At 32.3% G+C, this 51,324-nt stretch overlaps 3 protein-coding genes and 1 long non-coding RNA gene across 5 annotated transcripts; 2 read left to right on the top strand and 2 right to left on the bottom strand.

Annotated features, from left to right (window-relative positions):
- The first annotated feature begins 20,880 nt into the window (after positions 1–20,880).
- On the top strand, positions 20,881–26,111 carry LOC25489405 (low affinity sulfate transporter 3). Of its 2 annotated transcripts, none has more exons than XM_013605382.3 (12): positions 20,881–21,523; positions 21,631–21,679; positions 21,801–22,008; positions 22,200–22,389; positions 22,748–22,813; positions 22,901–23,131; positions 23,248–23,374; positions 23,906–24,192; positions 24,768–24,961; positions 25,246–25,334; positions 25,444–25,520; positions 25,787–26,111. In XM_013605382.3, exons 1-12 carry the CDS (start codon positions 21,203–21,205, stop codon positions 25,928–25,930), a joined length of 1,983 nt encoding a protein of 660 aa, XP_013460836.1. In that variant the 5' UTR covers positions 20,881–21,202; the 3' UTR covers positions 25,931–26,111. The 2 variants fall into 2 exon arrangements, with proteins under 2 accessions (XP_013460836.1, XP_024633666.1); XM_024777898.2 differs by having other exon boundaries at positions 21,426–21,523; positions 21,631–21,683.
- Positions 26,112–26,896: 785 nt separating this feature from the next.
- Positions 26,897–28,179, bottom strand: LOC120579603 (uncharacterized). Its single transcript, XM_039832071.1, has 4 exons — positions 28,053–28,179; positions 27,755–27,894; positions 27,585–27,667; positions 26,897–27,051 (listed from the first exon to the last, which is right to left on the bottom strand). Exons 1-4 carry the CDS (start codon positions 28,167–28,169, stop codon positions 26,897–26,899), a joined length of 495 nt encoding a protein of 164 aa, XP_039688005.1. The 5' UTR covers positions 28,170–28,179.
- A 2,830-nt stretch (positions 28,180–31,009) lies between these two features.
- On the bottom strand, positions 31,010–31,454 carry LOC120579650 (uncharacterized). The gene is made up of 3 exons (XR_005645388.1): positions 31,375–31,454; positions 31,189–31,278; positions 31,010–31,084 (listed from the first exon to the last, which is right to left on the bottom strand). It is a non-coding gene; the product is annotated as an uncharacterized lncRNA (long non-coding RNA).
- Positions 31,455–45,979: 14,525 nt separating this feature from the next.
- On the top strand, positions 45,980–49,718 carry LOC25489402 (LOB domain-containing protein 11). The gene is made up of 3 exons (XM_024778951.2): positions 45,980–46,627; positions 47,488–47,582; positions 49,541–49,718. The coding sequence occupies exons 1-3, from the start codon at positions 46,022–46,024 to the stop codon at positions 49,716–49,718; spliced, it is 879 nt and encodes a 292-aa protein (XP_024634719.1). The 5' UTR covers positions 45,980–46,021.
- The last annotated feature ends 1,606 nt before the right edge of the window (positions 49,719–51,324 follow it).

Genomic DNA, 51,324 nt, shown 5'->3' with positions numbered 1-51,324 from the left:
AGACATGTTAGGAGACTCTATTAACAAAGTTCTTTATCATTTTTAAAAGCGAACAACTTGATACTTAAAGTTAAATTAAATATTTAATTATTTAGTCAGATCCGTTGACACCAGATATAAATCAAAAGACTTACACTAAATCTCAACCATCTAATCTAAACAATCTAACGATTTAAAATATGGAAACATAGAATCTAAAATAAGTAATGTGTTGCGGATTTGGTTACTTAATTTATTCCTTGATTTCGGTATTTTTTCTTTTTGAAAGATCCTTGATTTCGGTAATTATTCCTTGGAATTTAGTCCCAATTTATTTATTTTTATTTCGTTAACCTTCTTTCCGAGCAATACTTTGTAGCTGAGCAATCAACACAGCCATCCAGAAAAGAAGAGAAAAAAAATCAAGCTTGCTTGAAGCCACCCTATTGGAATTTCAATTGAAAAATAGTCACAGTGCTTGGATATATTGTTTGGGAATTTCCATCCCTGAGTATAAGTATTTGATTCAAATGGGATTTAAAAAAAAGTAAAATCAAGGTTTTGGATTTCAATTTTAATTGACTTATGGAGTTTTATGTTTTTTTCACTACCATGATTTCTCCTTAATCGATAGACTTTTTTCAGCGCATAGTTCACCATCGTTCTATCAATCAAGCAAGGAATAAATCAGCAACAAGTAACCCATTTTAAATTCTCTATTTCCGTTAGATTGTTTTGATGGATGGTTGAGATTTGGTGTAAGTTTTTTGACTTACACCTAGTGTCAATTAAATTATTCATTGATATATCATAATTTTACATTAAGTTAATTAAAATTAAATTAAATTTTGATTTTTTTTATTTAAGGTATATCGGTATCCAACAAAACTTCAAAGTGCTTATATAATTTAGGCTAAATTTCCCTTAAAAAAATAATTTAGGCTAAATTACAACATAAGTCCTTTAAGTTATTTAATTGTAACAAATTAGTACTTTAAACTTTTTTTATACCACTTATGTCATTTAAGTTAATTAATTGAATAAACAGATCTTTAAGTTTTTTTCCACATCAACTAGGTTTTAAGTTATTTAACCGTAACAATTTAAAGAATTTCAGATCTTTAAAATGTAAGTTATTAGGGGTCTAAACATTACAATTAAATAACTTCAATGATCCCTTAAAAAAAACTTAAATGATCTAAGTGATACGAAAAATACTTAAAGGATAAACTTGTTTTACAATTAAATAACAAGTTTTTACAATAAAAACTTAAAGAATTAATTTTTTACAATTAAATAACTCAAATGACATCTGATGTAATTTAGCCTATAATTTATCTTATTAAAATAATTATTATAATGTTAGTAATAGTTTGTAAAAAAAAAATGTTAGACCATCTTAAGACGTTGTACCTATTAGGTACCTTATTGGGGAGAAATTTTTTGGGGTCTTATATGACTGAGGGTCGCACTTAAGATTCTAATCTTAAGCGGGACCCACACTATTTTAATATAAAAAAGTTAAAATGTAATGATATAAAGTGTTTTTTTTTTTTTTTGACTAAATGTAATGATATAAATATAAATGATAGTTAATTCGTGGATCTCATTTAAGAAATTTGTGTGATATATTGGTTTGAGGTATTAAGTGTATATTAGGTACTACTGTTAAAATTTATAAATAAATGATGTGTATACGTTACCTACAAGATTGGTCCTAAGATTTTTTTGTGCTCTGGACGAAACAATAAAGTTATGTCTTTTTAATTATTTCAATATTTTTCTCCTTGCGTTTTTTGTTGCACAAGATTCATTTATGATCAAAGTTCTCTAAAAATATAATTCAATAAAATTAATCAAAGCAAATTAATATATATATATATATATATATATATATATATATCTTTTTTTGAAGAATTTTTTTATTTTTTGAAGAATATATATATATATATATATATATATATATAGTACTAACGATTACCTCCGTCTCTAATTATATGAACCTTTAGTCAAAATCACGGAAATTAAGAAAGTTGATAATAGTATTAAATTTGTTTATAATTACTATTATTTTTACAATTGTATTCTTAAGAGAGAGTTAATTTATGTTCTCAACATAATATTTATTATTGATTGAAGAAAAAGATGAAAAATAAATAGGGGTATGGTGGTAAAGAAATAATTAATGTAATTGAAAATAGTAAATGAATCTTATGAAAAGGGATAAAAAAAAATTCTTCTCAAAATGATCTTATAATTAAGGATAGAGATAGTACTAAATAAAAATAATGATTTTAATCCCCTAAAAATATGGTGCTCTGGGCTCACCCTCAGGGCCACCCTTGGTTGGTGGTTACCCATTTAAGTACCTAAAAATGGTGTCTCCACTTGGTAATATAGTTTTAGAAAGAACGATATTTTTTTGTCAAAAAAAGAAAAGAAAAGAAAGAACGATATTTACGGGCAGACCATTGTTTGTAACGCAGGCAGTGACACCACCTATGAAAGTTGAAAAGTCAGAAAGGAGAGCTATGCTATTCTCTTGTTTAAGTCGTTAGGCTTAGGTCAATGCTATGTTTGCTTTGATCTTTTTGTGTTTGTTTTCAAGGGCATCCCCACACGTGTAAGACAAATACAATGCACTTTTTTAATGTTGAATCAAATCGTTATTGCGTCCATATTCATTTTCACCACGTATGTGTGGATGGATTCCATATTTTCCCCTCTCAAATTCAATTTCGTCTCATTGTTCAATAATGTTAGCAAAAAAATTCTTAGAAACCCAAATGTTATTCAACATCTTCAGAAAGATAAATATAGAAGAGAGAGAGGGTGATGAATGAATGCGACGGGTTGGTGATGGAGAAAGATGAAGAGAGTGAGCAATTTGAACCTCAATTGTGATTTTTTTTATTTTTTTTAGCAAACAATTGTGATTGTTTTGTTGAAAGGATTACACGGATGATTTTATTTGTTGAAGTAAAAGTAGCTCATTTCATCTAAACTAAATATAATGTGTAGGGGAATTAAAATTATTGGAGCTAGACTAAAATACAACGTTCTAATTAGATTATGAACAACTCTATTAACTTGCATATGAATGAAAGCTAGATACTAGTATTAAAGGAAATAAGAGACCTACACATACTAGCTAGTATCAGATCTGAAAGACTATGAGGAATCGAAGTAGTATGCATTGAAGTTTGTCTCGATTAGATCCAAGTGTCTGAATAAATTTTGATGTCATTTAATTACCAATTTTCCACATATATCCAAGGAATAACAATGAGATGCTACTCCAAATACTCCCCTCCCTGTGTGTAGGTAGGATTGTAACCAAGGCAGCCTCCAAAAAATCACGAAAAATATTTAGCTTTGAGAACTCTGATAAGGAGAGAGGGAGAGTTTGTGATGTATTTCCATCCTTTAGACTTAATCAGGGATGAATCTAATGTAAGTGCATATGCTCATTTAGATAGATATGTTAGATAGTTTTGATTAGATGTCAAAACTAGGTTTATTATCCCTCAATGGTCCTATCACCTAAGCTTAAGCAATTCTTCAAAATTTCATGTCTTTTAAGTAATTCTTCAAAATTTCATGTCTTTTAAGTTAATGCAATATGAATCGATTCACGTATTTTTCTATCAAATTGATGGATCTTGTTTTCAAAATTAGCTTGATAAACTTTGCTCGTATTGAATCAATTCATAATTATATGAATATGAATCAGTTCACTATGCACGTGTGAATCAATTCACTATATTGGGGTTTGCGAATAGATTCATATTTATGGTGAATTGATTCACTTAGTTAAAAACGTAATTTTTAAGTGCTCACTCACCTTGTTTCCAAAACTCTATATAATTCAAATTATTGCTCATTTTTATCGAAGTATGAAACTTTCTCATATTCTTCAACTCATATTCTTGCATTCTCAAATCCTTTGTGTAACTCTAGAGCTTTGATTGTGATAAAAATTTATGAGAGATACTTTGTTAGGAGAACCATTGTAAGTAAAATGAGATTTTTAGGGTTCAATTCAATTGGGGAATTGGAAACCTAAAGTATAGATTATGGTTAATCTTTCACCTCCAAAAGTTTTTTTTTTTTTTTTGGGATTTTCAATCTTGAAGTTCATGCATGTTTGTTGGTGAGTGAAAGTCAACGGAAGTGATTTTTTCCCGTATAAGGGGATTGTGCAAGCTCAGCAAAGTGGTGAATTGAAGAGATTCTTGGGGTTCATATATCTTGCTTACGAAATTTGTTCTTGGTTGTAACATTTCAACGAACGCTTTATCAATTTCAAGGACACCCTTTTCTCTATACACACATTTGTACTATCCCCATTTCATGTGAGAATATGTGAGAGACAATAAATGTGAGTTTTTTTGTGTGTGTGAGGACCACATAGACACATATCACAATTGTGTGTGGGTGTACAAGTGGTACATACCACCTAAGGTGGTCTATGTATCACTTTCCTATGTATCAGTGAGGTTAAATATACCACCGACATTCCTTTAAATTACTCCCTCCATCCATAAATGCCTATTTGACTTTAAACTTCTTTTCAAATTACTAGATACATTTACTATTTTTTCCTAAACATACATCTAATTAATACTACTAACTTGTCTTGAAATATAAAAAGTCAAATTTAATACACAAACAAACAAAGGACAATTTAATAATATTAACACACAAAATAGACAAATTAATTACACTACAAACTTTTCTTAAGAAATGTGAAAAAAGAAAAAGAGGCTTGCATACAAATTAATTACACTACAAATTAATTATGTAAGAATATAATTCCTTGTCTTTCATTGATATCAATTGTGAATAATATACAACTATTGTTGATTCTATTCTAGAAACTAATTGATTGCTAATCAATATAATTCATGACTAATCAATTGCTAATGAATTGCTAATGAATATTTACAAGTCAAACATACAATGAATATAGACATATTCTAATACTCCCCCACAGTCTAAGCGGGAGGTGGACGGACGTTGAGACTGTCTCTGAAGTCTTGAAAAAGTATAAGCAGAAGTCCTTTGGTAAAGATATCTGCAATTTGATGTTTCGAGAGTACGTGGAGCACTCGAACTTGACCCCGAGCTACTTTTTCACGAACGAAATGAATATCCATCTCAATGTGTTTCGTTCGTTGATGTTGAACCGGATTACCCGAGAGGTAGATAGCACTGACGTTATCACAATAGACCAAGGTAGCCTTATGAATAGGGTAGTGTAGCTCGAGCAAAAGATTTCTTAACCAGCAGGATTCTGAGACCACATTGGCAACGCCACAGTATTCTGCTTCAGCACTAGAGCGAGATAGCGTGGGTTGTCGTTTAGACGACCAAGAGAGGAGATTGTCTCCAAGAAACACACAATAACCGGAAGTGGAGCGTCTAGTATCTGGGCATCCGCCCCAATCTGCATTTGTATATGATATTAATGAGGTAGTAGATGAGGGATAAAGATGTAGACCGTAGTGTTTTGTGCCCTGAATATATCGTAATATCCGTCGAAAAGCATGCATGTGGTTGTCCATCGAATTATGCATAAAAAGACAGATTTGTTGAACAGCATATGAGATGTCAGGTCGTGTGAAGGTGAGATATTGAAGGGCACCTGCAAGACTACGATATAGAGATGGATCCTCATATGGGACACTGTGTGTGGCGCTCATCTTAGATTTTGTATCAACTGGAGTCGGACAAGTTTTGCAGGACGACATGTCGGCTCGTGAGAGAATAGCTTCGACATATTTCTTTTGTGAAAGAAGTAGGCCATGCTTGTGGCGAGTAACTGCAATACCCAAGAAGTAGCTGAGTTGTCCTAAATCTTTCATAGCAAACTCGGAGCTGAGGAGAGAGATGATGGATTGTCGTAGAGTGTCTGAAGATGTAGTGAGGATGATATCATCTACATAAAGTAAGAGGTGGGCAAGATTAGAGTCTTGCTTGTAGATGAATAGGGAGTGATCACACTTGCTTTGACAGAAACCAATTGATGATGCACAGTCTGCAAATCGTTTGTACCAAGCTCGAGGAGCTTGTTTGAGCCCATATAGTGATTTGCGAAGACGGCAGACATGATTAGGATGTGTAGCATCTCGGAAACCTAATGGTTGATACATGTAGACAGTTTCTTTGAGTTCATCATGGAGGAATGCGTTCTTGACATCCAACTGATGAATATGCCATGATTTGGAAAGAGCAATACTGAGAACAGTGCGAATTGTAGCCGGTTTGACAACTGGGCTAAAAGTTTCTCCACAATCAATGCCAACCTGTTGACCTGCACCATCACCTACAAGTCGGGCTTTATGCCTCTCAAATGAACCATCAGAGTTTTCTTTATGTCTAAAAAATCCACATAGATTGAATAATGTTAACATCAGGTGGTCGTGGTACTAAATCTCACGTCTCATTTTAATTAGAGCATTATATTCATCATGCATGGCCATTTTCCAATTTGGGTCTTTAAGCGCAGACACAGGATTCTTAGGTAGAGGAGACTTTGTAATATGAGTATGTAAACCGTAGTATTTTTTGGTTTGGTTTGAAAATACTGTGTTGGCTCCTAGTGACGGGTTTTGAGTTTGCTTGTGATGTAGGTTGGTAGATTGGTGGAAGATTATTAGGAAGAGTATTATCTGATTGTGGAGTTGAAGAAGTTACAGTTGGGGTTAGAGGTAATTGGGGATGATTTGAATGAGTAAATGGAGTAGTGGGCCACATGGTTTGATGAGGTGTGTTTGGCAAAATAGTGTGGTTAGCTGAATTAGATGATGATGTTGTATTTGAGGGAAGGATCGGTGGACCTTGTTGAGGATTGATTTGGCCGTGGGTCATGATATGATTGATGATGTAAGGTGATAGTTCATTGTCTAAAAAGGTGTAGACATTAGTTTCAGGGGTGTGCAGCTTTGCATAGGGAAAAGTAGACTCATCAAACAAGACATGACGACAAATGATAATTTTGTTGGTTGTCATATCAAGACACTTATATCCACGATGGTTTGACGGATACCCAAGAAATATACATGGTGTAGAGCGAGGTTAGAGTTTATAGATGGTACTTGAGGGAAAAAGAGGAAAGCATAAACAACCAAAAATGCGTAAATGAGTATATGATGGGTTTTTGTTGTATAACATGGAAACGGGTGACTGAAAATTGATTGTTTTTCTTGGTAAAATGTTAGAGATATATGTGGCCATTTCTAAAGCATATTGCCAAAATGATGGAGGTAGGGATGCATGAATTAATAAAGTTCGAATAATGTTATTAATGGATCGTATTTTTCGCTCAGCTTTACCATTTTGAGGAGAGGTATAAGGACATGAGAGACGAAAGGAAATTCCATTAAGTTCACACATATTTCGAAAATTATTAGAAACATATTCTCCACCATTATCACACTAAATTGTTTTGATATCCCGTTGAAATTGTGTTTTGATGTAAGCTCGCAATTTTTGAAAAATAGGATAAACTTGAGATTTATGTGAAATGGGGAATGTCCACAAAAAATTAGAATAGTTATCCAAAAATAAAACATAATATTTGTGACCTGTCGAGCTTAAAATTGGAGATGTCCATACATCACTATGTAGAATATCAAAAGGTAACAAACTATTATTGATGGAATTTGTAAAAGACAATTTAATGTGTTTACCAAGAGGACATGAATGACAAAACTGAGAATGTAATTTACTAGGTTTATTACATTCAATCAACTTATTTATGCTAAGAAAAGACAAAACATGATCGCCTGGATGTCCTAGACGATTATGCCAAATAGATGATGACAAAGCTGCAAATGTGGATGGATGCTTGGCCTTATTTGTGATATTATGGTTGGTGATAGGATATAGATCGCATTGGCTTTCACATCTCATGATAGGCATCCCCGTCTGAAAGTCCTTCACAGAAAAACCAAATGGGTCAAATTCAATTGAAACTTTATTATCTGTAGTAAATTGACGAACAGATATTAAATTTTTAATTAAATTTGGAGCATGAAGGACATTGTTTAGGATAAGAGGAGGGTGGGGGGTTTCTAAACGTGTACTACCAAGACCAAGAATTGGAACTGAATGACCATTACCAACAATGATTTTATTATTTTTGCTCAATTTAAAATAAGACGAAAGATTACCTTGCGAGGATGTCATGTGAGAGGTGGCTCCAGTGTCCATGTACCATGAGGGGTCAGGCTGAGCAAGGTTGAGAGTGCTGAAAGCATTTGCAATGTCAGTTAGGCTAGGAGTGTTGACATTGAAAGCAGCCTGTTGAGGCTTAGGTCCGAGAATTCCACCCTGTTGTGTCTTAGGCCCATTATTAGGCTTGTTCCAGTTTGAGGTTGGGTAAGGACACGATGGATAATTCCAAGGACCCCATTGTTGCCAAGGTGGGATGTTCCATGGCTGCCATTGTTGTTGTGGCTGTCCGCGGTTTCCTCTCCCAGAATTGCGGCCTCCACGGTTGTTTTTCTTGCCTCTGTAACCACGATTATTGGAATAAGATGGTGTTGAGTGGGGAGCAGATGATGGTGGTGTGGACACAGCTTCATTTGAAGGGGCTTTGACCATGAGTGCTGTTGGAGTGGATGAGGAGTTGGAGTCGCGGGCGGCACGCTGAAGCATGGTGGATTCTTCTAGCTCCAGCCATGACCGTGCAGTGGCAAAGGTAGGGAGAGGATCATGTTGTTGTATGTAGGTAACAAAACCAGCATAGGTTTCTGTGAGCCCGGATATCATTTTGAGAACCAGGCGCGTGTTGGAAACAGGAGAGTCCACGTTTGCAAGTTTTTCTGCGAGAGTTTTGAGGTGGGTGCAGTATGCTTTGGTAGAGGAAAACTCTTCCAGGTTTGTGTTACTGAACTGGTTCTCTAGTTGCATGGCACGAGAATGTTTGTTGTCATTAAACATTGCGGCGATGCGGTTCCACCATGCTTCAGCGGAGTCATCAACAACAAGGATGGATTGAAGAATATCTGTTGTGACTGTTGCGTACATCCATTGCAACACTACAACATCAAGGCGATTCCACATATCAGAATCGGTAGCCTTAAGGTCAGCCGATGCTTTGATGGCCTGTTCATCCGACGGCGGGACGATGTGGTCAAGCACGTTGTGAACGCGTGCTTGCACCTTGAAGAGAGCAAACCATGAGAGGTAGAGGTTTGTGTCATTTTCTAACGTTATAGGAATGATGGTTTTAACGTTATTGACGGCGAAAGCGGAGTGAAATTTTGGAGGAGGGACAAATTGAATTGCTGATGAATGTTCATCAGAATTTTGAGGAGTGGGGGTCGGTGCTGCCATGGTAAAGCAGAAGGGAAGCGGCGACGGTGAGAAGAGAATGGTTAGGTTTGGATCGGAAGAGGTGATACCATGTAAGAATATAATTCTCTGTCTTTCATTGATATCAATTGTGAATAATATACAACTATTGTTGATTCTATTCTAGAAACTAATTGATTGCTAATGAATATAATTCATGACTAATCAATTGCTAATGAATATTTACAAGTCAAACATACAATGAATATAAACATATTCTAATAGTTTATAACAAGTTAGTCCTTTAAGTTTTTTTGTTACAAATTGGTCCTTTAAGTCATAAAACATTCACATCATTATCATATTTTAATCAAACTCAGTTAAAAAGTGTTTATGTGGACGTTTAATGTTAAGTTGGTAGGTCTAAATTCACCATTCTTAAAATTAGGGTTCATAGGTGTATTATTAAATTTTGATTTGAAAAAAAATTGATCTATCACTTGATTTATGAAATTGTTGGTAAAATATTTATTTGTAAAATTATGTTTGAAATTACAAAACAAGAAGAAGAAAATGTATGTAAGTAATCATGTTTGATGTCATATACTTTCGGACCTACCACCTCAATGTCAAATGGTCCATAAATATTTTTTAATGAATTTGATTGAAAGAATGGTTAACCGTGTGAATATTCTATGACTTAAAAGAACAATTTATTACAATTTTTTTTAAAGGACCAAATTGTAACTAAAAAAGCTTAAACGATTAACTTGTTATAATCATGTAACTTAAAGGAATACATAAGGTATTTGACCTATTAAACAACCCTTGATATTCAAGCTAATCCAAGTAGCTTATATCTTATCATCATTTATCTTGATTTTAGCTTTGTAATCTTAATTAAAAAAAAAAAAAATTAATTAAATATATCACTTTTATGTCATTTCATATTTGTAACTTAATTCAACAGCTAATTTTACCAAATCATATAAATTCAATCAACTAACTTATCTGCTATTAGATATAAGTTAGTTTATCATTTATTTGTTATAGTTGATATGCTATAAACTAGTTTATGAACTGTTTATTTTTTTTTATTTTTATTTTATTTTATCAAATAGAGCGTTAACGTGTATGCTAATAATTTTTGTATGACCTTGTGTGCAGGAGACGGTGCTTCCACATCAATGCCAAGGAAATTGGCATCATGGTGAGCTATTTTCTTTGCCAGCCAATCTTAGGTTTCGGCATTAGAATGTTGTGACTTGTGAGATGGTTATGTTTGAAGAAACTTTTTCTTTGACAAAATGTTTGAAGAAACTTGACAATTGTTTTTGCATGTAGTTTGTTTATCAGACTTTATATTAATTGTTGAGTTAAGGTTGAGAACACACACAATTTTTCAGACTTTGAGGGAGGAAGATTTTGAGGGATTCATTTTGTTGAGTTAAGGTTGAGCAAGTGAAAGAAATGGATGACATTGAGAGAGGAAGATTTTGAGGGATTTATTTTTTTTCATAATATAAAATCCTCCTCATTTATAGGAACTCAAAAATTGTATTGGAAGAGGATTTTGAGGGGTTTAAATGAATTCTTCAAATTTAAATATATGTAGTTTGAATATTCTTATAATTAAAAATATATTAATCATAAACATTAACTTATCATTCTCTACTCTTTCAAAAAATGTGAAATTTTTTACCATTTTCCCCTATATTTTCAACCCTCCAAAGTCTTCCCTTTCCATCCCCTCCTAACTCCCAAACAAAGCCTATATATAAATACCACATGTAAATGAAAACACGATGATCACACATAATTAGGAAAAGACACGCATAATGCACCCGTCAGATGTAGAGAAATCAACGTGGATTTGTGGTTGTAATTAATTGTGTGCATTTAATATTGATATGTATGGTATAAGTTTGTTGCGGTGAATCTCCAAGATTTACGGTTGTTGTCGCGGTGGTTCACGGTGTTCTAGGGATGGAAAGAGCAAGCTTCGTCGGAGGATAATTTTCTGCGAATACGTTAGCACTTCAACACTCAAGTCAGTGTATGGAGGTGAAAAAAGTGTGCAGAATTGGGTGGGCGTGACACTGAGTCATGCTTATATAGTCATGGAGGGTGTTAACCATCTCCGGGGTTTGCGGTTGTTGTCACGGTGGTTTATAATGTTCCGGGAGGGAAAGAGCAAGCTTCGTCGCCAGAGAATAATTGTGTCTTCGTTGCTGGAGGATAATTGTGTCCGCGGACACGTTAACACTTCAACGCTCAAGTCAGTGCATGAAGGTGGAAAAAGTGTACAAAAATGGGTGGGCGTGACACTAAGTCACGCTTATATAGCCATGGAGAGCGTTAACCGTTCCTGAATTTTGTGTCATTGATCCTGGAGTCCGTTAGAGATTATCTGAACAGCCAGGATTGGAGGTAGCATGCTCATAGCGTGCACCTTTGCGATGCTTCTCTGCGAGATGTTAAGCTTGGCTTTATTGGACCGTTTTGTTGGACCTTTTCCATTGGGATTTATGCCGGTCCAGAACAAATACCATATGAAATGAAAATACAAACTTTATCATAGATTATAAAAGGGGTGAGAAAATTGGTGCTTCAAAGAACATAGTTATTTTGGTTGAAATTCAAGAGCACGTTCAACAGCTCAAGGCTAATACTATGAATTTGCAACACTGGCAGACATAAGTTTTAGATTGTGGGGGCAATATTCATATACTATGACACTAAAATTACTATTTTACGAAAAAATGAAAACTTATTTTTTTTTTGGTTTCTTTAAGATGAAAGTAAAATAAACATCTTTTTTATAAAAAAAATTAGTGTCAATATTTTTGGTTCCTTTTATAAAAAACATCGACAAAATTTCAAATGTGTTATAAACTAATTTCATTTGTGTTCTTATTTATTACGAGAGAGAATATTAAAAGTAAGTTGGTTATTGGAATTAAGAGTAGTTAATATAGGAGTATCAAGTCCACAAGTCCTAGGTCAATTGACAAACAAAAATGCCGAAATTGATAGTCTAGACGCCGTGACGGGGGTTTGAATCCTGACTCATTTACTTGTGTGTGCACTGACTCTTGTCATTTCGTCTATCAACCAAAACAAATAGGGGTACCTATGGAATCGGTTTAAATTTATAGGAGTATTAAATGAAAAATAATTTTTTCAATGTTTTTCATTGATCTTGATGGTTTATGTATTTTTTTTCTTATAAAAAGTACCGAAAAGAATATGAAAGAGAAGAAAATATACTTTTACAAAACTACTCTTATCAAATATGAATGTATTTACATTTTCGTAAATACAAAATAGAAATTATTGACTTGAGAATAATGCAACTATTAGTGTACAATCATAAAAACTAATTAAGATTGCATTGGAAGATTATGATCCATTGTTTCAATTTAGGCTAGACTGAACTTTTCGCCCCCTAAGTTTTAAAATGTTGCGATTTTGACCCCCTATTAAAAAAAATGGCAAAAGTGGCCCTCTTGTTTAGGAAAATATGCTCTTTTGACCCCCTAACATAAGGGAAATATGCTCTTTTGATCCCTTATATTTACAAAAGTTACGATTATGACCCTTTTTTTGAGACACGTGGCGTCTTCTCAGCAATTTTTGGACCAAAGGGGTCAAAATTGCCATTTTTTTAATAGGGGTCTAAAATCGCAACATTTCAAAACTTAAAGGGCGAAAAGTGCAGTTTAGCCTTCAATTTATCCATAAATAAGATATTAAATAATTGGCCAATTTTAGTTTGGTAAGATCAATATTTTCTTTTACTTACTAATGGGGGCATATAGTTGTTTTAACACCATTATATACTAAATTGAAATTAATAGTGTAGGTAGAAGTCCACACAAGGCTGTAAGAGGCTTCGTCACTGATTCGCAACCATCTTGGATTTTCCACGGGTCTTACTTTATGGCCTAACATATAGGGTAGTTAGTGTTTGCTTACAAGCACCTTAAACTGTCCAAAATACCCAGAACGACAATTAACTATCGTTTACAGAAACTAACATTAATATGAATAATACCATAGCAGTAGCAGAAACTCAATTGGTCAAATTGGGCACAACTTAAACTAAACACTTTCACGCACTCATTCATATGGACAATACAAAAAATCATTAGCAATTAGGCACGCACACATAAACACGTTCAAACACACCCAATATTAATTTAAAATGAAATCATCATTCAATCATTCTTTCCAAAATGCATAAATTTCTAAGTCGTTCTCCTCCTCCTTCTCGAAATCTCAGGTTTGATTCTCTCCGGTGTCAATTTAGATGGGATAATTTAGCTTCTTCAAAAAAAAGTGAAAAAATGATTGTTTATGTAGTACAATACCAACATTCATCTTGAAACAAAAGTAAAATTGAAATTCAAAAATAATCATCGAAAAGTCCTCCTCCTTCGTGCAATTTGATATTGAGCGGCCAACTATGTTTTATCTACAATCATCACCAAACAGAAACAAGCAAGTAATTGATCAACAATACACAAACAACCATCGATTTCACAATAAAAAATCCTAACATATAACGGGTAATTAAAAAAACATAACATATAAAAATCACTATGTATAGACTTAGAGATTTTGAACACTTGTTATTTGATTGATTAGTTGCTTGACTTTGAAGAAGTTTAACGACGTTTGATTTGTTGGAGTAGGAAAGAAGTATGATTTGTGTTTTAATGAGTTTGAATGTCACTATGCGTTTCTGTATTTGTTCACAGGAAACGCAATTAACTACAGTTCTCGAGAAACCAGTAATGAACAACCGTTTACAAGCGAACGATAATTAATTGTTGTCGGAGGTCATAATATAGCTGGGTTTCGGTGTAGGCTTTGGAGGTTTGTTTTTAATGGTGTTGATAATAGCCTTTGGCGGAGTTGTGTCTTTATTGGGGGTTATGATATATGGTGTTTGTGTTCCGCCTATATACGACGCCTTTTGATATGTAGTTTCTTTGTTGTCGGTCTCTGTTCTTTTTGTGTAGAGAATTATTAATAAATTTTGCTCTTAAAAATAAATTACTGTGGGAAGTATTTTGGACCGTTCGTGGTGTTTGTGAGCAAATACTAACGGGTCTTCATTTATGACCCAGCATCAAAGAGCAACTTTGATGATGTTTTTCTTTTTTTAGGAAATGAAGATATATATGACTTAATGGGTCTTAATTTATGACCCAACATCAATTCAAGTGATATGAAAATATACAGTAACTTAATTAATTTGACTATTTATTTCTTTCTCCTGTGTGGTTAAGTCAGACTCAAGAGAATTATTCATCAAACTATTCGCCATATAATATAGGGTGCTGCTAACCTGTGTCGGGGCACCGGTTAAGGAGCAATAAATAAATGGATTCACTCAATTAAAGTTAAAAATAAGTCAATTAATAAGAATAATTAGAAACAGTTGTATTTAATATTTGTAAATTTATTTTCCTTTACAGTTATACAACACACTCGCCTCCTTTCCTTTGTTTTGTTTGTGATTTCAATTTCACTAATTGTCCCATTATATCACTGACATCCTTCCTTCATTTCTTAACAAAAATTTGTTTTCATGTGAATTTTAAACAATTTGACGTCCTTCCTTCATTTCTTAACAAAAAGTCTGTGCATACATGGAAAGCCTATACACACACGTATGGATACCAATATACAAATATAAAAGAAAGAGAAAATTCAAACCCTATTCAAACACAAAATATATATATAGAGTCAGAATCCGTTGACACCAGGTGTCAACGAATTCGTTAACACCAAATCACATCTGTTGATTTAATTTAATCCAATGGCTCTTGTTAATTCACTTAACAATGCATGTGAACCATCACCCACATGATATTTTATTCCATAGTTTTCTATCTCTTCCCGTGTCTGCCCCCTTTTTTTCCATCTTTTATACAACAATTTACGATCTCCATTACACAAATCTGGGGATAATTCTTGATTTCTTTTTTCTTTCTATTTCTCCATTACCCATTTTGATAATGCTTTCTAACATGGATATTTTTCAATTACTGCAAGATAGAAAGAAAATAGTTGCCGCATATTGAATATTAAATTGAATATTCACACATCTTCAATAATAATTTTATAAGCAGAAAAAATGCAGTGCCTTGATTTTGAATGATGATCATCGTCATCATAATTGATCAAAAAATGCAAAACCTTCTTATCGTTATAGATTAAAGGTGCATCAAGAGTGCCGAAACCGTACAGAAGAGAGCGAGAACCATAGATTGGGGAAAATGCAGTGATGGTGTGATCAAACTCATGTGGTGTATTTAGTAAATTAATTTGGACCATTAGATTAAAAGAAATAAATGGCTAGGATTTGGTGTCAACGAATCCATTGACACCAGATGTTAACAGATCCTGACTCATATATATAAAGGAAAGAGCGTACAATAATAAAAAAATGAGTTGTAATATAGTACCCGTGGAAAATTGATGGTAGAGATATTTTACTTTAAGAAATTGAGAAGCAAGATTAAATGGTTGAATTAAATGGCTCTGCCTTTTTAAAGAGCATTGAATACAACTTTTTTTTAATTTAATTAGTTGATTTATTTTTCATTTTAATTGAGGTAAAATAAATGAGACATATTAATTTAATGCTTCTTAACCAATGCCCGCATTACCCTATAATATATATGTTGTATCACATATCATGTTTTGTGGACTAATAACGACTCGGAGCATATATGTACAAACAAGACTTCAAGAGTAAGAGAAAACCAAAAACAAGAATCTAAACAAGTCCCCAGAAACGTGAATACTTGAATTGAAACTGACTTCCACTAAAATTGCAATGATTTATAAAGCAAGGCATCTTTGAATTTTATTGCATAACTAGCATACTTACATTACATCCTCATAAATTTCAAATATGATTGCATTTATTGCAAACCACATGAGCATCCTACTATCATAATCTACATATAGAAGTCAAACAAATAAAATCAAACACACATATATAGTGATGTTTTGAAGTTGATTTATACATCCTGTTGAAAATGGGAGAATAATCAACTTAATTTTAGCAGCAGTGAAATGATAAGAAAGAAATGAGTTCAATTTCTAAAAATAAATTGACAGCTCTGTTTACGAAAGAGATAGACATAAATGAAATATTTGAATTTCGCTTTTTATAATATTTTTAAAATTCGTCTCTTCAATATTTTATTTGTGTCTATCTCCTATATAAACAAAACCCTTAATTTCTATTAAGAAAATAGAAAGTTCCTGAACTCGTAAGAATTGATTAGTAGCTACAATATATGCATTTTAATTTCCCTACAAGTCCAAACCATAAATGAGTTTGGATGGAGCTTTCAATTAATTCTATCGCATGCAAATGAAGCAGAGAATTTATATAATAAATTTGGAAAGTATTGCTTTAGTGATATATATGCTCGGAATAATAATTATTATTATAGTGGGCCGGCTTAAAAGGTCAGTTATACAACGCTGTGGCGCTCATATGCATCTTTTCACCAAGACCATAAGAGCCAAAAACCCTAGTGTGGAGGGGACCATGGCATATATAATATGCCACAATGATTTCGTAGAACACTTCCAATTTTTATGATTTCTACCAAAATTGAAGACTCTTGTAGTGGTAAATCATAAAACAAGTTAGGAAGAATGCATTTTCAAAAATAATGAAAACAATATTTCATATTTAGGAAATATTTGACTTTGCGAAAAACAAGTTTACGATGGTGGCTGAGATATGTGTTTTAGCTTGGGGCACATGGGAAGATGGGTGAAAGTGGCGGGGGAGGTTGTTAGTTTGGGAGGAGGAACATGTGTGGGAGTCTAGTCTCTCGTTGTCTAGCATTTTCTTGCTGAATGGTGTGGCTGACATCTGGAAATGGAAGCTAGATATGGACAATGAGTACTCATGTTCTTGGCATTGATCACATGTTGGGCATGGAAGTGTTAAGGGATAAATCATTCCTATATGATATAGTTTGGATAAAAGTGATATTGTTGAAGGTCTCCTTGTGTGCGTGGAGGTTGCTTCAAAACCGATTATAAACAAAAGATAATTTAATTCATCGTGGATATATTTAGGTTAATTCAAGTTTTTGCACAAGTGTGTGTGAGCAGGAGGAAAATGCGGACCATCTTTTTGTGGGTTGTGACTTGTTTGGACCCATACGGCCTCTTATTTCGTCAATGGTTGTGCATTTGCTCAACATACATGTTGCTTATAGTTGATCAATTTAAACATTTTAAACACAAGCGATCCTAGGAAGAGTCGTTATTTGCTTCATCTGATTTGGTTGGCTATTGTGTGTGTGTGTGTTATGGAAGAAGCAGAACAATCATATTTTTCAGCAGTATGAAATGTCTATTCGATAAAGTCAAACTCTTTTTCTTTTAACGGTTGAAAGCAAAGAACAACCATTTAGCTTTTAATTTTCATCAATGGTGGATAAATCCACTTCATTGTGTTATCCATTCGTAGGTTTTGATTCCCTTCTTGTAACCTTGATTGTATCATACTTTGAGTCAACCAAGCACTCTTTGTGTGGGTTTGGAGCTCCTTTCGATTAATGTATTTTATTTTGGTTTCTTCAAAACAAGTTATATATTTTTTAAATTTAATTCTATTTTCTAAAATTCTAAAAACAATGGTAAGAGAAATATTGAATATATATTCTGCTATGTTTTGAATTGTTAAATTGAGAAACATAAACGCTCAATGAAGACTTTGGAATGATTTGTTAATTATACTTTTTTTTTTTGTTGGTAAAAAGCAATGATACAAGTCCTTATTTTTCCTCCCTCCCCAAAATAGAATATTGCATAATTTCTTTGAAATGGTCAATGGCTTGCATACTGAACATGTAATATATATGAATCTATGTACTGTAGACATCAATCATTAATTATTTTTTTTCAAGTAAGTCTAAGATTTTATATTTGTTCTTAACAATAATGATAAGTTTGCTCTCAAAAAAATAAATAATGATAAGCTTAACAAACCTATTTTTTAAGCAAGCTAGCTGCCCAAATATTATCAACCACACACATAGAGACGACTGGCTTCTCAAACCAACCACATATAATTGATAAATTCCAGTCCTTCCACAAGATGCAAATTATTTAAGAAATATAAAGTTTAATCATATTTTTTTTGGTGATATAAAGTTTAATTATATATTTCATCATCCATATTCAAATATTAAATTATTAATCCTTTAAAGTTTATCCTAAGGATTATAATATTTGCTGGTTTGGTGGTGTTAGTTTGAAACCTTAAAGTGTGCTCCTCTCAAGGTTTTATGTTCGATTCTACTTAACGCAAATTTTAATATACTAGTTTGACTTCTTTAAAAAAACATATTTATCGATCATATCTTGTGTTGGAGCCTTGTTGCATGGAAGAGTAAGAACCAAGATGTAGTTGCCCAATCAAGCATTGAGGCAAAATTTAGAGCTATGAGGAATCTAAGACTTATTATGGATGAAAATTTACATATTTAGAGATAAAGTGTGAAGGTCCTATAAAGTGTTTTGTGACGATAAATTGCGACCATCAATGTTGCTCATAGTCCCGTTTAACTTGACAAGACAAACCATATTGAGATAGACCAACATTTTACAAACGAGAAATTTGATAATAGATTGATAACTACAACCAACATTTCTTCTTAGTATCAATTGACAGCTGTGTTAACAAAGAGTTTATGAATAAAACAATTCAATCAACTTAATTGCAAGTTTTGCAGCTAATACACCACTTATTTACAACACTCTATCAAGATATTGTATGGATATGTTTCATTAGCTGCAAAACTTTTGGTAATTAGCTACTTTAGTAGTATTCAATCCATCAGTTAAGTTCATTAGACTTAAAAACCACAGACCTTGCATATATTATACATTGTTTTTAAATTAAGCTTACGGAGACGGACTTGGAACAATCTATTTAAGCCAATTAATGCCTACTGTTTTTTCAATTTTGAAATATATCAGGAATATTTTTTGCTACAGGATCCACTTCAATAATTAGCTTACAAGCATATGAATAGTGTCATTAGCATTCCACTATTATCAATAATTAAAACATTTTACCAATGATTAACTCTTACGAATACGAACATCCGCCTAATTTTAATTTAGTACGTAAAGAATTAGTCTATTCAAACAACATTAATATATAATTTGGTCTAACTATGTTTTTTTGGTAGTGACGGGGATTCAAGCCCCATATCTTGCATATATTATGTATTGTTCTTACCAACTGCTCACAGGGACAAATTCGGTCTAACTATGTACTATAATATTAATAGTTAAGAGTTTTCTCTAAAAAAAATAATAATAATATAGACATTTAAGCGAGTTGCTCCGTCCGTTGAAAATTATAAGCCGTTATGCAAAAAAAATATTGTCTCAAATTATAAGTCACTTTATATTACCAATAAAACATTAATGTTATTTTTCTTAATACTTAATTATTTATTACTTTTTTATTTCAATTCTTTAATTTATCTTTATAATTTTGTACAATTACTCATAATTTTTCTTTCTAATAGACAATTGTTTACAATTCTTAATCTGCGTAAAATGATCAAAACGACTTATAATTTTGAGATAAAGAAAGTATATGTCTATTAAAAATATCATGACTAATGATATTCATACACCATTTATTTTTTCTTATACCGGGACTTCAAACACATTTAAAAATAGAGTTAAGTTAACAAATGATTAATTCAATAACGGTTCAAATTGTGGTAAATTTGAACCGACTGGCAGTTAACAAATGATTAATTCAATTCTATCGAACAACACTTCGACCGGCGTTGTTGTATGGTACGGAGTGTTGGGCAGTTAAGAGTCAACATGAGAATCAAGTAAGTGTAGCAGAGATGAGGATGTTGCATTGGATGAGTGGTAAGACTAGACATGATAGGATTAAGAATGACACCATTAGAGAGAGAGAGTGGGGGTAGCACCTATATATAGTAGAAAAGTTGGTAGAAAATAGGCTTAGATGGTTTGGGCATGTAGAGAGAAGACTGTAGATGCCGTGGTAAGAAGTGTATATCAAATGGAGGAGAGTCAAGTTAAAAGAGGTAGAGGAAGACCTACGAAAACTATTAGAGAAACCATTAGAAATGATTTAGAGGTCATAGGACGACCATCATGTACTTGTACTCAAGTGACGATGAACACTGAACCTAACAGCCGAGGAAGTCCTCCGTCCCAGATTCCATCGCCGCGGCCATCTGGTTCACCGGTACTACAAAAAAGTATCCAAATTTGGTGTATGATAGAACACTATGACGTCATTTGATCTATGTAGCCAACCCCACTTAATAAGATAAAGCTTAGTTGTTGTTGTTGGTTCAAATTGTGGTAAATTCAACTACATGATTAACCACAATTTCACCATTTTAAATATGAAATAAATTAATCATCATCTACTCAACCGAACTAATCACAAATTTGCATTTGATTACTCTAAGTGTCACCATAAAACTAGGTGGCCAAGAAACATTTTGAAAATATTGTAACTTTTGTGATATAACTAATATTTGAAAATGGAAAAAGCAATATTTAGCAAGCATAAATAGAGAGGTGGATTTATACTCATATTCACAGGCTACATACATTCCATTCCCAACTTTATAGATTAACCAATCTAAGAGATGCCACAAGACACAAGTATCCTCTCAGTCATACATAGCCTTCAAAGAATAATCTTTGTTCAGCCCCTTTCAAGCAATTATCCAAATCAAATTGACCCTTGACAAATCTAGTTCTGTAAATGTCCACTGATTTGACAATTGACATGAATGTACATTATTAAGTAAGTACTGATTCAGCTTCAAGAGTTCACCCAAACACTTCAACAAAAATGAGTTCATTACCTTCTGATGCTTTCAATATGAGAGTCACAGAAGATGGAAATCTTCATCTTGAAGATACTCATCAAATAGATAGGACACAGTGGATGCTAAATTCTCCAAATCCACCTCCTCTATGGAAAAAACTCATTACTCCACTTAAGAATAACAAGCTCTTTTCTTCATCCAAGAAAAGAACTTGCCATGAACATGTTGTTTCTTTCTTTAGTGGATTATTTCCAATACTTAGCTTGTTCAAAAACTATGATGCTTTCAAGTTTAAAGATGATTTCCTAGCAGGTTTAACTCTTGCTAGCCTAAGCATACCTCAGGTATATATATTCACAAATATTACTTTTTATTTTTAGACCAATGTTTCAGATGCATAAATAATATATTTTATTACATTCTTACTGATTTTTTTTATCTAATGTTGCAGAGTATTGGTTATGCTAATTTAGCAAAACTTGATCCTCAATATGGCTTATGTAGGTATCTAACTTTAGTTGTCTATATTAATATACTACCTTCAACTATACTATAAAATGCAATGAGTTTTTATAGTATGAATATTTTCTAATATGAATTATTTATTTCATTGGTCTTCAGACACAAGTGTGGTTCCTCCTCTTATCTATGCTGTGATGGGGAGTTCAAGAGAAATTGCAATTGGACCTGTAGCCGTAGTGTCACTGCTGCTATCTTCCTTATGTCACAAAGTGGTTGATCCAGATTTAAATCATGATGGTTACAGAAATTTTGTCTTTACTGTAACATTATTTGCTGGAATTTTTCAAGTTGCATTTGGAGTTTTCAGGTACTTAATTAATTTCATCATTTAACTGTTAATTTTCTTGTGGATTTTGGGTTGGTCTGGTGGTATTGACTTGGGACCTCTAAGTGTGTTCCACCTAAAGGTCTCAGGTTTCATTCTCTCCGGTGGCAATTTGAAAACTGTTAATTTTCTTTTAAATGTATAGATTGAATGATTAATTTAATCTGCTGCAGGTTGGGATTTCTTGTGGATTTTTTGTCACATGCTGCACTTGTAGGATTCATGGCAGGTGCAGCCATCATGATTGGTCTGCAGCAGCTTAAGGGGTTGCTTGGGATTAGTAACTTCACCAACAAATCTGATGTTGTTTCTGTTTTGGAATCTGTTTATAAGTCACTCCATCATCAAATTCCATCCGGAGAAGTAAGTACTTTTTTCATTTTCTGGGAGAGAAATTCAAATATTATAACCATAGTTCCCAAGTATATTGTAATTGCAAAAATATCCTTGAGTGTGTTCTTTGTTAGTAAACTCGTGGACTAAACAAACTAATGAGAAAGTAGAAACATATTCGAGGATTAAACTAACTCATGAAAGATATTTGAAGACGAAACTGAGAAAAAAAATATTTTTATATTTTTTATAATTTCAAGGTCTAATGTATGTTTACTAAGTAAAGACAATTAACAAAAAAGGGTAAAAAATTATAAATTTTGAACAGAACTATTTATGTGAGTTTTGCTGATATTTGACATTATTTTTTTGTTTATTATATTGACAGTGGTACCCTCTGAATTTTGTCATTGGAAGTTCATTTCTGATTTTCCTTTTGTTTGCAAGATTTATGGTAAGAAATGAAATATATTTTTGGCATATATCCAAATTTTTACTAGTACAATATCTATGATTTTATTTGAGTTTGTGATTATTTCAGGGAAAAAGAAACAAAAAGCTTTTCTGGTTGCCAGCTATTGCTCCTCTAGTGTCAGTTATATTATCAACTTTTATTGTGTATATATCCAAAGCAGATAAAAATGGGGTTAATATAGTAAAACATGTCAAAAGAGGCATTAATCCAAGCTCAATTCACCAATTACAACTCAATGGTGAACATGTTGGAGAAGCAGCTAAAATTGGATTGATTTCTGCTGTTATTGCTCTCACTGTATGTTAATTAGTAATTAATTTCCTTAGTTTTATTTTATTTGAATATATTTTTCTTCTAATGATGATTGTTTTTTAGTTTATAAAAAAATTTGAGGTTTAATTTGTGTTTTATAGGAAGCAATGGCTGTTGGTAGATCTTTTGCTTCAATTAAAGGATACCATCTTGATGGGAACAAAGAAATGTTAGCAATGGGTTGTGGTAACATTGCAGGATCTTTTACTTCATGCTATGTTGCAACTGGTGAGTGGTGACTTTTTCTATTTTCAATTACATAAATAGTGAAAATCTGTAAAGTTTCAACATATGTTAATAAGAGAAGACTTTTTCTAAAATAAATAAAAGTAGATCTCAAATATCCCAAAGAAGAAAGCCAGAATTCACTTCTAGAATAATTGAAGTGAAGTACTAAAGAAAATTCTGAAAAGAAAAAATTAAAGTACTAACAAATTTTAGAGACCGATTTCGTGTGTTTGGAACGTGGAAACTCACCGCAAATCAAAAGCTACCTCATGTAACTTCAACTAGACGCACGTTTGATGACGGACCATCGGACATCCAAATACACAATTCATATTCTTTGTTTACAATGGCTAACATATAAGTGGAGATCTCCTTAAAAATGACTGATTGAATTTCTCGACAAAAATTAATCACCGAAAAAACATGATGAATACTTCGTACCAATTATAAAAAAAAGAAAAAAAAAATCTATCTCTAGTTTAAGTATGTTGTGTAAAGTATTATAATTGGTTAATTCTTATACACTTGCAGGTTCATTTTCAAGAACAGCAGTAAATTTCAGTGCAAGATGTCAATCATCAGTATCAAATATTGTGATGGCTATAACAGTGATTCTGTGTTTGGAATTGTTTACAAGGCTGTTATATTACACACCTGTGGCTATACTTGCTTCTATAATCCTCTCTGCACTTCCAGGATTAATCGACATAAGAGAAGCTTGCTATATATGGAAAGTTGACAAATTTGACTTCCTTGCTTGCATTGGTGCTTTCTTTGGTGTCTTGTTTGTATCAGTAGAAACTGGTCTTCTTGTTGCTGTAAGTTGTTCATCCTTTTCTTAAGAAACCCAAACACAACCCAACCTATTTATGTCAGCATTTTTAATCCTTCAAAATTTTTCCATCAACATTTTTAATTCCCGTAAAAATTGCCTGTATTTTTGGTTCCTAACAAGACTAAACGAAAATGGTATAGGGATTAAATAATGCAATTTTTGTTCTGTACTACCTTGTGGGGCTTCTAGAGTAGAACAGATTATGGTCCACATATATGGTCTCATATACATAGTTGTTAGTTCAATTATTGAAGTTAATTTTTGGCATTACTACAACTCTAAAAAAAATAAGAATGAAAATTTTAGTTTTTATTTTACCTTAAAAACAATTTCATTAATGAAAATCAGGTAATAAATCAAACGCTAAAACTGTAAAAATACATGACGGAGTCTCTTAGAACAGAAGGTTATGTGAGACGAACGAATTACATTAGATTGATTCTTTTGTCTACTATTACTCATTTTATTTCAATTTCATTACATGCTCTGAAGAGTATGTATATATACTACCACAATAAAAGGAAAAATAAATATCTAAATGAAATTTTGGTTTTGTAGGTATCAATCTCGTTTGCAAAGATAGTAATACAATCAATTAGACCTGGGATAGAAGTTCTAGGTAGAATTCCAACAACACAAGCCTTCTGTGATGTTAGTCAATATCCCATGGCTACAAGCACTCCTGGAATCTTGGTCATTCGTATAAGCTCTGGCTCACTCTGCTTTGCAAATGCCAATGTTGTAAGAGAAAGGTAATTAATGAATTATAAGTATTTTTTTTTTAGAGATTTTATAGGGTCGGTTTTATGTTGCACAAATGAGACAAGTTTTGCATCATATACAAAATAGTTTCGACCATTTGATCAATAAATATCACGGTAAATTAAATGAGAAATGATGTAAGTTATTGATCCAATTGTAAAAAAGACATTTGTACATGGTGCAAGACTATCTATACATATTAGATAAAACGATATTATAGTAGAATGCCTCCTTCATTAATAACGAATTTTTGAAATTAAAATTATTGTTCCAGAATACTCAAGTGGGTTACTGAAGAAGATGACCTTAAAGAAAGTCAAACTACTAAGGGGAGAGTCCAAGCTGTAATATTTGACATGACTAGTGAGTCTTATAAACTCATGATTCTAATACTAAATGTTCATATATAAAAGTTTATTCTATTAACATTTTGAATTTATGAGTGAATGACCCTATACACTTTCTTTGATAGATTTGATGAATGTTGATACTTCTGGAATTATAGTACTGGAGGAACTGCACAAGAGGTTACTCTCCCGTGGCATAAAAGTGAGACTAACATGAGTCTCAATATTGGGACTTTATATAATATATTGTTTTAATGACGTTTGCTCAAACACATTACTACATGTATGGATTGACGGTTAGATTTGATAAAATCACGCTGGCACCATAATTTTGTTGAATATATAAATATAGATTTTGTCAAGATTGTGGTAAAGCAACGTGATTCTGTCAAATTTGTTGATAATCTAAACATGCATTTAATTTTCATTATAATTAATTGTGTTTGTCATTGCCATTTATTTTTGCAGTTTGCTATGGTGAATCCAAGGTGGCTAGTAATTCACAAGCTTAAAGTGGCACACTTTGTGGATAAAATTGGGAAAGAATGGGTTTTCCTTACTGTTGCTGAAGCTGTGGAAGCATGCCTATCTTATAAATTTGCTGATCCATGATTTCATGGGTCTTTTTTTTTTTTTTTTTTTTTATATCTATAGTGTAATTTTTACGGTACAATTTTAGGCGCTAAGAGTTGTGTATTATATGTTTTGAGAGTTTCTTTTGTCATCTTGTAAACTTCACGTGTGACCTATTCTAGATTCTAAAATCTGAAAAAATGGAGGTTTTTTGAACGTATTTATACCTTCTGGATTATATAATCCAAAATATCAGTGTTAGAGAAATCAGTAAAGTGGAATAAAAAACTCTTGTATTTTCTTTCATGAAATGTCACAGTATGTCTACGATTGAATTGTACGTATCATCTCATTATCTCGAGAGTTCCATCTCCTGATAATAATATCAAAAGAAAAAAGTGGGATTTGCATGTCTCAATAGAATATAAAACTATGAAAAACTTACATACATAACTATCATCATTCACAACAACTTAATGACCCTGTTTAACACATTTAGAACAAGAAATTACACCAACCAAAAAGATGACATTTCATTTTAATGTTCCCTCCCACAAAGTGTGTCATTTGTGATCACCAACAACACCTGAGTGGGTTCCAATTCCAAGCAAAAGTACTGATAAATTACTTATATAACTTTTTGTTTAAACATCAAAATATTAGTATATATAAAATATAGAGAGTACCAATGATATTCCAACCCATACACTTAAGACTAGTTATAGTTAACCCCCAACCATCCAATGCACAAAAAAAAAAACTAATTTCTAGCCAAACACTCTAGATGAGTCACACCACTCTCAAAGTACAAACAATACCTAACCGTAGACTTAACCAATTACCATTCTCACAAAGACACTTTAATATAATCTAATAACAATACAACTACTGTTATTAAAAATATCCCAATTTGGGTCCTTCCTAAATCTCCTAGGAGCACAAGAGACAAACAAAAGAAATAAAACTACCAAGTTTCCAGGCATAACAAGAGAAACCTCCCAACATTCAAACACCCATGCAAACCAAAAAGATGAGACTCAGATTCTTGAAGACAAGAACATAACACACAAAGAGTCCTGTTAGCCTCTGAACACTTATGACAACTTCACCATTGGCTCTCTTCCTCACAAGAATTTCCTTTGAATTTGTACCACTAAGATCTAGATTTTAAATGTAAAAGGTAGAAGATTGAAATACTACCCAACAGTGCCTACCATGAGGAAAGCAAGCATTGCAAAGAAATTTTCATCAATCATCAGTTGCCCCAATATTCTACAAATCCAACTGATAACTAACAAAGTCGCGATTTAAAATTGAAAGACAAGGCCTTTTGGCCTTAAGCATTTGTCCACAACACAAAACTATAGATAACAACATTATGAAAATAATATCATGTTTGATATGACCAAATATTCATGAGTGAATAAAAGCAAGAGTACAACTTCCATTGGTCAAGTGAGAATTTCAACCACTTGCCATTTCCTCTTCGAGCTTGGCTGGCACATCAGTTTCCTGCATCTGCATGGAGAAAATACCACTCTTATCAACATACAAGATTTTATTAGCGCAAATTTAAAGGCTTGTAATCTAATCATCTTCAAAGATCTATCAAATATTTGTATACTATAAACCAAAAATAAAATTCATAAATTTTTTCCTAAAAAAGTACTAGTGTTTGGAGAATTGTAATTACCAGATGGATCTTTGAATTTTTTGAGATGTGGGTCCAAGGGCCAATCAGAACTCCTATGATAAACCGCATTTTCATATTCTTCCCTAAAATTCAAAATTGTGATATGTTATCATTTTGTCTATATTAAATTGCGAGAGTTTAACACAAAAAGATATGGTAATAAAAATCACCTGCTCTCAACATTAGAGTCAACTTGGATGCCATTTAGATCTTCTTCATTCATATTTTCACAATTCATTTCTTCTTCTTGAGGTTTAGAAGATGCTCCAGCATTCCCTGCTCCAAAACAACTCTCTCCGGTCTTTTGCATCTACACAAACAAATCAAGCATAAGAATCTTTATAATCTCATTTTTGGCTCACATCTAATTATCTTTTTAGTACAAATGACATTTGTATATGATGAGATCCCCAATTCTATACAAAATAAAATAAAATTATATACTTCAATAGAAAATATAGATGCTACCTTTGCGAGAGTAGGTGGTTCATGTGCATGTTCAACTCGTTTTGGTGGACGACCACGCCCACAATATTTTGGGGCCTCCTCCTCTTTCTCTCCCTGGAGCAACACAAATTTAGCCATATGGTCTTAATTATTCAATCCTCTTGGGAGATTAATGTACACATTTGAAAATGAGATAACCAATTTATACAAAATAAAAGTATACACGCTACCTGTTGAGGTAGTCTTCTGGGACGACCTCGAGGACGTTTTGGAGCCTCCTCTTTCGCTCCCTGGTGCAACAAACATTTAGCCACTTTAGTTATTTGATTATTTCAGTAGTACCTCATTTAAAAAATGGTACCGTCTAGAGTCTTAAATATAAGCAAAAATTCCGGTTGATCTTAATTATTTTAGTTTGTTAAAGAGACTAATTAACAGATTTGTATATACATACTAAATGGGAAATATACATACTACCTTTTTGAGGTTGGACACATTTGAACTCTGGCCTGGTTGTTTTCGTGGACGACCACGCCCACGGCGTATAGGCGGCTCCTCGCTATCTCCCTAATGCAACACACGTTTAGCCATCTTTAGTTTTATAATTACTTGTAGTTTCTCGTTTTAAGTATTAGAAAAAGTCGTTTTTTGCAAGTCAGATTTATTTAGTCCAAATTAAGACCGAATACATCTGACTTTTTATTTATATATATTTAAGATATGAGGGTGTAATCTTTAAAAAAAGTAATGTCTACACTTGCAAACATAAATGGAGAACATCTATCTTTAGTAATCATAATTAAAAGAAAACGAGGATGAGTTTTACGAACCAGATTTGTAAGATCAACAACGTTTTGGTTTATCTCCACTCCTTGTTGATTTTGCTGAGTAGTAGGTGAAGAAGGAGCAGGTACAGTCGTTTGATTAATGGCCAGGTATGTTGATCTCGAAATTATTTGAAATGTCTGAGGCCTATAAATATGAATGTATCATTTATGCACATAATTAAACCACTTAAATGAATACAAGAAGTATAAATTAACATATAACTCCCTCCATATTTGTAGTGTATTTTATAATTTTATTAAAGTTACAACATGGCAAATTTGGAAAGTTCTTTTTTGAATACATTAATTTCAAAAGAGATTATTTTATTGGTTAAAATTCATATGAATCTCACAAATGTACGTGGGATATACATTTGAATTTCATCAAAAAAGAAAAGTATGGTGAAAAAAGCGTGTTTAAAAATGTGTTACTACTTATCAATTCACAACGTGTTTAAACATTCAATTTTCACTAATTACCTCGTTGATGGAGATTGGGGGAGTTTTCCTTTATCAGGTTGATTAGCATGAACTCCGTCCCTTGGAGCAGCAGGAGCCTGTACTTGTTGCTTCTGGGGTGGCCTGAATATAACGAAAAAAAGTTAAATGCATGCATTTGTATGTTAAATCATTAATTAGACAGCAAAAGAAATGGAGGTATTGTTTGGATTTAAAAGATATGAATGTGTGTCATCTTTTTTTCTCTTGAAAAGGATTTGAGCCTCTATTTAGTCTAAAATGCAAGATAAATGATGGATATATAGCTTCAAGTTAATTACCCAGTTGACGGAGATGCTGGAAGTTTTCCTTTATCACATTGACTTGCAGTAAATCCATCCCTTATAACAGGAGCTCCTTGTTGCTGCTTGCTTTTCTCAGCTGTTTCCACTTTCCTGACCAATTGGTTATGAGAAGAAGGAAAAAAAATGAAGTCTACATTGTCTATGGTGTTATATATTGGCACGTCAATCATTTTACAACTCCACATCATTATAAAGTCTTTTATTGAGTAAATAGCGGAGGAAAATTACTAAAATATGCATTTTTTGTTATCAATGTGAAGTTTTTTACACGATCAATTAATTAAAATATTTGACTTTTATCATAACTATCTCTAAAGTCACACATATGATTGATTGTGTTTGTTGACAGAAAAAACTATATATCTCATAATATATCAAAATTAAACTCAATCAATAAAAATGATACCTAAGATACCTTTGAAAAATTGTGGGTATAATTTACGTAACAACTAATCAAAATTTGCCACATAAGTAAATTTGCATGGGTACCAAAAAACTAACTTTCACTTCACTTAAAAATATACTTATATGACTAATTTTAATTGGTTTATAGGTAAATTACTCGTAATTCTTCAAAGATAACCTAGAAAAAAAACCTCTATAAAATGAAAAAATTGATACCTTAAAATCTGTACAATCTCATTCTCAGTGGCGCTAGGGGGTCTTGAACTAGCTCCATCAATGGGTCCATTTACTGAATGACCCAAAATCATTGAGCTCAGCTCTTCTGAAATTGGGATGTTGAAAGGCAGACTTGTTGGCCCTTGCAGTGTGGCATTCTGCGGTTGCAAACTAGTCATTGTTGACCCCTCCAATATGGCAGTTCGTGGTTGCAGATTACTAATTGATGGCCCTTCCAACATGGCAGTCTGTGGTAGCAAATTACTTATTGTTGGCCCATGGAATGAAGCACTCTGTGGTTCCAACTCAGTCATCGCTGGCCCTTGCAATATCGCTCTCTGTGGTCGCAAGCTACTTGTGGTTGGCCCATGCAATGAAGTACTCTGTGATTGCAAAGTATTCATTGTTGAACCATGCAATATAGCACTTTGTGGTTGCATATAAGTCATTGAAGCACTCTGTGAGTGCAAAGTAGTCGCTGCTGGACCAAGCAATGCACCACTCTGTGAATGCAAAGTACTCCTACGTGCATTTATCATCTCTACGTTGTAAATCGCCTGAGTTGGCCTAATTAGGGACCTTTATTTCAAAATTAATTAACGAATGTAGCAATAATTGTTAGTGATTAACAAATGATGACAATCTCAAATTAATGCATGTATTGTGTATATATCCATCCTTTAATGGGAAAGTAACATAATCGGTAAATGTTGCTTACAATGGGAGCTGTTGTTGCACAGGGGCAGCAACATGTTGAATGTTACCACTAGCACTAATAGGGAACGATGTTTGGGAGTGATACCTGCAACAAGAGGACCTCTTTAGCACAATGCATAAAAAATGACACTTATAATGAGAGAAAATCAAGAAATAGAAATTTGAAGGAGTTAAGTCATTCATTCATACATTAAAGTTGCATGAGATCCTGAGCTAACTGAATTGCCTACTCCACCAACCAAGTATGGGTGTTGCCCATAGCTAGAGCGCATTGCAGCCCTAGACCCATAAAATTAAATTATAACTTAGTTAGATAATCAACTAACATATAAGCAAGTAAGATTTCTAGTTTAATCATGAAAATTCAGCACGTACACAGAAGCAGCAACATCTGCAGGCATTACGGGTCTGTAAGCATTTTGTTGAACAGACAAATTTAGATGAACATTTATAGATGATTCCAAAGTTGGAAATGGTTCTTGCCTAAAAAATATCAACAAACATTTATGCTTAATTAGTACTTAAAAAAAACTTGATACCTGGTAACAACTCCTGCAGAAAAAGTTGGCTGCATTGCAATTTGAGACTGTGATGAATTAGAACTAGCCAGCCCTTGAGTAGTTTGATGCACTGATGTAGTTAACAATTGATTCTGGGGTGACCTGAATTCATATATTTCATAATTAACTTAAGTAATGCTTTCTTCCTTAAATGTCTATCCATTGGCTAAATCACTATAATAAAAAAAGTTGTCAATAATATTAAATTTGTTGATAATTGATACTCTCTCCGTCACGATCAACATATTTGACTATTTATCATAAACTAAAACATATATAAATGAAATTTGATTAAAAAAAGTATAAATGAAATAAAGAGAATAATACTTTTACTACATTACTCTTATTAAAAATTGATGTATTTATCATTCATAAATAGAAAGTGAAATATATTCAATGTGAGAAGTACTATTTCAATTAAAGGATACAATGAAAAAATAATAATTATCATCACCTTGAAAAATAAACGCGTCAATTATTTTGAAACAATTTTTTTTTAAAGTATCAATTATTATGGAAGCAATCTGTAGTATTATTTTGAAAATTTATCCTTAGATGAGAGAACTCGTTTATATTTTCATTGTAACATTTATTACAAATTACATATAAAAAGATGTAACATAATTATAGATGTATGATAGTAAAAAAATAATTAATCTAGTTAAAATATATAAAAGAAGTAGAGGAATCATACACCATATTGGGGACACTTTGTGAACCCCAAAAGCTTGGTGCAGCTGCAGACAATTGATTGTTGTTGTGGTTATGCTGCTCCAACCTATAGTCCAAAAATTATTCAATTGAGCATCATTTATAAATATAAAGAGCACTCAAAATCATACTTAATTTTTAAGTATTAGTTAGATATATTTGTTGAAAAAAAACTCATAGATAATCACCTTATATTCTGCCTAGCTTGTGATGTAAAGCGAGGACTTTCGAATGCTGGTGTATAATTGTAGCTAAGTTGTCCACTTGAATGGAAAGGAGCCATGTGTGAGTTGTTCTGAGGTGACCTGAATATAAAAATAAAATAAAAAAAAGACATTGTCATTCATTTGTACGCTAACTTGATTATTAGTTAATAAGATTGTTAGATATAGTTGAATATTGTTTATGATAGTTAAACAATATTTAACAAATCTTCAACTATATTTAACAAAGATTGCTATAAGAATTGGTGGATTAATGAATCATACAACATGTAGTTGGGAGCATATTGTGAGACGTTAGGAGCAAAGTATTGGTTGTTGTTCTGGTCGTAGTACTCCGAACTATAGAGTGAAAAAGCCTTATTCAGTTGAGAATCATCATGATAATCAAGAGCATATGACAATATATATATTTTTAAAAAAATAGAGAAGATATTTGAATTGCACTCCTTGAGAGTACCTATAGTTTTGTGTGGAAGGATTCTGATTAGGAGGGACTAATGGATATCCTTGATTTGTAAAATATTGGCCACCACTTTGCGTTGCTTCCAACTGTACACAAGTAAAGAAATATTATGTGGTTCATAAATGAAATTAATTCTCCTATTTAGTAACAATACGACATTAGTGTTAGTGCATGGTTTTCTAGTATTGTACTTACATGATTAGGGTTGAACGATGCTGCTTGATAGGGCATAGGCATTAGATTGTTCATGTTGTTCCCGTAGGGCATGCTCATACCTTGTAGCCTTTAAGATATATAAAATTTAATGCATATAGTCTATAAGATTAGCTAAAAGGAAATTAAGTACATGTAGTATTGATAACGCCATTAAAAGGATAGGAAAACCTACTGAAAATTCTCATTATGGGCTTGAGAAAATTGATCATAACCCATTTGGGCATTTTGGTCTTGAATTAACGAACCTGTTCCATAGGAGATCGGTAATCCTGCCTGAAATTATTAAAAAATAAGTATGATTATGACATCAAGCAAACAAATCCCCACATCTTGCACAAACAAAACAATTACAGTATTTATACAGAATAAAACTAGAATTAAGGATATGCTTAATTACTAATTAGTGCTTACCGCAGGTGTAGAACCAGAAGCCATCATAGGTACCGACACATTATTTTGATTTTCAAGATTATCAAAAAATGATGATTGGATGTCATGTTCCTGGTCCTGTAGTTCAAACCCAACAAAAAAAATTAAGGATTTAAATAACAAAATGTGACGGTTATAGTAAAGCACAAGAAAAAAAATGACAAGTCAACGAAAACTACAACATTGGGACTAGGATGTTGGGATCCTTCCATCAAATATAATTACACAAACTTCTCTAACTCAAACTTTAAGGTAGATTTGCGTAACAAAGAATTCTTGTTTAAGGATCTAAAAGAGTTAGGACATGTTGACACTTGAATCAAACTTAATATATTTAGACCTTCAATAATTCTTAGTCAATGAATATTGACTTTTAATAAAATAATATTTAAAGTTGAATTCAACTTTAGAATAGATAATTAAAAATGAATAACTTTTTCTTCTAAAAAATGGTAATTATGGAAAATAATTTGTACTCCCCCATAAGTTATAAATCAAAAGGGGTTATAAAAGTCAAATGCATTTAGTCTAAAATTTAAATAAAATACATTTAACTTTTAAATTTTATTTTTTTTATATTTATCATGTAGTGGATATAGTTATGCAGTGCAAATGGTGATTTGAACAAAAATAGTTTCGGGTTTTTTATCCCTTATATAAGACTTATATATGATTTTTGGTCCAACTTTTGAGAAAATGTGAGATCTCTTCGATCCTTCATAAAAGTTGGATAGAGTTGATCATTGTGAATTAGGATGAGAACAAATTAAAAAAGAAATCTACACGAGAATTAGGAGAATCTAAGGTAGATTTCCGAAAAGAATTCTTGGATTGACGTTTTCTGGTCACACTTATTTTTTTCGCATCCCCACCATTAAAATTCACTAGCATGTATTTGTAGCTTTTATGTAAACGTGGTTTTTGCCATGGTTTTTCATTTCTAAACGTTCAACCAAACATATACTAAATGATCAGGACCCACAATGAGCACGTGTAAAACCCATGTATAATAATGATATGCCATAACGGTTAAATTGACTTCTTTTTGTTGACCAATAATAGTCATATTGGATTTTTTTTATTGACCAATGATGATTAAATTGACTTAATTATCAAAAGGTATACTTATTTTTAAAATCATTTAATAAACTTGACTGTTTTTTATAGGAACTTGACTTCTAAAACGCATCACCTTATTGCGGCGGAAATCCATGTCAGACATCTCTTGCATGACTTGATTTTATAAGAATGTCTCATATACGTTAAACATATTTAAGGCTTTTAAGGTCAAACCTTGAGTCATGTCAAAAAGTTTCAAACCGTGTGCATTGCTTCACAAAAAAAAAAAAAACTGATCATCGTATTTTTTCTTTTAGAAAAAAACTAACAATAAAAATCACAACTAATATTAAGATCGGGAGAATTGCGTGATTGAACTTGCATCTCAACTTATCAAATATTTTGGGATCAAAAACTTGCACTCTTATTCTCGCTTACTTACTTAGATTGTCGAATCAAAATTACATGGCTCATATTTAGGTTATCTATTCTATATTTATTTTCTATAAAAATTGAAACTTGGATACTTCAATCTAAATCTTATGGTTTAGATCGCGTGAATGTATCAAATGAATATAATTTCGTTATTGGATATTATTTAGATCTGGTCGTTCTTTAAAAAAAAAAAATTTAGATCTGATCGGTATAGGAGTGTTACTTTGGTAAATTATGTTTGATCTCCGATTTTTATTTTATAAAGTTAGTTTCTTTCAAATAAAAAAATCAGCGAAACCAATTTAAGATCAATGTAATGAAAAGAAAATTGCAAAGTGGAACAATCGATAATCATTGACACAATATACAATTTTTAAAGTAAAAGAAATATCATCTCAATCGAGTTGAATTACCTCAAAATTAAACATGTCTTGGCTAAATATGAGACGTGACGAAGCTGACCCTGTAAATGACCCAAAGAGGACAAAGTATTAGTAGCTGAAGCAAAATAACATATATGTATATATCTATATCTATATCAATCAAAGTTAGCCCATCAAATAAAAAATAAATCAAATAGAGAAAAAATGATGAAATAGAGTTATACTATTGTTATCATCTTGATGATGGTTATCCATATTCCCTGAAAACAAAACAAAAAATGGTTATGAATATGACAATAAAATTGATGAAATATGGTGGAATGAACACTATAATATCTTGAAATGAACCAAAATGAGGAAAAGGAATTACGCTAAGTCAAAGGGAAAAAGGAATCACACAAGATCCGACGAGAAAAGGACACAAGTCAATATATAGTGAATAGACCAGGAAATGTACCTTAACCTAATAACCCAAGTCTATGAATATTTCCCAAGCTCCTCTTGCTTTTATATATAATAAAATGGGCAAGATTCCACATTGGCACGTGTTATATCATTGGTTTCTAATTAATACTAAAATATAATAATTAGCACTTTTTTTTGTCTCTTGCAAATTTATTATAAGAGATGTGTTATTTGAACAACCATTTGTGTGACAACTTTTAGGACAACCATAAATTTATAAAAAATATGTGTATTGACATGGAAACCAAAACAATAGAGAGATAAAGTGAAAACATCATGTGCGTATAAGAGAGAAAATTGTCATAAAAATTGTCTCAAAATGGTTGTATAAATATCATTTCTCTTATTACAATGTAGTCCAAAATCATCACACAATTGACAAATGTGAAATTGTTAGGATGTGCGTTGTGGTCTGACTTCGAACTCATGATCCCCCAATTATGTGTGTGTTAATTTTCAAATGTTTATTTTTATTTCGTTTATCAAAAAAATAGTTTCTCCCCTAAATAATCATAGAAATAGGACATATAAAGTATGAGATCTAGATGATTCCACCAAATAAAAGAACGAGTGTTTTTTTTTTTTTTTTGAGAGAAAAAGAACAGGTGTTAAAATGATGTTTTAGCACTCCTATGCTAAGATAAATATGGTCCAGTTAAGATACAAGTCAAAATATGGACAAGATTAGACAAATGTAATATACATTGACTCAACCCGAATGATGTCATGTCTACGTGAGAATAGCTCAATTGATAGAGATATTGCATATAATATGCAGAGATTGAGGTTCGAATCTCAGATTCTACACTTATTCATCTTAAAAGGTAAATTTTTAGTTACTAGATTACTTGACAAAAATAAAATCTATGCCCATAAAATTTCCCAAACACCCCTTGCTTTTAAAGAAAATGTTTACCAATTGCCAGAACGACGCGTGTAATTTCATTTATTTTTGCTTGTTACAAAATTTTGTTGTTAAAAATTAAATAGAATATTAGAAATTTCTTCCACAAAAAATAAGTTAGATTTTTTTTTTTGTCTTATAAGTTCTTTCTACCATAGATAAACTTATTCGGAGCACATACACTAAGTATATATGCACATGTCCTTTTATAAAGAGTTTAACATATGTCGGTTACAACTCACTTGAGTTGGTCTGATGATGTTGGTTTAAAATATGCTCATTTTTATGATCTTTAGTTTGATTATCTTCCGTGTCAATTTAGGTGGATTAGTATAACTGTTGAAAATAATTATGTCGGTTACTATCATTTTATGGATTTTCAAAAAATCAATCAATTTGTTTTTTTCCTAAAATTTTATGGATTTTCGAAAAATCAATCAATTCGTTTTTTCAAAAAAAGGGAACGCTTGAATTCAACCATAAAAGACAATATGAATTAATACAAGAATTAATTATTTTTTTGACAAAAAAAAACTGAAAAAATTAATTTGTCAAATGAAAACTGTCAAAACAAAAATTTGTCAAATGAAAATTGTAAAATATTTTCTTGATTACCTGATATTAATCATAAGGTATTTTCTAAGTTACATTTTAAGAGAATTATGTGTAATTTATCCAACAACCAATAAAAATTACAGTTGAATACATTATTGGTTCCTATAAATATATATCAACTTTTCATCTTAGCGTCCCTAAAATAATTCTTTGACTTTTAGTCCCCAAAAAGTTTTCTATCATAACTTTTAATCTATATTTTTAAGTCAACTCTTGTGTAGCCTTCATATTTTTTAATGAAAATTTCAAGTAACCTTTAGAAAATTATAAAAAATCTCTTCCTAAAAAGTTAGAATTTTTTTAAAAAAACTTTAATTAATTCAAAATTTCAAGGATTGTTTAGAAAATTATAAGAATCTCTTTAAAAAAAAAATAGATTTTTTTAAAAAACATAAAATAAATTTTAATTTTAAGAGTCAAAACAATAAAAAAATTCATATTTAATTCATGTTTTGTTAAAAAAATATTGTTTTTTGCTAGAGGTTTTATGATATTCTAAACGTTCATGAAAAAATTCTTTTAAAAATATGAAGGCTATATAAGATTGGACTTAAAAGTATGAACCAAAAATGACGATAGAAAATTTTTTTAGGACTAAAAATCGAAGAATTTTTTTAGAGGGACTAAATAAAAAATTGGTTTATTTGTAGGGACCAAATAATTAGCGATAGCAAAAAACATCCACACTTATAAGTATATGCATGGATAAAATTCTCTAGGGGCACTAAGCTTATGGATACACGAAGATAAAATAATGGATTTATATTTAACAAGGTTGGATATTGCGAAGGGGTTAAACTAATTTTCATAGTGACTAATGAAAGTTTGAATTCCAGCCAGGATAAATACCCATAAGTTAGATTTTTTTTTTTTTTTTTTTGTGTTCATTCAAAAATCTGAAGTTCACTAAAAAAATAAGTAAAATTTGATAAAAAATTGTTGCATCTAAAATTGAATAAAATTGAATTCTGGTTCTCTTAAATGATTTATCTTTTAAAAATGCTCATTAATAATACAAACCTTGCTTGGTTTGTGACACTCTTAGAATATGATTACTTTAAATGACTGGAATATATAAAAAATAAAATAAAAAAATAATAAAAAACGTTGTTTTTTTACTCGTTGTTAGTGGGGCGTGACTTAATATAACCAGACCCACAATACCATACAAATAAGGGCTATATCTATTTACTTGCAAAGTGGGTTCTTCGCCTTTTAGATTCATAATTCTATTATTTTATTAGTAATTATATTGTCAAAATTTGATATATTAGTATCATTTTTGTCTTATGTAGCAATAGTTCTGAATACATAATGTTTTAAATTTAATTAAGTAAAAACATCATTAGGATTATTGCGTGAAAAACAATTTATATTTCAAAAGATGTTTATTTTTATGATTAATTATACTCACTGGAGAAATTGTAACATTTTATGTGCTATCCTTTAGACCGCCCTAGTTTTTTGAGAGAGAATAGTTTCACCATCTCTCTAATTCTTCTCCTTCTTTTTTCCCATCCATCAAAAATTTGTAGTTTTCAGTAATATTTTTGGTCCAAAATCACTCCTATCCATCTTTTTTTTGTTGATTCTTCTAAATAACCGGTATTTATACAAATATGGCTTTCCTTGTATTTTCATGTGAGTTCATCATCTCAGTGTGTCGTTTTTTTTTTACATCATTTTGATGCAGTGTTGTTTGGTGTTCTGTTTTGTTGCATGATTCATTTGATTCAATTTGGTTGATCAACTTTGATCCATTACAGACTTAATCAATGATTTGGGCTCCCACAATTAGACCTCAAGAAACTCCTCCAAACTCTAACTCAAAATCGTGCCGCGATTCATAAAATCGTATCACAATTTATACCATAGAATGTTGATCATCATTTTTTTTTAGCCAAAATACAACAATATTCATGGATAACCACAGATACCCTCACACCCTAGAAAATTGGTTAAAAACACGACTAGCAAGTAACAAGAAAAAATAGGGCAGACGATGATATTTTTATCCAAAAGAGTGGATAGTGGGGACTGCTACACATGTTCATAGGAACCGGTAAACATCAATAACCGTACTCAGCATATCATCAAACTCTAAAATTATTCACACACATAATGCGGCTCTATTCATGTAGACCAGTCATAAGGCTTGATAGATGTACATAAAGGATGGATTATATATACTTGTTTCAACCACATAATGTAAATAATGAAGATATCATCTTTTTTGTAACATGATTTTCTTTTTCCTTCAAAAAAAACTTATGCCAAGATCTCCAAAATGTGTTACATACTTTAGTTCATTAACCTATATTTATTTAATAATTAGGTTTAATTGCACTTTTGGACCCCTATCTTTCCAAAAGTTGCGGTTATGGACCCCTAACTAATTTAAATACAAAACAGCCCCCTATGTTTTGATTCTTTTGCAATTTTGGACCCCCAGTCCATTGTTGACTCGGTCAACGCTGACGTGGCACCCTAAGTGAGGTGCCACGTGTCAATTTTTTTATTTATTTTTTGCCTTGGGGGTCCAAAACTGCCAAAGAATCAAAACATAAGGAGTTGTTTTGTATTTAAATTAGTTAGGGGTCCATAATCGCAACTTTTAGAAAGATAGGGGTCCAAAAGTACAATTAAGCCTAATAATTAAGATGGTTGCATCAATATGACACCACCGTCCAAGATTATGATTCCTAATACCTTTCATTCCATTCTACTTACATGAGTTTACTCTTATTCTAATTAAAAAGGTATTTCATACTCCCAAGGTTATTGGCCACAATGAACCAAGTTTATAAAGATTACTGATAAACCTCAATGCAAATATAATTGCAACATCCTATATTGAGTAGAATGACTCCTTTTCTTAACTCGTGAGTTTCATATGACGATATTCGAATAGATCGAAAGCCTTACCCTTTCCTTATCACTGCAAAATTTCAAGATATAACTTCTTTAATTCAATATATTGCTTCCTTAGATAAAACTATAATCCAAAATTAAAAATATTATATTGCTTCCTTAGATAAAACTATAATCCAAAATTAAAAATATTAATATTCTTTCCATCTTTCACTTGTTCAACTCCTTCTAGTCTCAAATTTACTTTAGATATTTTGATCATCTTTGCACTGAGTTTCCTATGTATAATACATTAAGGCTCCATTTGAGTGGACGGGAAGTGAGGGCTTGTAAATAAAGGAAGTAGTGGAAAGAAAGGATATCTTAGAGAAATGATTTTACTCGTTAGTTGATTATCTTTTCCATTCAATGATATCATAATATTTCCACATAAAAAGGAAGCAAATAAAAAAGAAGTAAATCATTGATTTCTTTTTTTTTTTTTTTTTTTGGCTTTCGCACTCGTTTTCGACCCATCAAATGTGGACGACTAATCCGGCTCATGCGTAGAGGCATGCACACTGGCCAAACGTTGTTCCCACCGGGAATCGAACCCGGTATTCCCCTAATACGTCCTTGGAAGGAGCTCATTGCCACCGGAGCCCAAACAACTTGGTTTTAAATCATTGATTTCCATTTGTTCAAAACAATAAATAAATAATTAAATTCATCCAAGAATCAAGCCTATAATCCGCATATCAAAGAATAACCTCTATCAACGACATTTATATGCTTATATAAGACACCAGGGGTTACGTACTACATTCAGTTTCTATTGAAAATTAGGTCCTTCATCTCCTTTGTGACGTTGATTGGTATGTATCCAGCGGGTATGGTAAGTTGTAACATTGAAACATATTTGTTTTATTTATTTATTTTACCCTTTGCTATTGATCTATCAATTCTTCTGGTTTAATTTTTATACCATTACCAATAATTAATTTTTTTATATACTTGATGGTGCAGCCTGGTCACAGGTACTATTACCCACATCATCCATATCATCAACAAAATACTATATTCAACAAGGACTATAATAACATTGCAGAAAGAAATCCATATTTTGATAGAAGAATGATGGAACCACGTCATCAAGTTGAAGCTAATCGAGTTGGATATGATCGTTATGGAAGATTCGATTCAAATATTTCTTTCTATGGAAGAGTTGATCCTTACCCTAGCTACCAAGCTTACTATGATGGTGCTGTCTTCTTCTTCTTCGGGGTTCTTCTTGGAGTGGGTTTGGTGGTTGCATTGATGGGGAGTTATGGTGGAGTGGTGGCTTTGATGTTTGTTTGTTTTGTTCTTGTTGTTGCTCGTTGAGCTCTATTTTCCTTCCCTTTCTTTTTGAGTATGTCTTGTATTCTTGCTTCATTATGCAAGAATATTAATAAATCAGATGCTGCCCGGAGTTTTTGTGGGTTTAGAAGCATTTTAGTTTCTTTTGGTCATATTAACCTTTAAATGCATGGAATGTTATTATTTACGGTTGATCTTCAATCTTGAATATTAATGATTGATATATTAATTATGATTATGCTTTTAATTAATTAATTTATTTAATTGGGTATCATGTGGAGACTAATCCTAAAGTTGGGCATGACTGCAATATAGACAACAAGAATAATTAGAAGAGTGATTTGGGTCTTGCATGTAATAAGAAATACATGAGTATACTTTATCAATTTTGATGTGATATGTGAAAAATAAGGACTATATGTAAAGGCATACCACAAGGATAAGAAGTAAAAAATTGCAAGGACTAAAACAAAACAACAAAATAAGGATAAGTAAAAAATTATATATATTGAGAGGACTAAAACAAAACAAAAAAATAGTTAGAATGATTAAAACCAAAATGTTTGATATTCGCATGGACCATTTGCATAATTAGTGACTAAATGGGTCTTCACTCTAATAATTTTATTTTGAGTATTGTTTTAGTAACGACTATATTGGTAGTGGGAAAATTGTTAAGACCAAATGAGTCTTCACTAATAAATTCTTGCTTTCATTAAAAAAATTGATGAGTTATCGAAGAACATTTTAAATAGTAAAAAATCTATTACGGCTTAATCAAAGGTTATGAGTTCAAAATCGACCCTAAAAATATGCAGGGTTAAATTCCTCAATATGTTATTCTCAATTTCTTCCCCCTCACGGTTTGTCTTTCATCACAATCATATCTTACTCAAGGCAATTTGAAAATAAAAAACAACACGGAGGACGTTTCAATGTGTTTCCTTTCCAGCCAACAAGCGCAGGAATGGAGATGTTTGCAACTAGGGTTGGGAATAGGCCAGGCCGGCCTACAGGGGCCTATGGCCTGGCCTGTTTAAGTCTGGCCTGGCCTGGCCTGTTTATTAAAAAGGCTAGGCTTAGGCTTTTTAAAAAGCCTATTTAAGTAAATAGGCCAGGCTTAGGCTATCAAAAAAGCCTATGAAGCCTAATAGGCCGGCCTGTTTATGCATGTTAGGCTTCATAGTGGACTTTTTTAATAGGCTTTAAAGCTTTATAGTGAAATAGGCTTTTAAGGCCTTATAGTAGTGATAGACAAGTCCTACACTGAAATAGGCTTGGAGGCCTATTAAGCCTATTTAAAAGTAGCTAAAATGGAATGTTTAGTGACTTTAATAGTAAGTAGGCCTGTAAATAGGCTTTCAGGCCAGGCCAGGCTTTTAAATAGGCCAGGCCAGGCCAAAAAAATAGGCCTATGAAAGGCCATAGGCCAGGCTCAGGCCTGCAAAATTTTTCGTAGGCCAGGCTCAGGCCTATCAAAGCCTGGCTTGGCCTGGCCTATTCCCAACCCTATTTGCAACAATCCTCCATCCCCAATCAAGCACCAAATCAAATATAGTTTATTTGGCATTTTCCATTTTTCAATCATTCCGCATTGAGTATATAGGATAATAGCGATTAAAAAATTAAATCAACATACCAAAAAAAGATGTAGTCTAAATATAGAATTGCATATTTGCACGTGTTTGGTTTTTAAAGGCAATTTGTACGTGTTACTTAGATAATCACTCATAATAAAAACCTCTCAACAGAAAAATACTACGTAATAACAAATCTCTGGAATAATGTGGTATCAAAAAAATCTTGATAGTCAAAACACACTTTCCTATATTCTCAAATGAAATGCATAATTTGATTGTGTTTCAAAAATTTGCCATTTTTATATATTTGCATTAATATTTTCATAAAACCTCTCATGATTATGATTAAATATGTAGTATAATGTTTCGTTTTCTTGTTAAGTAGAGCTCACACATTTTAAATGTGGAGAAGTGATCAATTGAGTGTCCGGAGTTCGAACTCCGACCCTTGCATATAATATGTAATATCTCTGCCAACTGAACTAAGTTCATGTGGATGTTTCTTTTTTCTTTTTAGTAAAAGCCCAACATGATGTTAGTAAATTTTTCGCAGCTGATGTAAGATTTTTACATGTCATAAAACTATTTACACATAATTATAATAGGATCGTTTCCGCAGGGAGTTGCGTATTTCATAAGCATTTTCACAATATTTATCACATTAAGTGTTTGGGTATAAATTGTTTGTTTGTGTAAAACTATTTTCCTATTCGACATAAAAGTAAAATGAGAAGAGATAGGGCTATTTCGCTTGGGGTCAGAGATATCAACCAAGCGTAACAGATGCAATCTCTCGATCAAATAACGAATTCTAGCTTTTTAAACGATATTATCACAATCACTCGACAATATCATTCGCGTCCAAATGATATCGTTATTTCTAAGAGATTGTTTAAATGTCGATTTCTCATACATTTAAACAATCACAAAGTTGATTGGATCGTTTAATCGACGATTTCCCAACCGATTAAATGACCCAAAAGCATTAAGTTCGAGATAAAAAGTGATTATCAAATATTAACATCTATGTCTAGAGTGATAACTTAAGATAGATTGTTATTCTAGTTCTTAGACCCAAAAATATTGGTCAATATCATTTTGAATCTCAATAAAGCATTAAACATAAGATAACAACAATATTGAATAAATTAGCTAGAATCATATATTAAAATATCGAAAGATTACATAATAGCTTGTTTGAATACCTCAAAACCCACAAGGGTAGATGCAGCTACATATGTCTATGATAGCTTTGCAAAGGATGAAAAAGAGATGAAGATTCAATGCCTAAATTCATGATGTCTCAACAAATCTTGGGTTGAATCTACTCCTAACTACCTTGCTTTGTGTTTCTCTCTCTAAAAATGCCCCAACCTCTCTCTAAAAACCAGAAAATATCTAAGAGAAGAAAAACTCTTTAAATTGGGCAGAATTCGTGCCTGCACGCTTAAGCGTACAGGGGTCGCTTAAGCGTGCCTCCTGGAAATCTTCTGTTGATCAATTGGGAACATCCACGTGTGCCTTATCCACTTGCATCTTGATGAAGTTCGCTTGAGCGTGCTGATAGTGTACCGAAAGCGTACATGAAGGTTGGCTACCAGAACTTGCACGCTTAAGCGTACAAGAGGACGCTTAAGCGTATAAGAGGACGCTTAAGCGTGCTCTCTGAATCTTGTAAGCGAACCAAAAGCGTGCTGATAGCGAACATGAAGGTTGGCAACTGGAACTTGCACGCTTAAACGGACATGAGGACGCTTAAGCGTGCTCTCTGAATCTGGGAAGCGTGCCAACAACGTAGAAAAAGTTGCTCTCGACATTTGGTACGCTTACGCGTGCTGAGGACGCTTAAACGTACTGCTCTTTGGTTCATTGGCCTCTTTCTTGTTCCTTGCTTGTCGTTTCCTGCATAAAAGGTGAATATCAGGCATGTAAAGCATAAATGGTAAAAGAACACAATTTAGTAGCTTTTCCTTAGATAACTTGCAGAACAAGTCACTAAAATGCCTAGATTAACACATAAAATATGTTACTTTTGAGCACTTATCAGCAGCTTGGTAACAAGTTATATCCACGTTAATCTTATATAAAATTTTATATGGATGATTAATTGGTCTCTAAATTCATTATAATCCTTAAAAATTGAAGAAGACAAACTAGCATTCGAAATTGATATCGGAGAGAATTGAAATATTGAAATCAACACAATCCAATATCTTAAATCAAGACCATAAATCCTACCAATTCAAATGTGTTTTTAGTTTAAATATATTAATTTGTGTTGATTCAACTTTTTTTTTTAAGTAGGTTAGCGGTTAATTAGAATTCACCTTTTAAAATGAATGAATAAGTTGATGTGTCTTTAGTTCGAACCCGTGGCTTTAGTTCTAACTCGACCTCTACATATAACAATGCATTGTCTTTTTCAATCGATTTAACATCGGTATAAAATATCAATCAATCTATTTCAATAAAATAATGACATAGTAAGATTTGATTGCCCAATAAAACAGGTAATGAATGATAATGTTCTCAAAAAAAAGGTAATAATAATAATAATAAAAGCACAAAATTTGAAAAGGGTAATATTTTGTCAAACAAAAATAAAAGGAAATAAAATAAATTTAGAAACGATATGATTTTGATGATAGTCCAAATTTGTTAGCGAAAAAAGCGCATCGTGGGTATAGTCAGTCCTTTCACTACGTGTTGCACCAAATCAACAATAAATCCACCACCATTCACAACAACAACGTATTTTCAGGAACAACAATGATGTCGTCGTGTAATTCTTCTCCGTGTGCAGCGTGCAAGATTCAGCGTCGAAAATGCACTAAGGAATGCATTTTTGCACCCTATTTTCCGCCGGAAAATCCTCAAAAGTTTACCTACGTCCACAAAGTCTTCGGTGCTAGCAACGTGGCAAAGTTACTCAACGAGGTTGATGCTTCTCAACGTGAAGATGCTGTTAAGTCTTTAGCTTATGAAGCAGAAGCGCGTTTGAGAGATCCTGTTTATGGTTGTGTTGGTCTTATTTCACATCTTCAGAATAAGCTTAAGAATTTGCAGAATGAACTTAACGTTGCTAAGAAAGAACTTGCTACTTATGTTGGTCCTCAGATCATGCTTCCTACTCCGATGACGGCGGTGTCGAGTTCTTATTTTTCTGTTACTTCTTCTTCTGTTCATCAACAGCGTCAAGAGTTTTTCACTTTCAATGCTGAAAACTCGTTTTCTAATAACTTTCAGATGAACCCTTTTCAGAATCAGTTAATGGTTTCATCATCACAGGCACAATCTTCACAACCCATCAACCCATTTTTGTCAAAGAAGGTTTTCAAGGCTGAAAGGGACAACCTTGGAGAGGGTATGATCACTGTTTCATCTATTTTATTTATTTACTTACCATTTTTGCCCTTTTTAGGTTTTGATATTTGAATGGTTCTGTTAGGTAATCTTATATGATGATCTTCATAGTTTTCAACACTTTTATGGTGAAAGTTTCAATTTTTAAGGGTTTAGTGAAAGGTTCATTCATTGGTATTCCATTCATCATAGTTATGCTGAAAGCTTCAATTTTTAAGGGTTTGTTGAAGTGTTCATTCATTGGTTCCTATTCATCATAGTTATATTATGATGTTCTTTACAGTTTTCAAAGCTTATATGGAGGAGGAGAGACAGAATAATAAATTAGGCCTTTGAAATTTATAGAAACTTTCTAGTTAGAACCATGATTTGTGTATTCACTATTAAAACTCGTTCTCATCATTCCTTTTTCATTTTATGGCCTTTATTGTCATGGATTTCCTGTAATTAATGTTAATTAATCAAGGGTTAGTACTATATGAAAACCCATATGTCAAAACTTTAGTTCATTGGAGACAAATCAACAAAGGTCAATCATACATTATCAAAAGCCTATATTCAGCTCGCTCTAATACTTTTATTGATGTACCAATATTTATTGAACAAATGATCATGAATGATATACTATAAGGGTACTTACAATGGTGAATGTATCACCTATTTGGACGGTCTAAGCATCCTTTCCTAAAAAAAAAGTTTAATTGATAGGAACTCTTCTATTTTATTTGTGTACATTATGAGTCAATTTTGACATATATACTTTCTGTTTATGTACTTCAAATGCTTTATTAATATTTATGTCCATTATGAGTCAATTAATTACAACCTTAATTTTCTTTCTAATGTTAATTGATTCTGATTTTCTTGTGCAGCTTAATCCTTACCGGTTTGAGGCAAACAAGTGCAAAGAACCAAAAAGTGATACAAGTTTGCAGTATAAGAAAGGAGGCTGGGAGAGATATATAGGGTAGGGGTATGAGACTAACAAATCCTGCACTGTATTTTGAGTTTGAACTTTTCTGGACATGATTTTCAAGGTAGATATTTTAGAATAGGGATCAACATTTTGAGAACGGTTTTTCTATGGTAGTACTCAACTGAGCTTTTATCCTTTTTAGACAAATATATATTATCGAAATTTAAAACCTTTTCTTGATATTCAATAATGCTACCAACACACAATTTTCTACACTTTCTTTGATTTGATAAAATTCACATAGATCACATATAAATTTGGTGAGACTCATTTGAATTTTAACCAATAAAAAATAATGTGTTGAAAAATATGTATTAAAATGGAGCAGTGCTATCAAGCACGACATAACATAATAGCTGACGACAACACACGACTCTAAAAACTAGTGGATGGCACACGATGCATGGGAGGGGAGAGAATAAAATTAGTATTGTACAGTTCGCATAGGTTGTAATTGTAACGTGTCTTTTTCGTGCTTGATTGATGTTGTGCCAACAAGCAATATTCATTATGTGGAGTTCCCCAAAATCATAACTATATAGCCATATGGTGCACAAGTGAGATTTTTTTTTAATGAAATGTTTGGTATGAAGTGCCTAGATGGTTGTGAGTTGAATTGTTGTTTGAATATCGATTCATCTCATTTTGGTGTTAGTCTCTCTGAGGACTTGAGCTAGCTATAGAAAGGGTTGGACATTTGATGTTTCGACCTACTTGTAATGATATCTAAAATGAATCTTGTTCAGAGCAAAGAGTGAAGAGAATATCAATTAAGGTCTAAACGTTTTCTAACACTCATGTAACACGTAATTTTCTCTTCATCTCCCCTTATTCATCACATCTTCAACATTATGCATAAACCAAACTCATGACAAAGTCTTTATACCAATTAAGGTCTTCTCCACATTTTCAAAGTCATCGTTAAACATGATGTTGTTTCTCATAATCCAAATACACCATGTTGGGGCAAGCCAAATCAATCCCTTAACCTTCTTACAATTTTTTCCTTTGATCACCTAACTTAACAGCAAGAAATGTGAATGATCAGTTACCAAAGTGAGCCTTCACCACCTATCCAATTAAAAACAACATACCACACCTTCACATCAAATTCACATTAGAAAAATATATGGATGCAAGACTCAACCTCCCTGAAGCATATGACATGAGAAAATTTAAAAATTACTCTTCTCTATTTTATTTTGATAGGTTTTCCCCACACTTAACAAATCTACCCCTGCATTTGTTTTCTTCACAAAAAGATATGAAACTATCATTCCTTAATGTAAAGCGGACAGACGAATACATTAGTATTTGTCTTCCGATTAGTAAGTATAAAAATTGTTGCTTATCACATGTTTTGGAAACACTTCAAAAACCATTGCATGTAGTGAGTTTTAAGCACATATTTTCATCCGTTGTGAAGTTGATGGGCCACATTTTGAAAAAATGTTGCCTCTCCTACTTTACTTTTCGGGAATTATTTAACCGATGTTAAGAAGGTTGTTCACACTTAAATAATTGTTGCCTATTGTATTTTATGGGAACGATTTTTAGCTATGCTAAACAAAGTGTTGCCTAAAGTCCCCGAAGATGAAATTGGGAAATTGTCCAATCAAAGTTAGCTTAATTGACATGTTTGTCCATTGAACTAGATATTGACGAATTGCTTGCCTTTCCTGTAACGTGTAAATCCTAGCTATCTAACACCTATCCTAGTTGAACAACATATGCTGGTTGGAGATGAAAATCGGTTTGAAGATTGGCTTAAATGGAAAAGGATTCTATGGCCCTTTATAAGTTAATAAACATGGAAAATAAGATGCAATTTGGATGTGGGTTGTAGCAACAGTTTATAAGATACATCTTTATACTTTAAGGTGTGTTCATGTCTGTTGTTCATAAATTTTAGAGAAATAGCCTCAAGTCTGTTGAAGTTGCATTTTTAGGTGTCCTCGTGTTTGTAATGCAACTTCTCTTGAGGCAGAATTTTGTGCTTGTCTATTTGCTATGGAAAGGGCTTCTGAGATGTGTTATGAGGATATTTGGATAGAGACTGATTCTCTGAGTGTGGTAAAGGCTTACAATACAGGTGAAGGTGTTCCTTGGCGTATGCAAGCTAGATGACTCAATTGTCTTCATTTTTGTAGTCATATTAGATGTAAATTTACTCATGTTTTTAGGGAAGGCAACATGGTTGCTGATGCTTTGGCCAAAAAATTGTCAAAGCCTTGCTTTGTATTCTTCCCAAAGAGGGGATTCCCCTTCTGCTTTTGTTGTTTCTTTGCTTGCTAGGGACTCTCTAGGGTTACCTTTTTTCTAGGGTCTCTATGGATTAATGTTGTAAGTGGTTCAGGCAGCTCCTGATGTTTCCTTTAGTGCATTTTTAGCTTTATCAAAAAAAGTAATTTTTAATTTCTATTTTTGAAGGTGTTGAGGGTTGCTTGTCGAGAAAATTCCAGTGCCCGTAATATATTAAGCAGTGGCCCTATTTTGAAACTCTTAAACCTTTGACTTCAATCGTTATAGATTTTTTTATTACCACGACAATTTATGTGTGGACAGACAACACCAATTCCATAAAGTATGCAAAATCAATGGCTTTGTAAACTTCATTTTGGGGTATGCAGCTGTTGTGTTTTAGGACTGTAAAATATTGGTAAGAAAAGAGTTACCATGCCAACAAAAAAGCATCATAGCTCAAGGAGGAAAACGAACTCTAACTGACCATTTCATTTCTCTTTTCCGCTTTGTAACATCTATGTTGATTTGGACCTTATTCTCACTTCGTTAAATCTACCCAAACATTCCTTTGCAGACTGTAGCAGGCATACTCATGAGTAGTATTCATGCAATCCTACATTAGTGATGTATTGAGCCCAGAAGGGTGGTTAAAGTGGATTAGGAGTCCAATTTATTTGAACAGATTATATTATTCTTAGTACAACAACAAATACAAGAATGATTGGTCGTTTATGTTTGAAAAGTTTTTAAGTTGGTCCTTTATGTTTAAAAAGTTTTATGTTGGTCTTAAATGTGACTAACGTTTTGGACCAATTTGAAACTTTTAAAATATAAGGAACCAAATTAAAACTTTTAAAACATAAGGGAACAACTTGAAACCTAAAATAAACTTAAGGGACCAACCATGCAATTAAGTTAATTTATAACGAGATCAGGGGAGGACCTACATTAAAAAAATTATTGATACTACTAGAAATTTTTTTGTAGTGACTAAATTTCGGTCGTTAAAACATAAAAGTCGGTCACTAAATTGTTTAGCGAGTAAATAGTAATCAAAATTTTAGTCGCTAAAGGCATAAAATATAAACATCAGTCACTATTTCGGTCAATTTTAAATATATATTTTACATTCGGTTGCTATTTCGGTCACAAATGTTGCACTTCTTTGTTTGTTACAATTGTTTCTTTTTGTTGCTATTTGTTTAGTTACACTAAAAATTTATTCCTAAGTCAATCCCTGAATGAAATTTTCAATGACCAACTCTGGAATAAATATGCAGTTGTGTCGTATCCTGTGACGTCTGGATACGAGATACGATACTGCACCGATACGTTAATACGGGAAAATTTCAAAAATCAAGATACGATACGGCTGGGATACGTTAATAAAAAAAAATTATATAATTAAATGTATAATATAATTATAATCTTTTTTTAATATGCAAATATATTAACAAACACAAGAAATTAGACTCGTAGCACATTAACA

Source organism: Medicago truncatula, chromosome 3 (assembly GCF_003473485.1).
Source record: "Medicago truncatula cultivar Jemalong A17 chromosome 3, MtrunA17r5.0-ANR, whole genome shotgun sequence".
Taxonomy (NCBI): Eukaryota; Viridiplantae; Streptophyta; class Magnoliopsida; order Fabales; family Fabaceae; genus Medicago; species Medicago truncatula.
This window is presented reverse-complemented; position numbering and strand designations above follow the sequence as displayed.

Coding starts and splice junctions, on each gene's coding strand:
- LOC25489405 (XM_013605382.3), top strand. CDS start 21,203: ATGAGTTCATTACCTTCTGATGCTTTCAATATGAGAGTCACAGAAGAT. Junction 23,375..23,905: donor TTCATGCTATGTTGCAACTG/GTGAGTGGTGAC, acceptor ATACACTTGCAG/GTTCATTTTCAAGAACAGCA. Junction 24,193..24,767: donor AAACTGGTCTTCTTGTTGCT/GTAAGTTGTTCA, acceptor TTGGTTTTGTAG/GTATCAATCTCGTTTGCAAA.
- LOC120579603 (XM_039832071.1), bottom strand. CDS start 28,169: ATGGCTAAATTTGTGTTGCTCCAGGGAGAGAAAGAGGAGGAGGCCCCA. Junction 27,668..27,754: donor GACTCTAATGTTGAGAGCAG/GTGATTTTTATT, acceptor TTTGAATTTTAG/GGAAGAATATGAAAATGCGG. Junction 27,052..27,584: donor AAAATTCAAAGATCCATCTG/GTAATTACAATT, acceptor TTTAAAATCTAG/ATCTTAGTGGTACAAATTCA.
- LOC25489402 (XM_024778951.2), top strand. CDS start 46,022: ATGATGTCGTCGTGTAATTCTTCTCCGTGTGCAGCGTGCAAGATTCAG. Junction 46,628..47,487: donor TTGGAGAGGGTATGATCACT/GTTTCATCTATT, acceptor TTTCTTGTGCAG/CTTAATCCTTACCGGTTTGA. Junction 47,583..49,540: donor GGCTGGGAGAGATATATAGG/GTAGGGGTATGA, acceptor TTGCATTTTTAG/GTGTCCTCGTGTTTGTAATG.